The sequence below is a fragment of the Schistocerca serialis genome, chromosome 9, assembly GCF_023864345.2.
Source record: "Schistocerca serialis cubense isolate TAMUIC-IGC-003099 chromosome 9, iqSchSeri2.2, whole genome shotgun sequence".
NCBI classification, from domain to species: domain Eukaryota; kingdom Metazoa; phylum Arthropoda; class Insecta; order Orthoptera; family Acrididae; genus Schistocerca; species Schistocerca serialis.
In genome coordinates, this window is record NC_064646.1 from 394,768,999 (window position 1) to 394,841,087 (window position 72,089).

At 40.6% G+C, this 72,089-nt stretch overlaps 1 protein-coding gene across 1 annotated transcript; it reads right to left on the minus strand.

Moving 5' to 3' along the window:
• Nucleotides 1-371: 371 nt before the first annotated feature.
• On the minus strand, nt 372-27,647 carry LOC126418999 (aldo-keto reductase family 1 member B1-like). The gene is made up of 7 exons (XM_050086048.1): nt 27,498-27,647; nt 26,395-26,562; nt 26,199-26,315; nt 25,847-26,041; nt 20,356-20,559; nt 11,514-11,662; nt 372-635 (listed from the first exon to the last, which is right to left on the minus strand). Exons 1-7 carry the CDS (start codon nt 27,561-27,563, stop codon nt 593-595), a joined length of 942 nt encoding a protein of 313 aa, XP_049942005.1. The 5' UTR covers nt 27,564-27,647; the 3' UTR covers nt 372-592.
• Between the last annotated feature and the right edge of the window lie 44,442 nt (nt 27,648-72,089).

A 72,089-nucleotide genomic window follows, 5' to 3' on the forward strand; every position in this document is an offset into this window, starting at 1 on the left:
GGCAAAAGTTATTACCGTCTTTCATTACTTCCTTTCATCTTGTTAGGTAGCAATCACCAAACTATCGCAACAAAGCCTACTTACAAAGTTACAAGAACCAGGTTTAAATTATGATTCTAGGAATATTCTACAACCCCCTACTTTTCACTTAAATTGGAATTGTTAGGACAAAATTAAGATTAATTACAGCATACAAAGAAGCATTTAAACTTCCATTCTTCTCACACTCAATACATAAATGGAACAGGAAGAAATCGTAATAACTGGTACAATGGGACATAGCTCTCCAAAGTATTTTACAAAGGTTAGTGGAGTATACATGAAGATGTATTGCTACAGTGGGCTGTGAGTGGAGACTAGATATAACATACTATTGGTACACAATAGCATAACTTTATTTCAAAATAATATTTGATTGTACATGTAATACATGGAACATGGTATTACAACAACAATGGAAACAAACAAATATCACGACATCTATTACATACAATTACAAAATGTTTTACTGATTAAATTAATATGTTTAATCTGCGAATCAGGCAGTTGTCATGATGTGACACTTCACATCAAGTTTTGAAATTTATGGACTTCAGAACTCTTCATAGAATGGGTAGTGTATGGCAGCTTTGGTCCTGAAAACAAATATTGCATTTTACATGTTATTCACAACTCCAATTAGCCAGTTATTAGTGACCTACTGAGGTTGTGTGAGCATTTCCCTTGTACTGTAGAGCACTATGCAGTCCTTAAAATGGTTAATGACCAATTTAAAACAAAAATGTTCGTGCAAGCAGCCTTCTACAAAATCAAAGCAATTTAAATATTTAATCATAAAACTCAATTCACAGGCCTTGTAGAGGTAGGATGGCTTGCACGCCTCAACAGTACATACAACCACACCATAGGCACAACAACAACAACAACAACAGAGCAATAAATGAGAAGAGGCCTGACTAACTTGCAGGTACCTGAAGAGGGACAGCAGCTTCCCAGTACAAACTGATGACATTAATGAATATGATCTTCTGTGTTGGGATTGCCAATTGCTTAAAGCAATGCAAAATTACACTTATTTCCCTAAAGCATGCAGCTCTAATGTATGGATTAATAATGATGAAATGCCCCTGAGGTATAAAAGTACTCTATTCAGATTTCTGGGCAGGGACTACTAAAGAGGATATTATTCCGGGGAAAGGGAGGGGGTTGAAACTAGTGTTTTACAGATCAGTGTGTGGGCTATTAAGATTCTGTACTGGATAGGCAGGTTGGAAAACCTAAAAAGAAACAGATATAGCCAGATGTAGTGGGAAAATAGTTAACTGCAGTAGCAGGAAGAAAATGATTTATGGTCAGTTGAGTATGGAGTTCAAGTATAATACCAAATAAAGTTAACACAAATCAAATAATTAACTAAGAAACCAGGAACGTAGCTAAGCTAAAATACAGTGAACACAGTACCGCAGCCAAGACAAACACAAAGCTAACACCAATCACAAAGTTTATATGTCAACTGGATCAGAGTTGATATAGAGCTTGAGAGAATGTACAATGAAACAGAATAACAGGCTGTATATGTGGACACTTTTTCCACGTTAAGTGACAGTATATTTTCTCTCCGAACTGCAAAACTTATCAATCCTTTGAATGGTTATGGTTTTACACATGGGCGTACAGTTTCCCAGCACTTTAGAAATAGAAACTCAGGGAAAAAGACACATTTTGCAAATATCTTTGATGTGCACCAACATGTATGCTGCGTATTTTCGTATTACGAAATTATACATTGGAATTCCACCAAACACCACATGTTACTTTCTGAATCATTGAAATCGAGATTGTGATGTGCTTTTGTAAGCCAGTCATAGCTCATGCCACGTGATCTCGCCAGCCGATGACAGCGGATATTCAGAGCACAGGACACGTGATGTCAGCCAACAGCAACATCACTGTTAAGTAGCACGAACACACAAAGAGGGAAAGTTAATAGTTTAAAGTAATATACATAGTATTGCTACAAGAAAAGCAAAGCTTTCACATATAATATTGGTGTGTAAGGTTAATAACTGCAAGAGCAGTTGCCAGAAAGCACAGATAACAGATGACAGGCGCAGCTACCATAACGTAGGAAGCCCGTATGTACGTACGTGTAAAACATTGAAAGATTACACATTATGTGTGATCAGAGGATACTCCAAGAGCATCAGAATTTTGTGAACCATACTAAAATGTGCACATTTAAAGTGCATATTAGAAGTGCACATTCGTATGTCCAGGTTCCCAATGAAGTAGACCTCGACCTGATATTAAGCTTTTCAGTGTGGTTTTCGGGATGTAAATTTTCTTGGAGCACCAGTACTGTATTATATCATGTTTGGTTCTTTATTATGGCATAATGCCATATGTGCTAGAAGATGAAAACGTGCACTTGAAATGCAGCGAACAGTTGAAACTAGCCAGTACTGTGGAATTAAACATTTCATTTCAAATACATTGACTGCCTCTTCGGAAAAGGTTAATAAAAGTCAAATCTCTTTAGCAAAACAGACAAAAATAACTTCATTGTTCTGTAAGGCAATTAATGCTTGACTGTCAGAAAGATGGAAATAAAATAAAATCTGAAACTAATAACATATTTTAACCTTCCGTAATTGTGTCAATGTATTTCAATTCACTTGATTGCTCCCAGCCACAGATATCCTTTTCGTTTTCATTTGACTTGAGAGTGAACGAAGGGGAAACAGCAAAATCACTAAATGTAAACACAGGTCACGTGGAGACTACCCACTGTAACTAAGACTGCTCTGCGCCAGCCCCGGATCTACAATATTTGCTAACCGAGTCAATACTGAAAAGTCCGAAACATAGAACGTATGTGTTTGAGGAAATGTAAGACATGTTACTTGGTCATAAGTGTGCCAAAGTGCAGTGCCACAACTCTTCATACAGCACTCATCTATCGTATGGCACAGTATTTCGCTCTGTGGAATTGAAACGTGTGTATTTTGTAATGGATGCCATCAAACTACGTTCAGGAGAGTGGCAATTGAAATGTTCTGTGGTGCCTCTCCTGCTCCCAGTCAGCCGGTATGACAGCCTGCCCCTCTTTAAAAAAATCTCACAATTAATAGCAAATGGGATTATTTGTAATCATGAGAACAAGAACTCTTCAGAAAATTTACAATCTCTATTGCCTATTAGCTAATAACTTGCTGTTTTGTATGACACAAAATGAAATACAGCATACATAAAACCAATAGAGACAAGAGACAAGCCAGAAAGTACACATTTCTTCAATCCTTAGCTTCTAACATTTGTTTCTCTCTAATCTTGCTACAGCTTCCTACATGGTGTGCTTTCCTTTCTGTGAAACAATCTATTACCTCATTAAAGTTTGTCAAACATTTTGCTACATGAAAAATCGAAATGTCATTATCTAATACTGAAAAAATCTGTTAATACAAATAATACCCAAGACTGGTGTGGTTTGTTGATCTGATTGTGTCTATTTTGTCACTGTCTGCTAGATAAAACAAAATAGGCCTTTCTTACTATTGCAGCAATTTTGCAACACACCAAATAAGCGAGACTGTTTTGGCACAAATGGTCATTTTTATGACACAACAGAATATAATTCACGAAATAGCAATATCAAATACCTATTAGGCCTATACAAGCAGAAAGCTTTATGTTAGGAAATAGTTCCACATTTCAGTCATTCACACCAGTTTCTCAACCATGGGATCGAGAGTAGTATTACGAAATTTTTATATAAATTTGGAATCATCTTATTATTCCATAATTTGTATGATTTCCCCGTTTCTTCTCCTTCCTCGTTCTAACAAACAATCTTATCATCACCAATTATGTAGCTATTCCTGCCATTGTCAAAATTTGTTCACCAATTAACTTCACTAACCCTGCCGGAATCACAGGTTTAGCTATTCCACGATTATTCTCTAGTCAGGCGTTTTTACATGTTCGTTCAACACGTTTTCCGCATTACTTCCAGAATAGAACTTAAGTGACTGGCAGCTGGAAACTGTACAATAGGTTCTTACTAATGTAGCAATCTGGCCAAAAATTTTCTGTCAAAATTTCTTTACACCGAGAAGACAATACGTAATCTTTCTCACCTGTTGGTCGTTTATTTCCATTCTGGTAGTCTGAATCTAACGATTTTGCTAGTAATTAGAACAACGGTGATCATTCGCCAACCCAGTCAACCACATAATCAAACAGTGATTGGCATTCATCCGTTCAGCTTTACTCTGCTCAGCTCATATAGCCCAGTCCCCTGCTGTCTAGACATCATGTACACTATGCATGCATTCAAAAATCAACTTATGATTCATTCAGGTATCAACTTAAAATCTCTTTAAAAATGTTGAAAAACCAACATGGAGGTGCCTCAAAATCATATGAATAATAGATTTGTGAAACAAGATTTTTTTCCTCAAGAATATGAATTTGGCGCCTCCTTTTCCCAGTAGCATCTAGCTGCTTGCTGTGACTGCTTGCACAGCCAACAGACACATTCCTGTAGCTACAAGGGGGAGAATCTACTACTCAAATGCAACTCAGCTGCGCATGAGCGCGCTCGTAACTGCTAAAACGAATCTAATGTAAACAGTTGTGACTTCACGCTCAGCGGAGGCAATTTGTTGTTATGAAGCATTGCACAGACTTCCTAAAGCCTTTGACACATTTTGCTGTTGTCAGACGCTTGCATGATTGCTGTGTGTCGTTGTTGTATATGGCGCATTTCCTTTGCAATTTAAGTTATTTTCATTTTTTTCTCTCGTTTATGTTTTATTGTTTAAGTATCATTCTGCAGTAGTATCCTTTGTTAGGTTAATACCCTTCGTCAGAGTTTTGGTTCTTACCAGTCAAAATTACAAAAATTTAGCATAACACTAAAAACAATGAAAAATTCCTGGAATTCTAAAAAATTCCTGGGTTTTCCCCAGTTTTCTCATGGATGAAAAATTCCCGGGTTCTTCCCACATCTCCCAGTTGTCCCAGGTCATATACGCCCTGAATAAATGATTCAGGTAGTTCAGTGAGGCAAAAGTTAATTTGGTGGGGACAGGAATCTGAAAGTAGGAAAAAAAAGAGAAGACATATTAGAAAATGGACTGGGGGAGAGGAATGAAATTGGAGGTTACCTGGTAGATATTATTAAGAGCACCATTTAATCATTGCTAAAGCTTTGTTCGTACCCGTGGTCTAGGGGTAGCGTCTTTGTTTCATAATCAAAACGTCTTCGGTCCCGGGCTCGATCCCCGCCACTGCCTAAATTTTGATAAATAATCAGCATTAGCGGCCGAAGACTTCCGGCATAAGAAGTCAGCCACATTCTGCCAACGGCCTTGTCAAAGAGGGCGGAGGAGCGGATAGAGGTTCAGGGCACTCTCTCGTCCTAGGGGTGGGAAATTGCCCCTAAAGGCGGAAGAATCAGCAATGATCAACAACATGAGGATGCAGAAGGCAATGGAAACCACTGCATTAGACACGTAACGTGTATCCACAGGACATGTGGCCTGTAATTGAAGAAGTGACATGATGATCTCTCCACTGGCAAAAGATTCCGGAATAGTCCCCCATTCGGATCTCCGGGAGGGGACTGCCAAGGGGCTGGTTACCATGAGAAAAAGATTGAATAATCAATGAAAGGATAACGTTCTACGAGTCGGGGCGTGGAATGTCAGAAGCTTGAACGTGGTAGGGAAACTAGAAAATCTGAAAAGGGAAATGCAAAGGCTCAATCTAGATATAGTAGGGGTCAGTGAAGTGAAGTGGAAGGAAGACAAGGATTTCTGGTCAGATGAGTATCGGGTAATATCAACAGTAGCAGAAAATGGTATAACGGGTGTAGGATTCGTTATGAATAGGAAGGTAGGGCAGAGGGTGTGTCACTGTGAACAGTTCAGTGACCAGGTTGTTCTAATCAGAATCGACAGCAGACCAACACTGACAATGATAGTTCAGGTATACATGCTGACGTCGCAAGCTGAAGATGAACAGATAGAGAAAGTGTATGAGGATATTGAAAGGGTAATGCAGTACGTAAAGGGGGACGAAAATCTAATAGTCATGGGCGACTGGAATGCAGTTGTAGGGGAAGGAGTAGAAGAAAAGGTTACACGAGAATGTGGGCTTGGGACAAGGAATGAAAGAGGAGAAAGACTAATTGAGTTCTGTAACAAGTTTCAGCTAGTAATAGCGAATACCCTGTTCAAGAATCACAAGAGGAGGAGGTATACTTGGAAAAGGCCGGGAGATACGGGAAGATTTCAATTAGATTACATCATGGTCAGACAGAGATTCCGAAATCAGATACTGGATTGTAAGGCGTACCCAGGAGCAGATATAGACTCAGATCACAATATAGTAGTGATGAAGAGTAGGCTGAAGTTCAAGACATTAGTCAGGAAGAATCAATACGCAAAGAAGTGGGATATGGAAGTACTAAGGAATGACGAGATACGTTTGAAGTTCTCTAACGCTATAGATACAGCAATAAGGAATAGCGCAGTAGGCAGTACAGTTGAAGAGGAATGGATATCTCTAAAAAGGGCCATCACAGAAGTTGGGAAGGAAAACATAGGTACAAAGAAGGTAGCTGCGAAGAAACCATGGGTAACAGAAGAAATACTTCAGTTGATTGATGAAAGGAGGAAGTACAAACATGTTCCGGGAAAATCAGGAATACAGAAATACAAGTCGCTGAGGAATGAAATAAATATGAAGTGCAGGGAAGCAAAGACGAAATGGCTGCAGGAAAAATGTGAAGACATCGAGAAAGATATGATCGTCGGAAGGACAGACTCAGCATACAGGAAAGTCAAAACAACCTTTGGTGACATTAAAAGCAACGGTGGTAACATTAAGAGTGCAACGGGAATTCCACTGTTAAATGCAGAGGAGAGAGCAGATAGGTGGAAAGAATACATTGAAAGCCTCTATGAGGGTGAAGATTTGTCCGATGTGACAGAAGAAGAAACAGGAGTCGATTTAGAAGAGATAAGGGATCCAGTATTACAATCGGAATTTAAAAGAGCTTGGGAGGGCTTATGGTCAAATAAGGCAGAAGGGATAGATAACATTCCATCAGAATTTCTAAAATCATTGGGGGAAGTGGCAACAAAACGACTATTCACTTTGGTGTGTAGAATATATGAGTCTGGTGACATACCATCTGACTTTCGGAAAAACATCATCCACACAATTCCGAAGACGGCAAGAGCTGACAAGTGCAAGAATTATCGCACAATCAGCTTAACAGCTCATGCATCGAAGCTGCTTACATGAATAATATACAGAAGAATGGAAAAGAAAATTGAGAATGCGCTAGGTGATGATCAGTTTGGCTTTAGGAAAAGTAAAGGGACGAGAGAGGCAATTCTGATGTTACGGCTAATAATGGAAGCAAGGCTAAAGAAAAATCAAGACACGTTCATAGGATTTGTCGACCTGGAAAAAGCGTTCGACAATATAAAATGGTGCAAGCTGTTCGAGATTCTGAAAAAAGTAGGGGTAAGCTATAGAGAGAGACGGGTCATATACAATATGTACAACAACCAAGAGGGAATAATAAGAGTGGACGATCAAGAACGAAGTGCTCGTATTAAGAAGGGTGTAAGACAAGGCTGTAGCCTTTCGCCCCTACTCTTCAATCTGTACATCGAGGAAGCAATGATGGAAATAAAAGAAAGGTTCAGGAGTGGAATTAAAATACAAGGTGAAAGGATATCAATGATACGATTCACTGATGACATTGCTATCCTGAGTGAAAGTGAAGAAGAATTAAATGATCTGCTGAATGGAATGAACAGTCTAATGAGTACACAGTATGGTTTGAGAGTAAATCAGAGGAAGACGAAGGTAATGAGAAGTAGTAGAAATGAGAAGAGCGAGAAACTGAACATCAGGATTGATGGTCACGAAGTCAATGAAGTTAAGGAATTCTGCTAACTAGGCAGTAAAATAACCAATGACGGACGGAGCAAAGAGAATATCAAAAGCAGACTAGCTATGGCAAAAAAGGCATTTCTGGCCAAGAGAAGTCTACTAATATCAAATACCGGCCTTAATTTGAGGAAGAAATTTCTGAGGATGTACGTCTGGAGTACAGCATTGTATGGTAGTGAAACATGGACTGTGGGAAAACCAGAACAGAAGAGAATCGAAGCATTTGAGATGTGGTGCTATAGACGAATGCTGAAAATTAGGTGGACTGATAAGATAAGGAATGAGGAGGTTCTATGCAGAATCGGAGAGGAAAGGAATATGTGGAAAACACTGATAAGGAGAAAGGACAGGATGATAGGACATCTGCTAAGACATGAGGGAATGACTTCCATGGTACTAGAGGGAGCTGTAGAGGGCAAAAACTGTAGAGGAAGACAGAGATTGGAATACGTCAAGCAAATAATTGAGGACGTAGGTTGCAAGTGCTACTCTGAGATGAAGAGGTTAGCACAGGAAAGGAAGTCGTGGCGGGCCGCATCAAACCAGTCAGTAGACTGATGACAAAAAAAAAAAAGAAAAAAAGCTTTCTTTCAGAATCAAGACAAAATTGTTAGATGGAAGAAACTTGTGAACGAAGTTAAACCAGAAGAAATAAAAATTTCTGCAGTTTGCTGACCATGCTGGAATAAATGGTGTTCTGGGAAGAGATAATAAGACAAATGAAGAGTACAAGAAAAGAAAGTACTTTGTCCATTTTTTTCAAAAATGAGTTATGTATCCCATCAGATGTAGGACCTGTGTTGTTTAATACTGTTAATTGACCTCGGTTTGGAAACCTCTATGTACAGCAACATGCACGCTGTATATTTTTCACATTACAATATGCTGCATATTTTCGTATAACAAAAGTATATTTGAAATCCACCAAACACCAAGTACGTTAGTTTCTGAAGCATTGGAATCAAAATTGTGATGTGCTTTTGCTAGCCTATCATAGCTCACGTCACATGAACTCACCAGCCAATGATGATAGCAGATATTCAGAGAATAGAACTCATGATTTAGTCAGCAATAGCAAGACTGCTGTTAAGTAGCGTGAACATACAAATAGCAACAAGTTAATGGTTTAAATTAATATAGATAGTTAGCTATAAGAAATGCTAAGCTTTTACATGCAACACTGATTAATTTTGCGCGTGATCCATTATAAGATACATCTGACAAATGTGCCAGTAAAATGGAGCTGTGAACAACTGGTCTTCTGAGCTCCAAATGCTAGTAAGCAGCTGGCCCTCAAAGTGTTCAGCTTTAAATGACAATCAAACACTCTACAATTAAAAAAAATTCAAAGCACATTAGCACACGTAACGTAATTCATCTTGCGTAAAATGAAATTTACTTTGAAAGTAATGCTCTTCAAACCACCATTTGCAATATTTTCCCATGAGCTGTTAGAATTTGTTTCAGCAGTTGCACGTGCAGCCATAATGACGTAGGAAGACCCGTATGTTTGTATGTATATAGCATTAAAAGATCTTACATTACATCATAAATGAAACAGGGCATCAGAGGATGCTTCACAAGCATCTGAATTTCATAAATCTTACTAAAATGCATAATTTGGATTAAGGTGCACATTCATGTCCAGATTCACGAATAAGTAGGCCCCAACCAGATATTAAGCTTTTCTGTGTGGTTTCTGGGATGCAAATATTCCTATAGTACCAGTAGTGCATTATCTCATGTTTTTTCTTTATTATGGCATAATGCCATCTGTGGCAGAAGATAAAAATGTGCTCCTGAAATTCACCGAACAGTTAACACTAGTCAATAATGTTTAAAATAAACAGACTGCCAAAAATCTGGAAATAAAATACAATCAGAAAACTAAAACTACAAACATATTTTAGTCTTCTATAACTATGTGAATGTATTTCAATACACTTGATAGCCCCCAACCACACAAATCTGTTTTGTTTTCATTTGATGTAATACCTTTAAACGAAGAAGAAACAGCAAAATCACAACACGTAAACACAGGTCACATGGAGACTACCCCACACGAATCTGGCAGCTTGGGTGCGCCATAAATTTTTTCCGGCAGGATCTGGCTACTTGTTGCTACTGCTGATACAGCTAACAGCTGCACTGTAATCAGCCAGGAGCAGGAGAAGGAGAAGGTAATGCTCATACGCAACTCAACTGCTTATGTGTATCAGCCAGCCCCCTGGCAACTGCTGAAATGAACCTAAAGTAAACTGTTGTGACAGCGAACCTAAAGTAAACTGTTGTGACAGCATGCTCATCGGAAGCAATTTTTTCTTATGAACTGTTGCATACTCTCCGTACTATAGCCTTTTACACATTTTACTGTTGGCAGACACTTGAGTGTGCACTGTGTTTTGTTGTTGTAAATGGTGCATTTCCTTTGCTAAGTACGTTTTATGCTTTTTTCCCTTGTTTATGTTTTATTGCTGCAGTATTATTCTACAGTAGCAGGCTAAAGTAAAATTCTTTGTTATCAGTTCTTAGCTGTCAAATCTACAAAAATTTAACTGAAAACCAAAACAATGAAAAATTCCTGAATTCTAAAAAAAATTCCTGGGTTTTTACCTTGTTCTGGTTTACGTCACCACAATCACATCAATGATACATTGCAGCTTAATTCATAGACAAATGCCCACAAGCCAACACTTCTAGAATCATACAATTCAATAAATGTACACACCAAGAATGAGAAAGCCAACGTTCTCTTCCAGTAACATATAGAAAAGCATACAATAAGGAGTCACTCTTAGAAGTGCTCTGGGATGCTTCTCACACTGCTCACACGTTCAAAAAGAATTGTTTACAAAGTGTACTTTAAAATATATTGAAAAACGAATTCACTTTAAAAGTATTCCATTAATAACTTCACCCACACAGGAGGCCACATACACTTACCCCTACTTATACTTTACATTTTATTCCAATGAACTTAAAATCACTATCAAATGAAAATGGGACATAAGGGAAAAGTAAGTTAACTGTATTATTTAAAAAGTAATTACCACACTGTGAGACAGGACAGTCAGTGCCTTCATGGAAAAATGTTTTTGTTTCTCTACAAAACCATGATTGCTCCATCACACACCTCTTCGCCCAAAGCAAATCAACAGCCACCAATGTCTTTCTTAAGGTGTGTGAATTGCATGAGGAGAAATCAGGACTCTATGGAGGATGTGTAAGGGCCTTCCAGTGAAATTTCTGCAGCTTACTTTAAACAACCTTGGCAACATGTGGGCAGTCTCACAGTAAGTCCTGAAGTAAGACATTCATAGTCATTTATTTGCTTCAGATGAAGCAATCATGGTTCCAAAATTGTAGAAAAATATTTTCTCTCTTGCATCACAGTGGCACAAATATACTAACTGTTATGGTGATTACTTTTGAAATAATGAACAGTTTACTTACTTTTTCCCATCTGTCTATATTTCATTTATCTGTCCCTTGGACAAAACAATGAAAAGATCAAGTTTAGGCAAAAATCTGTAACTTACTCATTAAATGCGCAAACCCTGTAGTTCTTATTGAAAGTGTCAATGTAAGCTAGGTCTTCAGCATTCAGCTCAAAATCAAAAACATTGAAGTTCTCCTTAATTCTTTCCTTGTGGACAGATTTTGGTATTGGAACTGTGCCAATTTGAATCTGAAACAAAATATAAAGGCGTATTACAAACAAATCTTGATAACCATAATGTTTTATGTTTAATGATTAACAGAAAGCACCTCAGCTGTATTAACACGTTTATTTGCTTAGTTTTGTTCTTAAATCATCATCAAGTTGCTAACATGTGTAAGTTGTCATCTTCAAGATAATAATCAAAGTAAAATATTGTGTAATAGTAGATGAGGTAGCTTTCATTCCCTTTAGTGTCAGCTGTGCTGCTCAGTATGATTATTTGCTGCATGATTAATCGATTTACATATAGTAATGTTTTTTTAAAAAAAATTGCTTTTCCTTAAACAGCACTTTACATCACACCAGAAGTGTGCCCTACCTGTAATTTAGAACTTTGCCTGAAATTTAGAACTTTTTTATCAGCTATAAGTATTCATTAATCACAAGCTATCATGTGCTGGAAATTAAAAGTGAAGCTTGGCATTAACACTTTGGCAACTAAGACCAATGGCAACTCAGGTCACAACACTGCACTAAGCAGTGCACTTAAATACATCTCTATCCGCAATGTTTCACAGTGCATAAGCCATCAATCACTCAACTACCGTATTTACTCGAATCTAAGCCGCACCTGAAAAATGAGACTCGAAATCAAGGAAAAAAATTTTCCCGGATCTAAGCTGCACCTGAAATTTGAGACTCGAAATTCAAGGGAGAGAAAAGTTTTAGGCCCCACCTCCAAATCGAAACAAAGTTGGTCCATTGTAATATGAGACACAATTTAGGTCAAATGAATGACGATACAGCTACAGTAGTTTGGCTCGAGTCGTAAGCTTAGCAGTTAAGCTTTACCAGGTAGCCACTGCTATGCGTCAGGCCCATATTTATACAGGTACCCTTCCTTTTTCACGTGCTTCGTCTATTTTGAATCGATTGCTTATTTTTCTTTGATCTGATAAGTGCTGTTCTCTTTGTTATAGGTGTTTACGTCACTCTAAGCTGAAAATGTGTTGTTGTACTGTGTCATGCATTGTTTGTCACATTCTGATAATGTGTGTTTACGACGTGTCGCCGATCACGGCATGGCTTGCTTTTGTGCGCGCTACTGCCGCTTACGATTAAAAAAAAAAAAAGAGGAATTGTCTCATTAGCGAAACAATGGCAAGAGACTGCTATTTGTTGTTACTTACACTGCTGCTTTCTTTGATAATGATCAACAAGAACCAAATAATAGACTGTGTATGATAGATGTTCTGAATGAGAGTTTAGCTAAAAATTTTCGCCCTTTGAAAATCTTTGCAAACGCCTCTTTTGTACCTTACATTCTGCACAGAAATTAGAGTCATCTTAGATTTAAAAATCTAGTCAATTGCCGTGCTTCATTACTGACTGTATCACTATTAGGCATAAGAATAATACGAATATAAACATGACATGATATGTATATTCTTCCGCGTTTGCTGTTGTCTCACAATAGTTTCGAAGTTTATTAGGCAGACAGGATTTAAATGAGATAGCAGCAAACACGAAAGAATACATGGCAAAATGTTTATATTCGTATTATTCTTATGGTGAAGAGAATACTGCATGTGATTCTCATTTCATAAAAGTTCCTATTAGCAACCATCTCTTCTCACAGGTAGGAAAAAATTCAGAACGTAGAGTTGGCCATATTGACAAACATCCCAAACAGTCTTTCCAGTCGGATTTTCATAGTACATTGAAATGCTGCTACATTCGAAGATGAACAATACGGAATTTGTATTTACTTCGTTGGATAATGTATGAAAATGCAGTGGTCGAAACTCGGGGCGGAGAAAAAAGCTCGTCTTCCACCATTTTTTAAATTTATTTACTGACTCAGAGGTTATCTTTGTACCTGCAAAGCGTGCCTGTGTAGCACTACATATACTCGACGGCAGAAGTTAGTTGTGGCGGCACCTACCAACATTTTTCAGAACTTGCGCTTATTTTGCACTCGATTCTAAGCCGCAGACGGTTTTTTGGATTACAAAAACCGTAAAAAAAGTGCGGCTTAGATTCGAGTAAATACAGTACTCTGTTTTCACAATAAGAACAATTGATGGATGATATGGAAGTCACCAATCGCTCTAAATCTAAACCGATTTCACATGAGTACAACATATGGACGTCTTCCAACATATCTCTCGAGGTGCTACGTTCTGTTCTTAATTTCTTTAGAGGTAATTGTAGATGCAGTAGATGTTCTTGTGGCACATTGCTGTTCGACAACAGCTGGAAAAAATTACAAGTACGTCAATTATACCTTCTTTCAAATGCCACAAACAAGTGTATAATATATAATCTGATCAAAAGTATGACACACCTATGTCTTGTGGAATTCACCACAATGTGTCATAAATTGCAGACCAATCACTATAAAAGGATGCAGATAGTATTGTTTTCTCAGTATATGCAGCCGATTTTCCTTCTTCCAATCTCCTTGCCGTGAGTAATGCTATCCAGCGGTAACTGCTATATTCCAGATAATGAGACTGCCATACTTCTAAGGTAAAAAAAAAATTTAGAAGGCAGTAACAGCACTCAACAACATAGATGCATCTGTCATCATACTCAAGTAGACCCAACACTCTCTCTCTCTCTCTCTCTCTCTCTCTCTCTCTCTTTCTCTTTCCAATGTAGTTGCTCTTTGGCCGGTCAAGTGGTGTGGCTTAATATGGAGCTGAAGAATGGTGAAACATGAACACTCACGGTCAAGTGGTGCGGCTTAATATGGAGCTGAAGAATGGCGAAACATGAACACTCCCAGGAAGTTAAATTATCAATCTTTAATCACTTCCCAATGTCAATGCGGCTTCACGTAAACACAATTATTTTTGCTTAGCACCACATCCAGGAAACTACCATGTAAGCACATATTTTAATACCTGTTGCAATGGAAACACTAAAGAACAACAAAAAAAGGTTAATTATTCCAATACGTACCCATAATTTTTCTAGTTTACATTTCCCTGTGCCCTCTACGGTCACATACAAGGTCTGTTCAAAAAATTCCGGAACATTTGTAATTTCATGGCATTGGTGAGTTGGAGTGAAATGTAGTTTGCAACCCTGCACACACCTGTATTTAATGAGTAACTATAGGAAGTTTCATTGTTGTATGTCTGTTAGTTAAATTTTCCATGACATTCAAGGAAACCTTTACACAGACAAACTGAATGATGCAGAAAGCCTACAGCATGAGTTTGTAAGTCATACTCTTCGATATGAATGGTTCACATGATTTGAAAATGGCTGGACAAAAGTTACAAGATAATTCTCATCCAGGGCATCCTCCAACGCTTGTCACGAACGTCAACAAAACTGTGTGTTCCAATCAAAGACTGACTGTCCGAGAGATTGCAGAACAATGTAACATTTAAAATGGACTTTTTTATTTCCAAAGTTGAAAACCCCATCGAAAGGACACAGATTCAGATCTCTTATTACTCCCTCGCCACTGATAATATGATAAGTCCGGGACGTGTAGCCTGTCTGGTTGGCTAATGAAATTGGAATTATGGTGAGTGGAGTTGGTTGTTTTAATGCAGCTGGTAAGGTTAACTAGGATCCATGTTCTTCAGCAGGAAGGCTGGCTTGAGCCAGTATAGATGTAGATTGTCATCAGACCATGACGTGTTTCAATGACAAAGTGTTTTTAGAGTAGGAACCTACCACAAATTATGCATCACTTATAAGATGCATACATAGGTTATGAGTCCAGGATGGATGAGGATAGACATAGCATGCTAACATTTGCTGGTTTAAGCAACACTGTGTGTTATCTCTAGTTGGAAATTGAAGCTGGAATGCGGTGTAGCATCAAGAAATAAGCTGTAAGTTTACTAGTAATGCTCCAAGTCATTTCTGCACCAGCAGTGTTACATCAGCACGGAGACCCATTAAAACTGTTAGTAAATAGTCAACAACTCAGTCACCCAAAACTCAAACTCTTTATGTTATCTTGACATTGTCATGCCACCATTTAACTGTGCCATTCGGCACTGGGTAGTAAGCAGTAGTCTTGATGTGTACACCTAGGCCCTTTTTGAGGCAAGTAACAACTGATGCTCAAACTGCCGTCCTCTGCTGGTGGTGACAATTCTTCAGACTCCAGAATGAGTGATGCATGACAGTAACAAAATGCTGGCAACACTTTCTGCAGAGATGCCCTTCAGTGGAGCTTCCTCGACTAATGTGAAGACCTGTCATACCAGCAGATAAATGTGTGTATGTGTGAAGTGACTGTCAATTTCACTGAAAGTTTCACAAGCACTGGTTACAAATTTTGAAATTTTTGTTTCTTGACAGTATAAATACATGCTTTATCCCACAAATTTACATCTTGTTTCAGTGAAGGCCAAATGAAGTGCCATAAAATCAAGTACACTGTCCCCTTTATACCAGGCTGAGCAAAGCCATTTAGTGCACAGAAGACTTGCAGGCAGCAGGATGGAGAATTATATGGCCCCAGTTTACCTGTAGAATTATCACAAAATAGTGTGGCATGTCAGGTAACAATATTTTTACAAGCATTAAGCAAGAGCAGACTGAATTCTTCACTTTGCCCAGTTCTGGATCATTTCTCGGTTTAATATTTTTATATGAAACGCTGGGTGCCAACATGTCTGCAACTCTGGAACATGTATCGGCAAGAATATTCTCTCCACCAGGAAGGTATCAAATATTTGTGGTGGGATGACAGAAATTCCAAATGGCGTAGCTGCCTGGATGTTGATTTTCCTGGGCGCTGTTTAATGGCCAGTGTAATGGTCTTGTGATCTGTGACTAGTGTGAACTATGCCTTCCAGAAAATAACAGAAGTGTTTTTGAGTGCTGAACATGCTGCCAAACAGCTTCCAATCACAGGTACTAAAGCTACAGCATATGTCAGTGAGACACCTGAAGAAAATTCAAGTTGTTCAGGTGTTCCTTCTTGCAGCTGGTGAAGAGAAGCAACTATAGCATAGTCCAAAGCATCAAACATCAAATTAAGAGAAGATCTGTCACGATATAAACCCGCTAGGTTGCATTAGCTAGTTCTTTTAACATCTTGAAAATCTGTCTGCTTTGTTGGTCTATGTAACAGGGCAATTATCCATCCTCTTAGTAATCTTGCAGAAGTTAAACAATGCTCATTGGATTTCTTCAGTATCTGGTGACATATATACGTGGAAATTCATCAGACCTACAAAACAAGAGTAGTTGTGCCACTGCTTTACCATGAGCAAGGTCCTCAATGATTTTCACTTATGCTTCTAATGGTGAAAAACATCATTACTAAAAAACATCTTTTCTCTCTCCCAAAAATCTGTGTCCCCACATTAATGTCAAGATGATGTTTAACTCGGCTCTTCAAGAAGCTGTTGCAGATGCATTATATGAACCTTATCTGATGCTGAAGAAATGAGAGTACATCTAAATCTGAACACATGAGAGGTAAATCATTCAAGATGCTATGAATAAATTGCAAGACTCCACTGCAACAGCTGTTTTAGGCAAACCTACTGGTGTAAGAGGAATGTCAGGTGATAAGCTCTAATAGTCAGTTTTCAAGAAAGTCGTTCTGTTTGCGAGTTCCAAGTCGAGACCTTGTAAATGAGTTATTGGATAGCGGTCTGGCATTGTGGTAGCATTTAAAGCTCTGTATCTCCACAGGGACACTAAGTTCCATCCTTCTTTGGAATGAGATGGAGTGCACTAGAGCAGCACATTTTAAAGGATGACATACTGGAAGGTTGATCATCTACTGAAATACATGTTTTGCTTGAGCAAATTTTTCTGACAACTTCTTCCTCGCAAGTGCGCTGGAGGATCCCACTTTTGTGATTTTTGTGTCACACATTAACTTCAAGAAAATTTTAATTAGGTTTCTTCTTCAGAATGTTAGCATATCTCTAGAGCATGCAAGATTTGTGCTGTGAATTAATCAAAAATAGTTAACTGTCATTATGTACATCTGCAGAGCATATATTTTTCATTGTAGATTTTCAGTCACGTAATTTTGACTAGACATCAAGAAACTAATCTTAGTTGCTCAAGAAACCGGCACCAGTAATTGGCTGATGAACATCTCTAAGAAGAATGGGCCATGGAAATCCCTAAGTTCAGTAGTCATTCGCCATACATGTGTATTATGGAGCTGTTTGCAGCACAGAGTTGCAATTTCTGAATATTTTTTTGGATCTAATATTGCTACTGGCAATATGGAGATGCCTGCTCCAGAACTGACCAAAGCTGATACTGTGTGCTTGCCCATTTCCCATTTATTAATAGGCGGCAAGATGATTCGGCCTCCCCACTAATGCCACGCCAAGTGTACTAATTTTCCATCTGAGCATCAGCACACTGTTGAAAAATAAATTAACATGGTGCACATTTCTTTAAGTTCTGTTAGAATTTATCATAATAGCGTACACACACACACACACACACACACACACACACACACACACACACACACACTGCAGTGATTTCAATCTGCTTTCTAGCATGTCCCAGTTCATAGTTTCTGATTCTGAGACATTAGTTCCAAAAGCTGTCTTTCCAGATAGGAAAGTCTGTCATCTTGAGATGGAGATTAAACAGCACTATTTGTGAACTGACTGGGCATTGTAATGTGTACAATTTTGTCGGTCATTGAAGCCACTGCATCGAAACTTATGTCTTGACTAACAACTACTATAGAATGTGCATTGGGTGGTAGTCAATGAAGAAATACAGCTCTTAAAATCATTAGTTACACCCTGGCAAAAGCGCACATACCTCGGAGCAATAGATGGCTGCTGATCTTTTAGTTCTACTTCGGTTAGTAATTTTTTTAACTCTGCATAAGTGATTCATCAAATTTCATGGTAAGAAGAGTTTTAAAGCCTTTATATTGGAAGCTGATAATGGTTTTGACATGAAATCTGCAATGAGCTCACCAACTCCGCTATCGACAGATTTCAAAACATAATGATACTGTCACTTAACACCAATATTTCCGGTAATAAACTGGGACTCAACTTGCAAAAACCCATATCTTTTAATTTTTTGCTAAAATGGTGGTATTTTCACTGCTACATGTGAAATTTCCACACCGGTATCATTCAATGGAGAATTTCCCATGAATAAACTTATTTTAATTGCAGCAATAAAATTGGAATCATGACTGGAGCAATTCAAAGCTGCAATGGAACTAAAAGCAAAGCATCAATTATCCCAATGTGTGTGTATAATTTTTACAGACTGCATTTCTTGTGTGTGTTATAGCCACATCAATTATGACAATTCTTTGAGTGTATAATTGATTAGTGTGTTTCTATTTTGAGTTAATTAATGTGACAACTAAATGCTGAGTGTGCCTTGTTGCTTTAGTAAATAACATGCTTGAAGCACCTTGAGGTTAGTGGTGAACAGAGCTTTACCCTGTGTGGAGACACTGGTTTTGTTCATTAAGCTCTTTAGGGGTAGGAAAAAGGGTGATGTACAATATTAAATATTGTGCATTGTGCAACAACTAGAACCTGACTGCATAACCAAAGTATTAGCTTTGAAATTCCAATTAGACTGCCACACAATGAACTCTGGTAACAATTTAAGGATGTCAAAGAAACTTCAAGACAAAGACATGTTCTGAAAAGTAAGCAAAGAGGGGATTCATATCACATTGGGTGAATCAGTTGTACTTAAAAACAGTCACTTACAGCTTCTGACTAGTAATTTCTTTTTAAGCTGATGAATGGTGTGTGTGCATAATCTACAGGAAAATGCAAGCCAGAAATGTCTTTAGTTAAATAATGAATGTGAATTTCAGATACGAAGTATTTATTAAGAAGTATATTAAATATGGAGAGAATGTTGGCAACAACAAATCGAAACTTCATGGTATGCAGCCCTGAGGAAGGGCCACCAACATCAATCAAATTATTACAAAACTGAACAATTAGGATCCAGTGGCTTTGGGCTGTGAAATTTACAGAATCTGTAAGAATTACATTGCGGTCAGGGTTCCATTAATCTGAAATCAGAAAAAAATTATTCCATGTACCCTGCACAAAAATTCTACAATTGCTGCACATTATAAAGAGGGAAGAATCACTTAACAAGTGGTAACAGCACGCATTACATCCTACAAAGTGTTTGGAGAGTAAACACACTGATCCTCTACTAGTCTGATTAAACATATCTGTTATTTGAAGTCTGTCACGTGGCACTAGTGGTATCAGTTTGATCAGTAGCTCCTCAGCTAAGGCTTTAACAAGAATGGGCGGCAGTTATGGAAAGAATGATTTTTCTCACTGCTGCTAGAAACAGTTAATACACTGCTTGCAATGCACAATATCCGGTTGAGCACACAAATTGTGCTACAACTGTAATGAACACACACTTTGGTCCAATGTTAATTATTCTGTAAAACACACACACACACACACACAAACTTCCTTTAAAAGAAAGATTTCGGCTCCCATTTATTTGCCTTCATTGACTACTGCTCATCTTATTGTATGGATCCAGATCACAACAAAATTGCTAACAAAATAAAAGATTCAGCGCAACAACTTCACTAAACATGTTGAATTAGTTGTGAAATATCAACTGATTAATAAATGACAATGAAAGATAACTACTGCTAAGCCAGCTCAAAATTACCAGGCAGTAAAATGAATGATTAGGCCACTAACACTAATACAGTAGCATCATATTTCTGTACATACCAAGTATCTCAAAAGAACTTGAGCAATTGACTTTCCATATTTGTCAGCAAGCTCCTTCATCTTTGGATTCTGCATGAGTGGGACCTCACCCTCTGGCATTTTCATGGAGGGGTTTGCAAGTGGACTGTATGCTGTAATAACAATGTCTCTTTCCTTGCAAAACTGAATTAATTTCTTCTGGTTGAGGTAAGCATGACATTCAATCTGAAATAAACAAAGTGCCTTTTTTGAAAACGCAGCAAATAAATTAAACAGAAAATTCAGTCATCCACATCAATAGTGAAATAGTAACATCCTTGGCTCACTTGATAGGAATCAATGATAATCTTAGAAGCATATTTTTAACCTTGTTCCACACATTATCCCAGAATCATTCTGCAACCAAGGAAACATCTGGAATCCTACATATCGTCCCCTATCATCTCTTCGTTGCTGATTTATTATTTAAAAAATAATAATCACTGCAACAGCAAATAAATCCATTAAAAATTGCAATCATCATTCTTTTCCAACACAAATCTGTAAAATACGTGCTATGCTCCACGCAATGAACACAATGCCTCTTATCCTAAAGAGAAACATTACATTACTGCTGAATATTTATGGAAAAAATGTTAGCTTTACACAAAGAAATTATAGCATGCAAAGTATTCAGTTTCCTGGAAATCTTCTGCCTGTGTTTAAGAACACTAATGATACTGTGCATGTGCACTCTAAAAGAGCAGGTTACCTGCATACCAGTGCTGTTCACCACATTCCACTTATCCCTAAATGACATCTTTGATCATTAATCAAATTAATATGGTAGACATTCACTGTAGCACAATGTCTTACGAAACCAAGACACCAGACGTAAAGTTCGTTCTACACTTGTGATAACAGTAATGGAGAAAATCATCAGCCAAAGGGACATGATTACCATCCTTTACTTGTTTCCAGTTGTTGCCAACATTAGTAAAACTGTGAAGCAGAATAACAGTAGCCATCGAACATTTTCTGTGTAGTGTGCTGCGTTTTTGTGTCTGAACCTAAACCAGTTTTAAACTATTAAATTAGCGAGACAGCTGTGCCTGGTCTGTCATCTTGTTTCACCTACTTCACTACTGTCACCATTTTTTCTTTCCTGTGAGCACATGTATATGTAATGGGGCCAATAGTCAGAAGGGCGAATCTATTATGCTTCCCTTCACATTGTTCTCCTCTCCACAACATTCTAGGTGGGGTCAGGTGATTTCTTCACTTAGTATTCACAGGGTAACAAAGTTATAAGTGGGGCACTCAAGAAAAACAAGCAAACAAATCAATGTTACACAAGCCTTGTTTTTATCTATTTTTCCAGCACCTCCATTACATTTCATGACACTGGTACAGCATCTCCACCTTCTCACCAGTGATTCTTGTGGTTTCTAGCATTACATGTTGAAAGAAAGCACAGGTAATAATAAAGATAGGTATTGTCCACAGCAGTAAATTAGGGATACAGTCGTTTATAATTTATTGCAATGTAACAGTCAGATTTAAACTAGTTGGCACTGAACACTTAACCCTATGCTACTGTGGACCGTCTCTCAGACTACGACAATAGTTTGCCTTGTGGTATTTCACACACCACTGCAAAGTGAACTGGACTCTTCTGTATACCTTCCTACTGGAAGCAGATTACATACACAAACCAGGACCGTTGCACTGTTGCTGCTCTGTTTCTTATTTATGGGCCTTGACAGGTCTCATGAACATGCCATAGTGTTTGCATGTCTTGCTTTCATTGAATGTTAATTGAATGTTACTGTTTCTCCATGGGGACACAGCCGGGTCTTCTATGGAATGTCTTTACACGAAAGAGATGTGGATGTTGAAGAACACCTCAGTCAATTCTCAGAATGACAACTTTGACAACAGCAATAGTGACCCCAATTTCAAGATAATTTGTGATTGCGACGCTAATTCAGCAGACAACAAACTGATGAAGTGATATCTGATGACGATGGAGAAACTTACTTCTTCGGCAAGAAGAGACTTTTAAGGTAAGTCTTTCCGCTCCCGGGATTGGAATGACTCCTTACCCTCTCCCTTAAAACCCACATCCTTTCGCCTTTCCCTCTCCTTCCCTCTTTCCTGATGAAGCAACCTTGGGTTGCAAAAGCTTGAAATTTGTGTGTGTTTTTTTTTATTGTGTCTACCTACCAGCGCTTTCTCGGTTGGTAAGTTACAGCATCTTTGTTTTTCTATATAACTCAAGATTTAAAAGCGATATCACCTGTCAACATTCAAATCCATGACCTTCTGCATATTATGACTTACCTTACCCACTACCCTACAGCATCAGCATCACATACTGCTACAGACTTATATTTATTTCTCTACAGATCCAGTCACAATGATTTGCTGCCTTCAGAAAGTTTGGCCTCATGCAATATCATAGGCCGATTTCTGTGGTGATAACTGAATGACACCGAATTGTGTCTTATGCTAAACAATCTAGTAGTGTTCAGCTAGTGCTATGTATGAAGAGTGTGTCAACATTAACACTGAAAGGGGGGGGGGGGGGGGAGAGAGAGAGAGAGAGAGAGAGAGAGAGAGAGAGAGAGAGAGAGAGAGAGAGATATGCCTGATGAAATAAGAGAGCCAGGTCCAGGATTTAGTATCCAAAGACATCAAGAAAGAAAACTAAACAAGGAACTGAAAGTGAACTGGCCATTTTGTTGCGACAGTTCAGCAACAGCAAACTGTTCACGTGTGACACTGAGAGCTGTGATTGGAGGTAATCAGCTCCAAAATGTGAAGCACATACTTTTAATCAAACTGTAGTTTAAATCAGTCTATAGGAATGGGGTAAAATAATTCAAGACTATTTACTAATGACATAGCTGTGTATTAGGTAACAGTAAGCTTATTCTGGCAAGTGAATTTGGCATAATTGCATTGTGCATCTACCACAACCAACCTCTTAACACAATTCTGTATTTGTGTCTATGGCAATGCCTTAAGTTGCCACAGCTCTGGAGAATGACTACAGTTTTCTCCTGCAGCTATCTGGGTTCACAGCTGAAAGCTGACAAGACTGCCAGCTGTCAGGGAACTTCTTCGATTGACACTTCTACAGTATTATTCAGAACTAGCAGAATTAACATAAATTGTACAAACTGGGATCACACATCACAGCAGAGCAATTTCGGCATCTAAATGCTGGGAAACTATGCTATGATCCACCCAAATTGAAATGATAAACAAGGCGTGTATGTCTGATAATAAAATATAAAACAATGCAACAGAAGGCAGTGTACATCTACATTATACTCTTCAAACCAATGTGAAGTGCATGGAAATAGGTAGTTCCCATCGAGTGGCATATAAGGATTTCATTGTGCACCAGAGTGTGGCAAGAAAGATGACATGTTGTCTTTTCATCCCTACAGGAGCAACAATAGCAGTCGGTGGTTTATTCCTCGATTCTGATTTAATACTGGTTCTTGTCTGTTGTCAAGTGTCTGGTAGTTCAGATTTTGCAGCATATTCATAAAACTCTCCAATGGATAAAACATACCAGTGAGCAATCATGCTGCCCTTCTATGCCTATGTTTAACATCCCATGTTGAATCAATCTGGTATGGGTTCTCCCACTTTTAACAATATTCTAAGATGGGCCACACAGCAATTTCAATTTATAAGAATGTCATTTGAAGATTCATTGCACTGCCCTACTATCGTACCAATGAAATGATGTCTGCCACATGCTTTCCCGAAGACAAACTAGGTCATCATCCCATTTCTAAACAATGTACCTGCAAAATGTCTAATACATTGCTAGCATCAGCAATATAAATTATTTGCAAAAATGGGAGACTGCTATATGCTTACAGTATGAGTACATACAGCAAATTATTCCATACCTATTTTGAACAGTATAAAAATATCCTGAACAAGATAATTCATGAAGTCAAGAAAATTATCTGAAGTAATAAATCAAAACCCATGTGAAAAATTATTAAATTTGACAAGACAGGCAAGACACTCAAAAACACGCATTTATGGGCATATCTCTGAGCTTAAACATGAATGTGAAATATTCCATAATTATTTCATAAAGATTTATGACAAACTCATCAGGATCTACGCACTCACTCATTATCCAGATCTGGAGGTATTCCGAATATTTTTCTTGATAGAGTCACACATGTGCAATCTACAGTACTATTTGGCTGTAACCACGCATTCCTTTAGGTTGATGGGCGAACATTCCTTAGGTTTTGATGGTTAATCCAATTACCTTCAAAAATAAATTTTCCCTCATGTGTATGACAATCAGATACAATAAACTGCTCTTTATTGCATGGATGCTTCCCCAAATTTTTAAAGCTGCGAAAGTTGTTCCTGGGTTTCTTACTGGGTTGGTGTCAATAACAACAAACATATCTCCACTGAATCAAGTAAACTGATAAGTCACTGAAAGCAGTATGAACCATGTCATGGCTTTCTTGGAGGTATGTGCATGCTGAATCTCAACCAGTTTGGTTTGAAGATACGGAAATCGATAAATGGAGTATCTTAATTCATTTTTGAATGAAATCAATTGTGCACCGAGTGCATACTTTTAACAGGCGTGTTCATTGACCCCACAAACTCCTTAGAACATGTCAACCATGCATTACTTTCAGAGAAACTACTGTTTTGTGGAATAAGGAGGAAAATGCAGAGGCTTCAAGACCTACAGAAATTTTAATCACATCAAAAGTGGTATGAAGTGCACAGTCCAAGGCAGAAGCAGCAAGACAAAGCATTCCTCAAGGTTCCACATTTAGTCTAGTTCTCATTCGAATATTAACCAATAATTTTCCCCTAAGCATTCATGATGGCCTATCAGTGATGTTCAAGTCAACGTCACCTATAAAACATATACAATTACTAGCAAGTCGTGGGAAGTATAATACAGTAATACAGTGGTGGCGTTGGGTTGTTTGGGGAAGGAGACCAGACAGTGTGGTCATCGGTCTGTGGAGGGATGGGGAAGGAAGTCGGCCTTGCCCTTTCAAAGGAACCATCCCGGCATTTGCCTGGAGCGATTTAGGGAAATCACGGAAAACCTAAATCAGGATGGCCGGACGCGGGATTGAACCGTTGTCCTCGCGAATGCGAGTCCAGTGTCTAACCACTGCGCCCCTTCGCTCGGAGGGAGGGGGGGGGGGGGGGGGGGTAACAGCTGTATGGTGGTAGAAAAGTCTGGGATTGGAATACTCTCAAGGTCATTTTGAAAAAGCATCACCAATTTAAATTATCTGGTCCTCAAATGCCAAAATGTTCCAATGTATAGAAATTAGGGCCACTGTAAATTCAACAGGCTCTTCCACCAATAAAGCTTGATTGTATATCAATACATTTGATGCCCCTGTGAATCTTAAGTCATATAACCAATTTGGTGACAGCTACATTTTAGAACTAACAAAAAATTAAATTTACTTAAAAGAGTACTGAATGAAAACTACCCAAATGTTACCTGATTGGTGACTGGCTTGATCTTTGCAACTTCTAGTAATCTAGCTAGCTGTTTGCTGTTGAAATTGGATACACCAATACTCTTTGTAAGGCCAAGGCGAACACACTCCTCCATTTGTTTCCAAGTATCCAGATAGTCAACATCTGTTGTAATAATTGAACCGTCTTCTCCTTTGGGGAAGTAGTCATCTCCCTCCTGTTAATAGACAGTATACCTTAAATCTACACAAAAAGAGTGAACGAGTAGTGCAGAAAAGGTATCCTGCACTGTTTAAAAATTAAAAAAAAAAACAGTGTTGCCGCAACATTAAATTTTATTGTAGGCCTGCCAACACACTGTACCAAACTCTCACCTTGAAAGCGAAAGGCCAGTGCACGAGATACAGATCAAGATAATCCAGTTTAAGATCTGCAAGAGTCTTCTTACAAGCTGGCACTACCAACTCTGGCCGATGCTTTGTGTTCCACAGCTGCAACAAAGTTCCTATTAACACTGGTAGCAGTGTACGACAGTTTTATAAAGCCCGACTTAGAATTATAGTACGATACCTTGCTAGTGACAAAGAGTTCTTCACGTTTGACTGTGCCATCATCCAGCTTTGCTTTCAAGGCAGCACCAACTTCTGGTTCGTTTTGATACACAGCAGCCCCATCAATGTGACGGTAACCAATTTCGATCGCGTACTTCAGCGCCTCTCCGACCTCGCCAGGGGCAGACTGCAACAAGCAAGCTTATAAGCAACGCAAACAACCTAGTGTATCGGAGTACGCTTCACGTATAGGTATGCTACAGAACACAAATGGAGGTTTAAAAGTTGGAAATTATTGTATGGAAAATGTACCTCGCAATTAACTTCAGCAGTCAGGGCACAAATCAACTAGTTCCCTCAAATTTGTTTCCGTGTAAATCAAATGTTTCACAACTCTCTAGGATCAAAATCACAAATTACAGATTTTCCAAACTGGCGCGGTTCCTACATCTAACAGTCAAAACACGTATATATCTGATTTGGTCATGCAATACCACAAGAAAGAGCTTTCTACATCTATCATAGAAAACTCTCTTCAATCTATTACAAGAAAGGAGTTGAACAAACATTTCTTAACCGTTTTGAATCCGATTGTTGCGAGACTGCACCTACCACAATCGCAAGACTTCGAAAATAATTTCATTGCCAGGATCGAATACATTTCACCAAACGAAGTTTCAATATTATTTTCATGGATGAGCACGTTCAAGTCGTTTCCGCAACAATACGATTTAGAAACGCAGCACTCATTGTTTCGAATGTCAACTAAGTAATGAATTACGCAATCCACGTAATGCTTACCCCGGCCTTACAACAACGTACCTCTCCTGTCGTATATCAGAGTGACAGTGCAGTGTAATTTAAAGGCATATAATCAACTTGAAACTAATGACTATTAAAACAATCGGTACATGTTTCCACATTTACAATCAAGAGACCTGACACAGTGCAACTATCTGTGGTGTAAACATTCCATTTCGAATTCTTAAACTGCTCTTGTTTCCTCTGGAACTCTTCAGACTCTTCCTTAAATCATAATATTCGAAATAGCCGGTTTATAGATTGTTTCACTCACTCCAACGCCATTCGCATATTGACAAAAACTCTAGCAGTAATAATTACCTGCCAAGTGCCAATCCCGATGACGGGCATAACTTTGCCGTTGTTTAACTTCACCGTTGGAGCCATCGCTATATAACTTTACTGCTTCTCACACCTCACAACAGCTGTAGGACTCAACTGGAACTGAGCCGGCCGGCGCGCAGGCCTTGGATAATAATTGTCTCGCAGCGAAAGTGGCGCCGCGCCAACTCCCGTGGAGAACGTAGGAAACAAAATTGGCGGGAAGTAACTCCTATTGGTCGCTCGAAATTCTGTCGTCGTAACAACGTAGAGCGCCAGCCACGAAAATTTTCAGTATATACAATTGATTTTATCTTTAACAGAACACTCTTGTATTGGATAACATCAAACAGTCGCATAACAGCATAGCAGAACGAATATTCAAATGCACAAATTGTGACAGAAATTAAAAGCGTTACTTCATTTACAGCTCCCTTGAAAACCTGAAAAAGTTTATTTCAGAGATGTAACTTCGTTATGTTTTTATTAGCTACGATTTCAACGAATTTATGCTGTAGAGGAAATAGCTAATCCTTATCACCTACTTTTTATTAATTCAAGGCAACTAGAGAAATACTAATTATTTAATTCCTATCTAGCTTCCTGCTTCGAGTAAAGAAATTGAGATACGCCACCTATTTTCAGTGTTGCAGCTTTGCATATAATAAAACGCAGTGGTGCACCATGTACAAGCTAAAGAAACTGATTAATTGCTTCTGGATGAGACCTTTATCGAGATCAAACAGAAAAAAAGTGATTCTTCTGAACCAGTATCTTTACACAGGTACACGCGGGAAATGAATAACTTTTATTTGATATGCAAAAGCGCGGAATTCAATACGTAATATGTTTACATCATAGTATAGTACACTTTAGCATAACTTCCAATCAACTGCAGTTCTGAGAAATAACAGCATTTGGAAACCATTCGTCCGAAAATTTGAAAATTGTGTTATACAGTTTATTTAAGAACTATGATAGCAACGAATTCACACATTTTTGGCGGTGTCATAATTTACAGAACACTGAAATTTTCACTAATCGTTGTGAGGATTTCACGTAGTACTAGTGCGTGGTCCTAGCTGGAATGTTGTCTGCGGCCAGTCAGGAGACAGCCCCAGTCAAGCAGGCGAACCCTCACGCAAGCAATACTGGAAAATTTCCTCTGACAAACATAGCTTTTGTAATATTCCTTGGCTATTTCGACATTTTAGTTTTCATGCTACTTTCGTAACCGACAGTTAGTTGCGAAATTTGGAAACTGCTAAATGTAAAAATACAAAAGCTTTTGCTACAATTTTATTTGGGAGGGAGTCATGACACCCCAGACACTTCTTAATGTCAGCTTCCCACAGCCCATTAGATTGTCGTCTTCGCCTTTCCTTATCTCTTGAAATCATCTAACGAATTGCCTTGATCCATTGAGGATCCGATCGCTCGCCTTGCTACATATTCCACTTCCGCTTAATTTTTATTATAGTTATAACCACGCTTTCAATTCGAATACCAATCCAAGTTCACACTTCTGTTTATTTCTTGTGTTGTCCATCCAATTGTCTTCAGCTGCTCTACACGTAAAAAAAATCTCATTTGGTTTATGGTTTTATGATTTCATGATTTCGTTGACAATTTGTACTGTTTCCATTATGTTACCTGAACACTATCTCACCTTTTTATAACTGATATCCAGTTTCGATATTTTATTAAGTTCTACCATTAGTTATTGAAGAATGTCTGCGCTAAGAGATAAACACCAGTGTCATCAGAGATGTGAAAGTGGTTCTGACATACTCCACCTTTGCTTTAAGGATCTACTGATAGCCTTGTAATTTTGTCAGGGACACCAAAGGACTGGAAACATCATTTGAACGTATTGATCTATGTCTCGGAGCAGCAGTTCTAATACGAACATCACGAAAAGCAGAAGAACTGGGTGCAGTTAAATCAAATGGGGTGGCGTCGGGTGAATTAAATTAAGACATGAGATGCGAACACAAGTGTACTAGTTTTTAATATTTGTGCAGCAAAATCTTTGACGACGGCGGAAGGAAATGGGGTACAAAATGCAGACTGCCAATAGCAAAAGAGCTGAAGAAAAAAGTGTTAACATCAAATATAAAATTAAGTATTAAGAAGACTTTTCTTAAACTGTTTGTCTGGAGTGAAATCTTGTATGGAAGTGAAATACGGGCTATAGAGAGTACATCTAAGGGCAAGAACAGAACAGAAGCTTTTTAAAGAGAATATTACAGATCACTACTGAAGATTATAAGCATCGATCGCGTTACTAACGAAAAAGTATTGACTCGTGATGGCGAGAAAAATTTATGGCACAGCCTAAGGTAAGGAATTCGTAGATTGATAGGACACATTCAGAAGCACCAAAGAGTACTTAATTTGACAGTAGGTGGAAGTGTGGGAAAAAAATTGTAGAGGGCGACCTAGGTTTGCATACAAAGAGAACTGTATCAGGTTCAAATGGCTCTGAGCACCATGGGACTTAACTGCTGAGGTCATCAGTCCTCTAGAACTTAGAACTACTTAAACCTAACTAACCTAAACATCACACACGTCCATGCCCGAGGCAGGATTCGAACCTGCGACCGTAACGGTCGCGCGGTTCCAGACTGTAGCGACTAGAACCGCTCGGGCACTCCAGCCGGCACTGTATCAGGTAAGTTTCCCATACTGAAGTAGGCTTATGGTGGACTTGTGAGTTGGAGCAAAAACGATTCTATTTTCTTGCTATTATATTCTGCAAGTAACAAAGATTTCTCGACGAAAAATGCCGCAGACAGTTAGGGGAATCATAAATGTGAAACGAAATTTCATAGACATGTCCTGTGAACCGTCTTACATCAACGTGCTGCAGGAATCGCGAATACTTCTTACCAAAGTGCGTGCCAGTGACAAATACAAAACCGCTCCAGCTGTGTCTGAGGATCTCGACTGAAACCAGCTACGTAGTTTTTTCCTGATATACTGGTAATTATTTTATTATTGTTATCTACTTGTAAAAGTTCTTCATCTTTAAAAATCGCCCTATTTTCCATTAATACATGCCCTACTTCACAAATTTTCCATCTGGTAAACCTCCACTGAAGACTACAACAGCAATTAGAAACCGAGGAGAAATACTTCTTAACAGCTTCAAAATATCTGTGCGATCTTTCGATAAGTTGTATGCAGTAATATGGAATATACCGAGTGATCAAAAAGTCAGTATAAATTTGAAAACCCAATAAACCACGGAATAATGTAGATAGAGAGGTAAAAATAGACACACATGCTTGGAATGACATGAGGTTTTATTAGAACCGAAAAATAGTATTGTTAGACGAGTGAAAGATCTCTTGCGCGCGTCGTTTGGTGATGACCGTGTGCTCAGCCGCCACTTTCGTCATGCTTGGCCTCCCAGGACCCCAGACCTCAGTCCATGCGATTATTGGCTTTGGGGTTACCTGAAGTCGCAAGTGTATCGTGATCGACCGACATCTCTAGGGTTGCTGAAAGACAACATCCGACGCCAGTGCCTCACCATAACTCCGGACATGCTTTACAGTGCTGTTCACAACATTATTCCTCGACTACAGCTATTGTTGAGGAATGATGGTGGACATATTGAGCATTTCCTGTAAAGAACATCATCTTTGCTTTATCTTACTTTGTTATGCTAATTATTGCATTTTTTGAACGTTTGTATTTTTTTGGTTCTAATAAAACCCCATGTCATTCCAAGCATGTGTGTCAATTTGTACCTCTCTATCGACGTTATTCCGTGATTTATTCAGTTTTCATATTTATACTGACTTTTTGATCAACCGGTACACAGGGCTATTCAAAAAGAGGGAACAGATTTCAAACATTTATTGCTTCAGAACTTCAAAATACAGATAAGTTGTATGCTGTAATATGGAATATATACAGGGCTATTAAAAAAGAGGGAACAGATTTTAAACATTTATTGCTTCCGAACTTCAAAAGACAGAAACACAATTCCAACTTTCCTGGAAAGAGAAAAGTTCAAAGTTTTAAGCATTCAACGTGAGCACCACGTGTTACACGACTAATATCAAAACGTAAGCTCGTTTTCTACCAGACGAAGCAGCTGGTCTCTCGTTATCGAATTCACAGATTTTCAAGAGCGACAGGCAAAGAGGGCGATAAAAACTCAAGTCTTTTACGTAACCCCGCAGCACCTTCTGCTTCGCCTCTTCCAGTCCAACGTCGTGGAATGGTGTCATTTAGGTAGTGTTAGACGTTGCTTAGAGAACTGAGACTTAAAAGCGACTTTCTATCCCTGCGGAGATTGGGGTTCTGGGATGGCTGCCTGCAGACAGTATCTGGCGTGACAACGTCGCAGTTTCTGACATTAAAAATCAAATGCCAACCAAGCAGTGTACTATCCGCTCTCTACCTCGATTCTGTAGGCATCCATCTGGGTTTGCGGCGATTCATGTGACAAGCTACACGACCCAAGGGCACTGCAAAGAATCCCAAACGTAGCTCTGCGCCTCATGGGTAAGGACGCGTAGTTTAAAGCGTGCTCTCTGCATCTGGACGCACAGCCGTGTAGAACGTCCCCAACAAAGGCAGGGCTGTGTCGCTGACGCGACAGCTGCTTTCCCCCACCCTCAGAGCAAATTTGAACACCTGACGTAGCATCACTCAGCAATCGTCGAATCGAAAGCGGTTCAATAATTGCTGTGGCAGGGACATGAGTGTGCGCAACTGTTTGCAAGGATAGAGCCCCAGTGTGTTGGTTTTTGTGAGAACGACCTAGTGTGGAATAGAGATGGTCAAACTGAAACAAGTAACTGCTTCGAAACAAATGAAACAGTACAATGTAATGTTTCGATACGCTGTTTCGAAACAGTGAGACAGTTTGTGTTTTGTAATCTAATAAACCTACACATTTTATCATCTTGAATTTCTACTGTATAGGTATGTCCATATAAACACAAGTGAGGTGCGAGAGCGCTACACTTGGGCGTCTTGGCAGTTTCGTATTTCCTGCATCAAATGCGTTGTTTTCGTGTTGTGTGACGTTCATACTTTTCAATTGGCTGAGGACAGCCATAGCTGAAGACAGAACAACCACCACGAACGGAACTGGAGGTGGGAGAAAACTGCAGAAACAACGGATATGCTACTGGGATTCCCACATTCCGTTAGTATGGGTAATATACCCATCCTGCTAATTTACATGAACACAAAGGGAATCATTGTGGATAATAGGCAGTGACTATAGACTCACAAAAACGCCAAATAATTCGAATAAATAATAAAATATAACAGAAAAAATTTTTGTCTTTCAAGGTGTTTGTTTCGAACAGTTACTATAAATTCACCATGCTCTCCAGCCCTTCCCGTTCACCATTACACTATCAGTGATATGTCAAACAGATTGCTTGTAATTATACCTACATCAAATTTATGTATATGTCTAATAACTGTCACTCTGCGCCTTTTTTTATTCAAAATGTTGTAGGCTTACTTGCGTTTCTTAATATGATTATTGTTCATGAAAAGAGAAGCTTATGTTATAAAAAAAGTGTAATTTAATCGAATGATTTTCACATATTTATTATTTTGAATGTGAATAGTATGCGTTGTTTTATTGTTTGGTTAGTGTTTATAAAGCAGATGTTATGCCATTTCGTAATAGGCTAGTGAGCTAGAAACGAAGCTTTATTTTCGGATATCTTAAGCTTCATGCTATTGCTTGTCAAAAAGATTTCGACACTCTTGAAAGTGTTTCATGAAGTGTTATGTTGTGTTTCAGTACCTGTGCCGAGCCCGAATCTCGTACGACACAGAGCGGAATGAAACATCACTGTTTCGATACAATTAGTCCGTTCCAAGCACAGGTGGACTGAAATAGCCTTATTTTGAAACAACGATACAGTTTCTGTGTCTGGTTCGAGATCGAATCTGGTCCGGTTATCCGAGACAGGTGCAGAATGAAACACCACTGTTTCGAAACAGTGAACCACAGCCGTTCCGAAACACTGAAACAGTTCCACGTATCGATACACTGTATCGAAACATAGAAACAGTGGCCAAGTCTAGTGTGGAACATTTGTCGCGACTAAACAGTCACTGAAGGTGTATAGTAAATACAGGGTGCGGCGCGGGAACTTCCTTATTTTAAATATCATAAAAGTACTGGAGATATCAATTCCCTGTTCTTCACATAGAGGCACATTTAAAGCTTTATTTCATTAAGTTTTGAAAATGATATCTCAAAGGTAGCCTCCGCCCTGCTAAATGCATTTGGAATGTCGAATATAAAGCTTCGGTCCACTTTGTCTAGCCGGCCGGTGTGGCCGTGCGGTTCTAGGCGCGTCAGTCTGGAACCCCGTTACCGCTAAGGTCGCAGGTTCGAATCCTGCCTCGGGCATGGATGTGTGTGATGTCCTTAGGTTAGTTAGGTTTAAGTAGTTCTAAGTTCTAGGGGACTGATGACCACAGATGTTAAGTCCCATAGTTCTCAGAGCCATTTCAACCCACTTTGTCTAGCGCGTCTCCGTAAAGAGCGTATCTTGTTTCGTAACTCACCCAGGATCCGTGCACGATTGATACACATCAAGGATAGCCCCATAAGAAAAAGTCGCACGCAGTTAAATCTGGCGAGCGTGCTGGCCAATGACGACCGCCCTTCAAAGAGGTGAGACGGTCGGGGAAGTGTTCGGACAGCTATTGCGCCGTCTTGGAACCAGAAATCCTTACATCAGTTTCTTCAAGTTCGAGCAGAAAAAATTTGTCAGTCATCTGCACACAGCGCTGCACGGCCCTGTAGTTCCTTTCGAAAAATCATGGGTCAATAATGCCAACTTTGGATAATGCACACCAGTCGCGTTTTGTATGCAGGAGCTACTCATGAAGTTCTCGAGCGTTCGTTCCTCTTCAGTAGCGCATGTTTTGTTCATCCAGACAAATGAAAATGTTCCTCAGCTCTGGACAACTCAAGGTCGTCCAAGTCAGGTTCAAAAATGGTTCAAATGGCTCTAAGCACTATGGGACTTAACATCTGAGGTCACCAGTCCCCTAGACTTAGAACTACTTAAACTTAACTAACCGAAGGACATCACACACATCCATGCCCGAGGCAGGATTCAAACCTGCGACCGTAGCAGCAGCGCGGTTCCGGACTGAAACGCCTAGAACCACTCGGCCACAACGGTCGGCGTCCAAGTCAGGTTTCCGATAAAAGGTTTCACATGCTTTCTTTTTTTTCGTGGAACACAATAGCGTGGATTAATGGTGCACCTGTCAGTTTTTTTGGATGAAATTTCTAGTCCCACTGTAGGATCAGAAATTGCAAGAGCAGGTGCATGTTTGCGTGCTTATCGCTTGGCGAATTCAAAATCGCCAGCCTTACTTTCTCGATCAGGAACACAACCTGCAAGTGCAATAATGAACTGTACCCTGAATGCACGCTGCGTTGCGATGACCAAACGGCCATTGCAAAATAAGTCGCCACGGCGAACGTGCACTCCTCTCTCGTCCACTACATAACTAACCTTTATCACTACTAAATTAAACTTTAAAAAAAAGTTAGGTTCTACCATTTCGAATGCGCCGAACCCCGCAACAACAGCGAATAGAAGTCACTGTAAGGCGCGCGTTTCAAATAAGGAAATTTCCGCTCTACAAAACAAACTCGGTGAATCACCTATAAAGGCCTGTAATCGCGACTAATGGCTCACCGTAATTATGTTAACAGATTTACGTTTGTTTTAGCAATCGTTTTAACCGTTAAAGAAGTACAACCGCTATATTCCTTAGCTCCGCTGGATACACGATGGGGAAAATCAATCGCTCAAGCAGACTGTCAAACACCTGTGGAAGCTTAAACCTTCTAAAGCAACAACATAATCTATGAACGGTATGAACTATTTTCCGAAACGAGCCTATAACTAATAATGAATTGCCCTTCATCATGTTCATATAAAATATTGAGAGTACCATGAACAACTACTACTGACGCCTAGCAGTATTTAATCTCCTTACCCGTTTCTACTGCCATTACGAGTGTCCTCTGGATTATTTTTAACATTTTTTTCATAGATAGTACCTTATATTTCCGCCTTCCACTCTATTTTTCTTCCTCCGCTACTTCAATTTATTTTTATTAGTTCTTTTAAATAATTAATTAGTATATCTAGCTTTGGTTTTAGGGCTTTACGGACAACTATTTATGAAGCTAGTCATTTTATTAACGTGCTGTGCACTGTAAAAATAATAACTGTGAAACAAGGCCCTCAGTTGTTATTAGACTGCAAGTCATTTGTAAAAAACACTAACAAACAAATAAATGAAAATTTCACTATATAGGATGTGTGATGGATTAGGAATTGGGACTTCGACGATGTAAAGCGCCAACTGAAAGAATTCGTCACGATATCCCTTAAGAGGACAACCAACAACTCTAACAATGGATTCCAAGCCGAAAAACTGCTTGCATAAGGGACAGAGGGGGACCAACGCGTTACTGACTTGCTCAATTTGTAAAGCTCTTCCTCTTGAATAAACCATCATGTTTTTCTGAATTTGTAATCATTTGTTTGTCTGCACATGTACATTAAATCTATCGATTTGCACCCCATTCGGATAATTCTTTCGCTGTTTCTCTTTTTTGCATTAGAGAGTCTTTGACGTTAAGCATGTAAGAGAGTAGAAGTTTGAAAAATGTTTGAAATGTCAAAAGCTTGTTGAAAGTAGGTAATTGTTGTCGTTATCAAACACTGGATATGTATGATCTCTGAAATTTGCGATTAATTTTAAGTGGAAACTAGTTTTTCATACATCTCATTGTTTTATGACGTATTTTCTGAACTCTGCGTCCTACAATGAAATAACTTTGTAGGTACATTCAGTGGTATATATGGACATTGCCTAAACAAATTGTGTTGCAAATAGTGCCAGCAGTATATAAGTAATAAACTGAAACGTCATACCTGATCCTGAAGTTTTCCTACTACATGAACAGCGAAAATGTTGTAAGCGATAAACTTCTTTTCTTTCATCAATTTGAGGGGGTTTAAGCGAGGAAAAAAAATTCTCAGAGGTTTGAAATTGATTGTTAAGTTTGCTGGAAGTTGCTAAATGCTCTCATTGTCAAATACTGGATAAAAATAGTTATAGGTAATCTGCGCGCGATGAGTTAAGACATATGCATAGCTTCTATAATATGTGCCTCAATCTGTCAAACCTTTAGCATACGATTACAGCTCTTAAGTAGATAATGAGAGTGTTTTAAGTTTTTAAATTCGCTTTATATGAAGTTCTGAATATCAAACTTTTGTTGCCTCTAGAAAGTGTTGGATAATCATCTAGCAACTGGGATTCGGTTGCTACGAAACGTGTTAGCAGTTCAGTAATATAGTTTAGACTTTAGATGCTCGGTACTACCAAATTAATTTCTTCCCAGCCTTGCGACTACTCTGACAATACAGGGTGATTCACGAAGATATGCAAATATTTTATGTTGTTCTACAAGTAAAACTAAAGAAAAAAGTTCATATAAACATAGGTCCGCAAATGTTTAGTTACGGAGTTACGGCTAATAAAATATTTTGCCTGAAATTGAGCAACTTGGCTAATATGAAGCCATCGCACAACTGTTCGAGGTTAAAATAAAGCACGGTTTCAATTTATTTTGTTGTTATTGGTCTGGTAAATCTAATAAAACGCCCCAGACGTTTCTCCGCAGTAGTTTTCCAGAACATCCAGAGAAGCAAAGACGTAATTTCGTAAAATTTTTAATTTATTAGCTACTTGGCCCTATCTGTTTTTTAAATTCCAGACATCTGCACAAAGTTTTCAACAGAAGAGAATTTAATTTTGGAAAAATGATGGTAATAACGTTAACTGAAACTGTATGAACGTGTCAGATAATCTGCTTTTATTAATACCATAGCACACGTGAATTCATGTTAAACCCGAAAAAACAAAGCTCAGTGTTAAGGAAGTTGTTCAGTGTACATACAATTTCACGAAACATTCACAATAAATGTTCAAAAGTGTCTCCACCGAGTTCAATGCATTTAGCTGCACGTGTATGAACAGATTTTGTTGCTCGTTTCAGTTTCACAGAGTTGTTCTTAATTTCGTCTATTGCATTCATAATGCGATTAAGTAATGCCTCACGCGTATTAATTTTGTTGGATATAACATATGCGATATTCGTTAACTGCAGCCGTAACATTACTCGTTTCAAGGTTAGGAAACGACTGAAACAACTCACTAACGGTTGCAAACAATGACAAAAGTTTCTACATTCTTAATGGAAGGTGAAGAAATTTACTTGTATAATAATCGTTGCTTGTCTGGATATTCTGGAAAACTACTGCAGATACACGTCTGGGACATGTTTTATTAGATTCACCAGACCAATAACAACAAAATGAATGGGTGTCGTGCTTTACTTTAACCTCTTACACTTTTGCAAAATAAGTTGCTAGATTTCAGGCAAAACTTTTATTAGCCGTAACTCCGTAACTAAACATTTGCGGATCTATCTTTATACGAACTTTTTTCTTTAGTTTTACTTGTAGAATAACATATTAAAATATTTTCATATCTTCGTGATTACCCTCCGAGAGGAAGATAAGGATCTACTACATCAGAAACGGAACACAAGCTCGGACTGGGGAAGGATTGGAAAAAGAATCGGCCATGTGCTTTCAGAGAAACTATCATCACATTCACTTTAAATAATTCACGGAAGCCACGAAGAACTTAAATCTGAGGAATAGACGGGCATTTGAATGCCATTCTCCTGAATATTAATCCAGGGTTACGCCACTGCGCTAACGAACTCGGCGAGCTTCTGGAAGATGACTAACTACTACGGCTTAGAATGTCGATATTAATGGTCGGACACTGTTGCTTACCCCCAATACTGCCAATACCGAAATTTTGGGGTGCAGGTACTGCAGTTAAAATGACTTCTCAGTAGAACAAGAATGAAGTATTTTGTGTGCTCCTATGTGAATGCGAAGTTACGTCACGAATTTAGAATGTACTTTCTTCAGAAACATATTTACGTTGTTTATGTTCCAACTAGATCTCATTTCTCATAGGACGACAGGGTGTAATTCAGTAGGCAGTAACGAGTCTTTTAGTCTTGTTGTTCAGTAATCCGAAACTGAAACAGGAGAAGAAAATGTGTTTCCACCAACGTTGTTTGAATTATGAGGCAGATTTCTTGTCTAGCGTCTGCGATGCCGCGAATTTTCTGGAGTTCGTCCTGTGGAATTACCTACAAATCGCGTTGACTAGATAACACCGAGTGTCTTCACAGATGCAAGAGATAATCTTAACCGAAGCTGTGAGAAATACGTGCTGTTGTATAGAAATAATGCTGATGGCGTGTCGAGAAGGAGAAAAAGAATGTGCAATATTTTGAAACTGTCCATCTCGGTGTTATCTTTCGTGCCTGGGCAAAGTTAGGCAGATGATGTCACGGACAAAAGCACAGTATCTACAGAACTACTAGAGATGCTTCAAACTCGTAGACGTCGAGAGGATACTTGAGCTTAGCAAACGGGGCAATCAACTGCAATATTTTGCAACGCATAGTAGGTTATAATCAGGGCTCGGATTTTTAGGTAAATAAATATTTATTTATGCAGATACATATTTTAAACATTGTGTAATTACAGAAATTCCTGTTTTGCAGTTATTACAATATTACATTTTCCACCAATCAGATAATTCTTCAGATTACTTACTTTCTGTTTTGCGTTACTTCAGTGAGGAACAACCTGTGAGCTATTTAATCTTAAACACCCGCTGCCCTAAATGCAGAGTGTACGTCATTTTGTTTCCACATATCAACTTGCAGCTGTGTGTTTACCGTCTTATCAGCCGCACTCAGCACAGAAGCTGGGGAGCTCCTCGTCCATAGCCGTACGTCTCGCCTCCCTCCCAATTCACATGTTGCTCACTTCTGCTGTTGTGGAGTGCAAGGCAGTGCTGCAATGACTACAGCAAAACCGACAAGAAATTATGAGTAGCATGTTGTAGAATTTAAGGGTAATTTTAGTTCAGATGGACGCGTCCTGTTCTGCCAACCATATGGCATAGCAATAAAGCTAACAGCGAGCTCGAGTTACGCAAGAACATGCAGCTGCAGTTACGTACCTGATGAAAAAACAAGCTCTAGTTAGTGATGCAGTTCCATGTTCTTCCGCAGGGCCTGATACATTTTCAGTTTATTGAGTATATTTGTGTAGTGCATTTGTGTCAGCCGGCATATCTCCTTCGGGGTAAATAATTTCTCTCCAAATAGTCAAATCTTGACACTCCTGAAGCGTCAGCTTTGAGAAAAAGTGTCTTCCGAAGTTTTACCAACACCCTCTGCAACAAATTACCTCCGACGAGTAAAAATGAGAAAACTGTTACGATAGCCGAAACTTCGGACTCTGCTGCAGGCAGTTTGGAACTTTCGTTGCTGGGGTATTAAAGAAGTCGGATTTCGAGTAAATGTTTTCTGCTAGCAAGCGAAGAAATGACTATTGCGAAACCTGAGATTGTTGCAAGATCATTTAATGAAGCGGTTCAAATTTTATGGTCAACTGGTGCGAAATTTGACCATGTTTTACCGTCAATAAGAGATGCTACAGCACACAGCGTGAAAAGTATTTAAACCGACAAACTCTGGGAGGTTGTAGGGGACATCAAAACAAATATTTTTCCCTAATGTCATTTTTTCATATGAGGATTATTTAAACCGGTGGAGGCCGTATTACGGTATTCAGTTGTTAGAGGGCGTATTACGCTCTTCAGTTGTAGGCAACTGCTGTCCACCAGTGCAGTAGTGCATAGTCTCTGTTTAGTAATCGAGCGATACACCTGGAGTGAGTCAGTATCAGGTGCGTACTACGTAGCGCACCACAACGGACGAACTGCACAGCGGGTTTATTAACAGCAATATCCTAATCGCCATATCCCGCTGCTGTGTGCCAACGTCTGCGTGAGACCGGGTCATTTAGCAGATTACCCGGACAGGGACGCCGTCGCAAGGAAGAACGCTGCAATTTGAGGAAGCTGTCTTGCAGCATGCAACATGGGGACGAATGAGACGAATGTAAGAACAGTCCTTCGAGAGCAATTGTTACGCCCATTTCACTTTCAGCGTGTCCATAACTTGGAACCAGTTGATTAGCCACCCAGAGCACAGTTTTCGCAGTGGTACCTGGAACAGTGTGAAATGCATCCTACATTTCCATCTTCTGTGTTGTTTACCGATGAAGCAACGTTCGGGCGTGATGGAGTCTTCAGCATGCACAATTCGCACGTTAGGAGTGAGGATAACCCACATGCCACAATTACTAGCGCTCATCAAGTGCGGTTCTTCGTTAATGTGTGGGTCGGTGTTGTTGGGGACTGCTAAATTAGGCCGTATCTGCTACCTAGGCCATTAAATGGCAGGCACTATTACAATTTTCTCGCCAGAGCATTGCCAGAATTGCTGGAAGACGTACCGCTCCCTACAAGACAACGCATGCGGTTCCAACATGACGGGGCGCCGGCACATTTCAGTCGCCGTGTGCGTCGATTCCTGGACCGACGGTTCCCAGAAACGTGGATTGGCAGACGTGGTCCTGTACCATGGCCTGCTCGAACCCCAGATGTGTCCCCTCTGGACTGTTTTGTGTGGGGAGAGATGCGCAACCTTGTTTACGCAGCTCCTGTTGCATCAGAAGAGGATCTGGTTGTCCGGATAGTAGCAGCAGCAGGAACAATTCGGGATACTCCTGGGTTTTTTGCCATTGTCAGATAGAACATGATCCGACTGTGTAACCTTTGTTTACGTGTTAATGGAAGCATTTTTGAAAATCTACTGTAATTGAAATTGGGTTGTGTTAATGTGCTGTCTGTTGGTCATAAAAAAATGGAAAAGTGTTTGTTGGTTTAATTAAGTTGCCGCCAGAGAAATCTTCCTCTGCCGGTTTAAATACTCCTCATAGGAAAAAATGACATTGGGGAAAATATTTGTTTTGATGTCCCCTACAACCTCCCAGAGTTTGTCGGTTTAAATACTTTTCACCCTGTATATGAAGGAGGCAGCGGCAGGTCTTCCTGTTAGTTGTCCTGAAATGATTACAGAAACACGCACTGCACACGGTTTATCTGACTATTGATATAGGCTGTTACAGGTTTCCTTCAATAGAACAGGGGTTTATCTACGGTTACATGCTGTCTTCAATATTAGGTATCTACCCAATGATTACATTGCGAGTGACGTGTTCGGGTTACAGCTACCTTCTATTTCATTTAGGTACTACATCTCTCGCGAGCAAGATGTTATCTTCATTTCTAACTTGTTTTTAAAATTGCAGATTTACATTACTCTTTTCCTAATCGTTAACAATGCGTTCTGATATACTGACATCCGCCGAAACATACATTTTATACGTCCTGCATATCAAGAGCCTGGAGTCGGAGTGTGACGTCACCACCTCCCCGCCCTGAGGGTTCGCTTATGGTGACAAACCTCCGATCAGTATTTTGGTGCATATTGTGTATACACGTGAAAAATTCAACGGGGGGGGGGGGGTGACTGTCTCTCGGCTTAAGTCTTTCAGTGAGACAAATATTCAGTGCGTTGTATTTTCTGAGACAAAACCTATTAGTAAAAAGCTAAACTTTGCGCAGTCAGTTTCGGAAAGCATAGGGAGCTAGTAAACCACTAAAGAATGAAATGAGCATGTAGATGTTTCATATTCTGAAGATTGAAATAAAATTAAATTGAATTATTAACAGACTTAGACATAGGTCGCAGCAAGTGCTGGGAGATGAAGAAGCTTGCACAGGATAGAGTAGCATGGAGAGCTACATCAAACCAGTCTCAGGACTGAAGACCACAACAACAATAACAATAGACATATGAGTGGTATGGTGAAGGGTGGACTATTGATCGTGACCGGGCCAAATATCTCACGAAATAAGCGTCAAACGAAAAAACTACAAAGAACGAAACTTCTCTAGCTTGAAGGGGGAAACCAGATGGCGCTATGGTTGGCCCGCTAGATGCCGCTGCCATAGGTCAAGCGGATATCAACTGCGATTTTTTAAATAGGAAGCCCATTTTTTATTACATATTCGTGTAGTACGTAAAGAAATATGAATGGTTTAGTTGGACCACTTTTTTCGCTTTGTGATAAATGGCGCTGTAATAGTCACAAACATATGGCTCACAACTTTAGACGAACAGTTGGTAATAGGTAGGTTTTTTAAATTAAAATACAGAACGTAGGTACGTTTGAACATTTTATTTCGGTTGTTCCAATGTGATACTTGTACCTTTGTGAATTTATCGTTTCTGAGAACGCATGCTGTTACAGCGTGATTACCTGTAAATACCACATTAATGCAATAAATGCTCAAAATGATGCCCGTCAACCTCAATGCATTTGGCAATACGTTTAACGACATTCCTCTCAACAGCGAGTAGTTCGCCTTCCGTAATGTTCACACATGCATTGACAATGCGCTGACGCATGTTGTCAGGTGTTGTCGGTGTATCACGATAGGAAATATCCTTCAACTTTCGCCACAGAAAGAAATCCGGGGACGTCAGATACGGTGAACGTGCGGGCCACGGTATGGTGCTTCGACGACTAATCCCCCTATATTCAATACCGTTTCAACCGCACGCGAGCTATGTGCCGGACACCCATCATGTTGGAGGTACATCGCCATTCTGTCATGCAGTGAAACATCTTGTAGTAACATCGGTAGAACATTACGTAGGAAATCAGCATACATTGCACCATTTAGACTGCCATCGATAAAATGGGGGCCAATTATCCTTCCTTCCATAATGCCGCACCATACATTAACCCGCCAAGGTCGCTAATGTTGCACTTGTCGCAGCCATCGTGGATTTTCCGTTGCCCAATAGTGCATATTATGCCGGTTTACGTTAACGCTGTTGGTGAATGACGCTTCGTCGCTAAATAGAACGCGCGCAAAAAATCTGTCATCGTCCCGTAATTTCTCTTGTGCCCAGTGGCAGAACTGTACACGACGTTGAAAGCCGTCGCCATGCAATTCCTGGTGCATAGAAATATGGTACGGGTGCAATCGATGTTGATGTAGCATTCTCAACACCGACGTTTTTGAGATTCCCGATACTCACGCAATTTGTCTGCTACTGATGTGTGGGTTAGTCGCGACAGCAGCTAAAACATCTACTTGGGCATCATCATTTGTTGCAGGTCGTGGTTGACGTTTCACATGTGACTGAAAACTTCCTGTTTCCTTAAATAACGTAACTATCCGGCGAACGGTCCGGACACTTGGATGATGTCGTCCAGGATACCGAGCAGCGTACACAGCACACGTCCGTTGGGCATTTTGATCACAATAGCCATACATCAACACGATATCGACCTTTACCGCAGTTGGTAAATGGTCCATTTTAACACGGGTAATGTATCACGAAGCAAATGCCGTCCGCACTGGTGGAATGTTACGTGATACCACGTACTTACACGTTTGTGACTATTACAGCGCCATCTACCACAAAGTGAAAAAAGTGGCCCAACTAAAACATTCATATTTCTTTAGGTACTACACGAATATGTAATAAAAATGGGGGTTCCTATTTTTAAAAAAAACCCAGTTGATATCCGTTTGACCTATGGCAGCGCCATCTAGCAGGCCAACCATAGCGCTATCTGGTTTACCCCTTCAAGCTAGACGAGTTTCGTTCTTTGTAGTTTTTTCGTTTGATGCTTATTTCGTGAGATATTTGGCCCAGTCAGTCAATGGACCACCCTATACATATATAAACACACACACACACACACACACACACACACATATATATATATATATACCAGACGAGGTGGCGCAGTGGTTAGCACAATGGACGCGCAATCTGGAGGCCGACGGTTCAAACCAGAGTCCGGAAGTCCAGATTTAGGTTTTCCGTGATTTCCTTAAATCCCTTAAAGCAAATGCCGTGATGTTTCCTTCCAAAGGACACGGCCGCTTTCTTTCTCCACCCTTCTCTAATCCTTCGTCTCTAATGATCTCGGTGTCGACGGGACATTAAACACTAATCACCTCCTCCTCCTCCTCCTCTCCCCCTCCTCCTCCTCCTCCTCTGGAATAGAATCAAGGGGTTTGTATATGGTTCATTGTTACAGTCAGAACACGATGTTGTAGTACTAGTCCTCTTACTAAAAAGGGAGACATCAACAGATAATTCTAGACAAAGTGTTATCATTTCGACAGGACTCATTATACACGCAATCCAGTACTGTTCAAAGAACTACACTTTTGTCTGCTCAGACAGTGAAATACACGAAACACTAAGCTTTTGCACTATAGATGATCACAACCTTGTCTGTAAAACCCACTACCTAGAGCTAATGAGACACCTTCGATCGCCGCGCGGGATTAGCTAAGCGGTCTGAGGCGCTGTAGTCATGGACTGTGCGGCTGATCCCGGCGGAGGTTCGAGTTCTCCCTCGGGCACGGGTGTGTGTGTTTGTCCTTAGGATAATTTAGGTTAAGCAGTGTGTAAGCTTAGGGACTGATGACCTTAGCAGTTAAGTCCCATAAGATTTCACACACATTTGAACACCTTCGATCCACTATTTTTGAAGTACACATTATTACTTCTATAAGTAATATAAAAATGAAATAACTCATTTTCTCTGCGTGTTTCTATTTACGAATGATTTGCGGAATCCTTTTTTTGAGAACAAGTTTCAGGAACAGTATGTTCAGAATAAAAAAGTTTATTACATGAAATGTATCTCATGTTAGTACTAGAACATCCTCCGGACCGAGCGAGGTGGCGCAGTGGTTAGACACTGGACTCGCATTCGGAAGGACGACGGTTCAATCCCGCGTCCGGCCATCCTGATTTAGGTTTTCCGTGATTTCCCTACATCACTCCAGGCAAATGCCGGGATGGTTCCTCTGAAAGGGCACGGCCGACTTCCTTCCCCATCCTTCCCTAATCCGATGAGACCGATGACCACGCTGTCTGGTCTCCTTCCCCAAACCAACCAACCAACCATCCTCCGGAAACCTCTTAATACTTTGGTATTTTGGGAAAGTTCTGCTTCGTTTTAAACACATTTTTAATGTCCTTCGTTTTTATTTTCTCAAAAAAGATAGTGAAAAGCATGACTATAACACCAGTACGAAAAACATTCTCTACAAAGCCTTCAAGGAGTACAGGAAGCAGATACATGAGCGCACATATTTGTGCAACTTGCCGGAGCATATTAAATGCCTTGGACGTAAAATTTAAGGCCGAGTAATAGAACTTTCTGTTGGACAACTCCATCTACAAATCCACTCCACTGAAGAGTATCTTCACATATATTTTTAAAATTAAAGTTTTAGACTATTTTATTATTAAAATTAGCACTGTAATACAAAATATTATGCAGTATTAAGTCATTTCATTGCATTCCGCTTAAAGTGCACAGTACCCTCTCCGCGAGATCCGTGGAGTTAGGTAAGTGTAATGCAATACACAGCTGATTACAGGTTTCTACCGTATGGGGTCATATTTCGGGTTTTTCATCTTGGTTGTAGTTTAACACGTCCGCTTCGTCGTCCCACACGGGTGCCTCGAGATTGACATACCGTATTTTAATGATGTGTTTTCTGATTACACGCCGACAAAGTTGACGAATTACCCTGTAATCAAGCTGAAAATATCTGAAAATATCCCCATAAAGATCGCAACTGGTAATAAACTATTACTTACAGAGTGAACATTATTGAACTATATGAAATAAAATCTTTGTTACTTCTGAACGGTTTGCGTTAGAACGTTCAAAATGCACGGTTGGCCGCGTGGCATGATGGGAATTAATATACGCATAATGGTTTGGTTTAGCGACGAGGCCCACTTTCATTTGGATGGGTTCGTCAATAAACAAAGCTGGCGCATTTGTAGAACTGAGGCCGGCCGAAGTGGCCGTGCGGTTAAAGACGCTGCAGTCTGGAACCGCAAGACCGCTACGGTCGCAGGTTCGAATCCTGCCTCGGGCATGGATGTTTGTGATGTCTTTAGGTTAGTTAGGTTTAACTAGTTCTAAGTTCTAGGGGACTAATGACCTCAGCAGTTGAGTCCAATAGTGCTCAGAGCCAGCCATTTGTAGAACTGAGAATCTGCATTTCGCAATCGAGAAGTTTCTTCACCCTCAAAGCTGACTGTGTGGTGTGCAATGCCCAGTCACGGAATAATCGGTGCGATATTCCTTGGTGGCACGGTGACCACCAAACGGTACGTGAACGTTTTGAAAGATGATGTCATCCCTATTATCTTAAGTGACTCTGATTTCGGCAAGACTGGTTCACTCAAGATGGAGCTCGATCCCATGGAAGCAGTTTTCTGTCTTGGAGGAGCACTTTGGGGACCGCATTCTGGCTCTGGTGTACCCAGAGACCACTGGCAAGGGCCTCGATTGGCCACCATATTCGATCTGAACATATATGCGACTCCTTTTTGTGAGGCTATAGTAAAGACAAGGTGTACAGCAGTAACCCAAAAACCATTCCTGAGCTGAAAACAGTCATTCAGGTCGTCGACAACATCGATGTTCCGACACTTCAGCGGGTCACGCAGAATTTCGCTATTCGTCTGTGCCACATCACCAACGATGGCAGTCATATCAAACATGTCATAGCCTAGATCCGAATATCTGCAGTGACGTTTACATTTTGAATAAGGTGTGTGCACGCCGTAGTTTGTAACTAATTTACGTTTTTTTCCATGTAGTTCAGTAATTGTCACCCTGTATATTGTGTAGTTAATTTCGTTTAGTCCCGCCAAATTATTTATTTGACCATGTAGCCTCTCCCTCTCTGTTTCGGGATGTGTAAGTTACTAATAGTCAATTTCGTCCAGGATACTGGTGTAGGGACAAAAAGCTCATATTGTGATTAATAAAATTCGTAGGACAGTCAAGGCAGTTTCATATTTACTTTGTATCTTTTTTTTCTCGCACAAATTGATTTGATGGTGATGAGGTCCTATACTCCGAGGAGCGTAGGGGACGAAGCGGGAGACCGCATCGACGAGTACGCAAGGTCCTAGCGGAGGTGGAATGCCATTGCCTTCCTCCGACCATAATGCGGATGAAGACGACACAACAACACCCAGTCATCTCGAGGCAGGCAAAATCCGTGAGCTCGCCGGGAATCGAACGGGGGACCCCGTGCGCGGGAAGCGAGACCACGAGCTGCGGAAATAAATTGATTTATGTGACGTTAAACAATAATTTCTGTATCATGTTTACATTATTATTGCATACTCCGCTGTATCTATGGACTTTGATAAAATGGTGGATTCAAGCTTATATATGCCAGGTTGCAACTAATGATGAACAAGAAAGCGAATGCATCTGCTTTACTTCAGTGGCGTACTAGAACTGACTTCTGTGTTCATTGTCTCCTTCTTCGGAAAGAGGAAGAGAAAGAAAGGCACAGGTGATTTATAATTATTTATGATATACGTAATCTTAGACTAAAGTTTCTTCTTGATCTTCTGTTTAATATTTACTGTAAAATTGTCGATCTAATTCTTAGCTGCCACGGATGCGGAAAATAAAGAAATATTACATAATCAACGTTACTACACTGCAACTGTGACTGTAATAAATAATCGCTAATATATTTCCAGCTGTTGCTGTATCTCTCAACATTCAGTGTCTGCCCTTATAGAACCAAGGGGTCGCGGAATTTACCAACATCCCACTGACGGATCACTGTCAGCAGTGTCAATTGACTTAATTCAAGGAGAAAATGGTGGAAATTAAATCCAGGGAAATGGGTGTTGGGTCAGAAGGTAACGAAATGTATTCCATCAGCTCTCTTCTACATTGCCGACTAAACACGAGAAACGGAATTTCGTATGGCATCAGGGCTCAAGTCTGATACCTCGGTTGAGTGTCCTTTCACTGGCATCTGTTGGCCACCTGATATGGAGACAAGTAAGATACGTGCAGAAACGTTCGAAAAACTCGTAACTATGTACGAAGGGCATTATAAGCGACGCTGTGACCTGTACATTCAACTTTGAAAATAAATAAATAAATTTCAGTCCTGGATCAGTGTTTAATACTTAGGACGTTACTAGAAACACTTAACACTTAAGCACAAGCGTTTTAAGTAGGCTGTTTAGGTTTTTTTTTTTATTGGTAACGCCACGTAGCGCTCTGTATGAAAATCACTGGCTGTGCTGTGTGAAGTCTGTGGCTGGTTTGCATTGTTGGAATTTGCTATTGTAGCGTTAGGCAGTTGGCTGTGAACAGCGCGTAGCGTTGCGTAGCTGGAGGTGAGCCGCCAGCAGTGGTGGATGTGGGGAGTGAGATATATATATATATATATATATATATATATAATGACTTCTGAACACTATTAAGGTAAATACATTGTTTGTTCTCTATCAAAATCTTTCATTTGCTAACTATGCCTATCAGTAGTTAGTGCCTTCAGTAGTTAGAATCTTTTATTCAGCTGGCAGTAGTGGCGCTCGCTGTATTGCAGTAGTTCCAGTAACGAAGATTTTTGTGAGGTAAGTATTTGTGAAACGTATAGGTTAATGTTAGTCAGGGTCATTCTCTTGTAGGGATTTTTGAAAGTCAGATTGCGTTGCGCTAAAAATATTGTGTGTCACTTTAGTGTTGAACAGAATAGGTAAAGAGCGAAATGTCTGAGTACGTTCAGTTCTGCTCAGCTGTTTGAAAATCAAATAATGTAAGAGGTTTATCAGCACAGTAATTCATAAATTTTTCTAAGGGGACGTTTCAGCGTGCACAGCCAGCCGTTGCTCTATGCGACTTCATCTTTGCTTACTTATGCAGATATAACTGTCCAAACAGGATGCAGTGGAAACGTCGGTGGAAGATCCCGAGGCAGGACTGTTTACTCCTACAAACCAAGTTGCTTGTCGCTCAGCTGTTTGACATGCTAGTACACACTTCCGCTGCACTCCTAGCCAACTCTAATTGATACTATCTGAAAATTTCTGAGGCTGCTAATGCATGGTGCATTTTGCGTCAGTATTCTATTTGATCTGGAGTGTTACTCACACACAGCTGTGATAGTTTTATTGCAGTAGCGGCTGAAAATAACATATGACTATTCTGGAATGCCCTTTCGTAAGTGATGAATATACAGGGCTATTCAAAAAGAAGGAACAGATTTCAGGCATTAATTGGTTCCAAACTACAAAAGATATAAACACAATTCCAACGTTCCTAGAAAGAGAAAAGTTCAAACTTTTACGCATTCAGTGTGAGCACCATGTGTTACACGACGGATATCAAAACGGACGCTCATTTCCTGCCACACACGAAGCAGCTGGTCTCTCGTTATCGAATTCACAGCTTCAACAATGCGATGTCGCAGACTTTCAAGAGTGTGAGGCATAGGGGGCGGGGTATAAAAGCGCGCTTTTACGTAACCCCACAGATAAAACTCACAAGGTGTAAGGTCGGGAGACCTGGGAGGCCACCGACGATAAAGTTCATCTTCTTCTCCTCTTCCAATCCAACGTCCCGGAATGGTTTATTCAGGTAACGTCGGATGCGCTTAGAGAAATTCTTATCCCCCCTGTGCCTGACGCTCTTTAAAGTCTGCGGCATCGCACTGTTGAAGCTGCGAATTCGATAACGAGAGACCAGTTGCTTTGTGTGTGGCAGTAAATGATATCTGTCGTGTAACACGTGGTGCTCGCATTGATTGCATAAAAATGTGAACTTTTCTTTTTCCAGGAACGTTGGTGTATGTGTGTTTTTCCAGTTCTCTACCGCATCGCCACCTTTATGAGTTTTTAGGTGAGATGTCTAGGAATGCCCTTTAGATCCCAACGTGGCACTTCCATACAGAACATGTAGATAATATTATGCTAAGTGCATTCCGTAATGAACCATTAAAATAGTAAAATAAAAAGTATTTTCAGCTACTCACTTTAAATACATTTTCAGTATCTAGATCTAAATGCTCTCGTTTCATCTGTACAATTTGTGAGATTGTCTTTCAGTAAAAAGATTAGATTTTGTTGGATTATTTCTTATTCCGAAAATCTGGTTCTGTAAATTTGTGAGTTGACCAAGAAGTGCCCACGAGCTCGGCATGCTTAATGTGTAGGGGAATGTATAAAAAGGAAAAAATGTTATGCACTGTGGTTCGTGTCGGAAGAGGAGTCAAATAGTGCCGAGTTGCGTCTCTCGTAGCTAAGTGCGCTCTTTCAGTGCTTGGCATTGAATAAAACAGAAGTCTAGGCAATTCTCTTAGAGTGCTTCGACTTGAAATAGAATACAATATCAGGAACAGGACGTCGCAAACTGGTCATTCTGATACATTTATTTATTCGTCTTTTGACCATGCAACACAACAACAAAAAATGGTTGAAATGGCTCTGAGCACTATGGGACTTAACACCTGAGGTCATCAGTCCCGTAGACCTAGAACTACTTAAACCTAACCAACCTAAGGACAGCAAACACATCCATGCCTGAGGCAGGATTCGAACCTGCGGCCGTAGCAGCAGCGCGGTTCCGGATGCAGCACAACAGCATAGGGCATGTCAAATATGCAGGATGTTTCTTAATAAGGTTTAAGAGCCTCCGATGCGACGTAGATGACGCTGAGACGAGTAATTTGATAAAAGACACTTGGGGCCGCAAATGTCGGGAAATATCCCAAGAGTGGATGACAAATGTTGAACATGTGATGACTCCAGATGACGTACCTCCCCCCCGAGCGGCCGTTGGGCTTCTCTATCCTAGGTAGGGCGCAGTGCTACACATTGCTCCGGTAGGGCACTCTGTATTCTTTCTTGCATTATCCGATGTGGTATTGTAGTGCTCGCGGTAGTGGTAACGCAAGATTACGATGAATCGGCTTACATTCAAGAAAACAGAGTAGCCTAGCGGCGCGATGTGTAGCAGAGCCCCCACCAGCGAGAGTAAAATCGACAAACCCAAACCGCTGCACGTGCAGCGAGGTACACCTGGTGACGTCACAAGTCCAACGTTTGTCATTTACGTTTGGGGTATTTCCCGATATTTGCGACCCCATGTGTCTTATATCAAATTACTCTTCTCAACGTCATATACGTCGCTTCGGGGTTTTTTAAGCGTTAGTAAGAATCACCCCATATATACACAAAGTAGGATTGGATTAGGTGAGCCGGCCGAAGTGGCCGAGCGGTTCTAGGCGCTACAGTCTGGAGCCGCGGGACCTCTACGGACGCTGGTTCGAATCCTGCCTCGGGCCTGGATGTGTGTGTTGTCCATAGGTTAGTTAGGTTTAATTAGTTTTAAGTTCTAGGGGACTGATGACCTCAGCAGTTAAGTTCCATAGTGCTCAGAGCCATTTGGATTAGGTGAACGTAGGGTAGGAAGTCAACCATGGCCTTATCAATGGAACTATCCCAACATTGACTTCAGTACCTTGAGAAATCCATGGAAAATACAATCAGGATCCTCGAACGGGAAAGGAATCCTACTCCTTCCGAATACGAGTCCAGTATATTAACATTGTTCCAGCCATCTACACTCATGCACATAAATTAAGGATAATTGGAGAATTTGGTGCCACACAACGTGGCATTACACAAAACTGGTGCTAATAGCATAGGCACATAGGGAACACACACGACACAGATCTGTAAGTCCACGGTATTGGTGATTTTGTGAAAACCGTCCCGAAACACATGTCCTACAAAACGCCACTGTTTCCTGCACATGTACCCCAACATCAATATGGGATAAGATCACCTTGCACACGTACACAGGCCGCACAACGGGTTGGCATACTCTGGATCAGGTGGTCGGGCAACTGCTAGCGTAAAGCTTCCCATTCTTGCCCCAGTGCCTGTCGGTGCTCTTGAAGTGTCGTAGGGGTTTGAAGACGTGCAGCATCCCAGACGTGCTCGATGGGGTTTAGGTCTGGAGAACAGGCAGGCAACTCCATTCGCCTGATATCTGCTGTTTCAAGCTACTTCTCCACGGTGGCAGCTCGGTGGGGCCGTGCGTTATCATCCATCAGGAGGAAGGTGGGACCCACTACACCCCTGAAAAGGCGGACATACTGGTGCAAAATGACGTCCCGGTACACCTGACCAGCAGTTCCTCTGTCAAAGACATGCAGGGGTGTACGTGCACCAGTCATAATCCCACCCCACACCATCAAACCACGACCTCCATACAGGTCCCTTTCAAGGACATTAAGGGGTTGGTGTGTGGTTCCTGGTTCACGCCACGGTGAGAATCACTGTTCAGACTATACCCGGACTCGTCCGTGAACATAACCTGGGACTACTGTTCCAATGACCACGTACCGTGTTCTTGACACCGGGCTTTACGGGCTCTTTTGTGACCAGGGATCAGTGGATTGCACCGTGCAGGTCTCCGGGCGAATAAAGCATGTCTGTTTAGTCGTCTGTAGACTGTGTGTCTGAAGAAAAGGCTACCTGCAGTACTCCGTGGCCGTCTGCGGGCACTGATGGTGAGATATCGGTCTTCTTGTGGTGTTGTACCATGTGGACTTCCCGTACTGTAGCGCCTGGACACGTTTCCTGTCTGCTGGAATCATTGCCATAATCTTGCGATCACACTTTGTGGCACACGGAGGGCCCGTTCTACGACCTGCTGTGTTTGACCAGCCTCCAGTCGCCCTAGTATTCTACCCCTCATAACGTCATCAATATGTGTTCTTTGAGCCATTTTCAACACAGTCACCATTAGTACGTCTGAAAACGTCTGCACACTTACTCGCTGCACCGTACTCTGACATGCACCAACACACCTCTGCGTATGTGGACTGCTGCCAGCGCCACCGTGCGACGACTGCAGGTGAGATGCACCGCATAGTCATACCACGAGGTGATTTAAACCCGCAGACCGCCCAGCAGAGCGTTGTTTCACCATGTATCAGCATTATCCTTAATTTAAGAGCATGAATGTAGTTTGGTGCATGGATTTGAAAGAAACCATACGTACGAAGTCTACAAACGGCTTACATCACGCACAAGGCGTACGCTGCTTGACACTTGCTAAAGAACAACTGACACTTGCTGAGGAACAACCATTAGCTGCTACAGAACAACCGCAAAGTGCTACAAAACATCCGCAAACTGCTTCGGAACAACCAACCAATGGTATTAAAAAGAAATGTAGAGGGCGGTAAGTGACAACTGTGGGCACAGTAATGAGTGTGTCCAAAAGTGTACTCTCGCGGTTAAAAAAGCCGCTGAAGATGGAAATGCTATGTGAAAGCGTGCCGATGGTCGTAGATGGATCACCACACAGCAAGAGGATCGAAACGTAGTCCTAGTGGCGAAAAGGAACAGACGTCTCACTCCTAGGCAGATGGGTGCAGAGCTTTCAACCGCTACCGGTACACACGTTTCTGTCAGAGCCATTTCGGGGCGATTAAAATCAGGCAGGTTTGTATGCTCGGAAGCCTGTTAAATGCATCCCACACCAACAACGCCATCGCCGAGAAAGAGTTCGTTGCTATTCGTAGCAAGTTGGTTGGGGTCAACAACAGTGGTCCAGAGTGATGTTCTCCGTCGAACCCCACTTGACTATGGCAGTTAGTGTGGAGAGAGGATCACGTTACACATCACAGAATGTTCATGAACGCAATGGAACAGGCGTTATGGTACGGGCAGGCATTATGCATAATGGCAATACACCAGTGTATATCTTTGCGCGAGGTACCGTTACAGCGCAGCATTATTGGAGGAAGATTATTCTGGATCATGTCCGTCTTTTTGGCAGTGCGGTAGGTCCCCACTTCCTGTTTGTGGACGACAGAGCCGGCCCACACAGAACTGCTAAGGCGTCGGACACGCTGGAAAGTGAAGATATTGAACGTATGGAATGGTCTGCATACTCCCTGGACCTAAACCCTGTAGAGCATGTCTGGGGTGCTCTTGGACTTCCCGCCGGAGCTTCGAGTCCTCCCTCGGGCATGGGTGTGTGTGTGTTCTTAGCATAAGTTAGTTTAAGTAGTGTGTAAGTCTAGGGACCGATGACCTCAGCAGTTTGGTCCCTTAGGAATTCACACACATTTGAACGTTTGCTCTTGGCAGACGTGTTTTTCGACGAACACCCCCTCCCCGAACCGTGCAAGAACTGGAAACCGCCTTGAGAAGGGAGTGGGGCAATATTCCCCAAGGATTCATCAATGCAAATAACAGGTGCAAAATCTGGATTAGTTCCCGAGAAGGGCATATTCCTTATGAGAGTCCGACATCTAACTGTATGTTAGAAGTCTGACCTCTGTCAAACATGAACGTTATTTGTGTGTTATACTGCTTTCCCATGTGGTAAAATCTGAACTATTTTTCGTTATAAATACACTGCTCCACATTTATTGTGTGCGTACTGGGTTATATGTTGTCCTTCACTGCCTGTGATTACTCCTGTCCAAGATATCTGTTTCATTATAGTCAAGCAATGTATAATCAGTGATATAACAAGAACATGAAACACTCCTCTAAAATACAAACATGCAAACAGGCGCCAACATTATATCCATCACAGCTATTCTTGCAACAGTTATCCTTCTCTGGGGAGGGTAGCACTGCAACAGAAACAGAGGAAACAGGAAACCAACAGCAGAAACATTTTTGTGAAAAGATGCCCACAGTATTGATGGTACATTAGTGTTAACGTACTACAAAGTACTCAACAATAAGCGAGGGCCTAGTATTTCTGCCACCTAACACACTCACATACACTGTAGAAAAACTTCTCAACAAGAAATGTTTTTAACTAGGCTGTAAAATCCGTTTCCTTCTCCAATTTCTTTATGTATGTTGGTAGTGCCTTATTAAGAATGACACTTCAACATCAGGTGTGACATTTTAATTTATCACTTCTTTACAATTAATGCTACTCGCAACACACTTTGCACACAGTATATACATTTATCACTGAATGCGCTTGCAACATAATCTCACTGTGCAGCAAATAGTTCATGAGTTATAACGTCATAAATAATGAGCTGCGTCAAAAACGAGCTTCTGCTAAAATGGAGCGCAAATTACCTGTCCCATGATCATCCAGTACTTCATAATGAAAGCACTTAGAGACTTTCAACAAACTTTAAGCATAATTTCAATCATTTCCTTAACTTTTCTCACTTAAATGCTTATTGTAAAGAATAATGGAATTAGAGCGCTATTATGATTGTTGCAATGCGTTGGGAAGAGCTCGTAGCCGGCCTCGGCCGGGGATTTATACTGATTCCACACAAAAACAAATGTGTGCCATTACATCACGTTAACTTCTCCAGATTGTAATGCTTCTGATTTCAATTTTTTTTATTAGGAGACAATTTATAAAAATTAAATATGGTTCATAAAATTATGTAAAAAATACTTCGTTATTAGCTTACCTTGGAAGAAGACTTAAAAATGGAATGCATCATCATCATCATGTCAGTATCAGAAAAATTAGAAGTCGGAGGAGGAAGAGATTAGTGTTTGATGTCACGTCGACAATGAGGTCATTAGAGACGGAGCACAAGCTCGGAACAGGGAGGGATGGGGGAAGAAAAATAGCCGTGCACTTTCAAAGGAACCATCCCGGCATTTGCCTGAAGCAGTTTAAGGGAGTCAAGGTAAACCTACATAATGATGGTCGGACGCTGGTTTGAACCGTCGTCCTCCAAAACGCGAGTCCAGTGCTGACCACTACGCCACCCCGCTCGGTAAAAACTGGAAGTCGATGGCCGCGAATATAACTGCGTTTTCTTCATGCTACTGAGCATATTATCAATGGGAACAAAATTTATGCATGACCTGCTGTTCCTCACACATTGGCTGGCAAGCAAACATCCTTTCATTGTGGAAGTAACGAGCCCATTCCTATTTTTCACTTTTTTGGGATTCATCTTATTAGAAACTCTTACACAGTCAGCATTTGAATCTGGGAAGGATAAACATGAGATCGTACTTTGGTAGGGCTGGCAGTTCTCTTTCGCCAAATAAAGTTTTTATGTTGATTATGTTTCCCCAAATACGTCCACTTCTGAACAGTTCTTAATATCTTCTTCTCTTTTTACGATAGGAAGTTTCCTCCAGTCATAATCGATTTTTTGCAGATTATCATCTAGAGAGGCTATTCTTGGCAATTTTGTCGTAAGAGGTATTGGAAAGACAGTTTTTTTCTCTTTCTTTGTTTGAAAGATCACTTTAAGACGTCAAAACTGCAAGCAGTAACAATAAATCATGATCAAAGTTATATCTGAACATCCTGTCCGCATGAAATTCCTGTATAAGGGGTGGAGATCTCTTATGAGCAGCACGTTGCAAGGCATTCCAGATATGTTCAATAATGTTCACGTCTGGGGAGTTTGGTAGTTAGTGGAAATGTTTAAACTCAGAAGATTGTTCCTAGAGCCACTCTGTAGCAATACTGGACGTGTGGGGTGTCGCATTGTTCTGCTGAAATTGCCCAAGTGCGTCGGAATGCACAATGAACATGAATGGGTGCAGGTGATCAGGCAGGATGCTTACGTACGTGTCACCTGCCAGAGTCGTATCTGGACGTATCAGCTGTCCCATATCACTTCAACTGCACACGCCCCACACCTATACAGACCCTCCACCAGCTTGAACAGTCCTCTGCTGACATGCAGGGCCCATGGATTCATGAGGTTGAAACGGGATTCGTCCGATCAGGCAACATGTTTCCAGTCACCAACAATCCAATGTCGGTGTTGACGGGCCCAGGAGAGTCGTAAAGCTTTGTATGTCATCAAGGGTACACCAGTGGGCCTTCGGGTCCAAAAGCCCATATCGCTGATGTTTCGTTGAATGATTCGCACGCTGTCGCTTGTTGCTGGTCCAGCATTCAAATCTGCAGCAATTTGCGGAAGGGCTGCACTTCTGTCATGCTGAATGATTCTCTTCAATCGTCGTTGGTCCCGTTCTTGTAGGATCATTTTCCGGTCGCAACGATGTAGGAGATCTGATGTTTTACCTGATTCCTGATATTTACGGTGCACTCGTGAAATAGTCGTGCGGGAAAATCCCATTGCATATATGGCTGTCAGAAAGAAAGTTTGATATGTTGTTGGCGTCAATGTCAGTCAGTTTATTGCTTATGACATACTGCCGGTCCATGTAGCAAAGCAACATTTTCCTGTGTCCTTCTACTACTTTTCATGTATGTCAATAACTAACCACTCTGGAAATACCTACTGGAATCTGTAACTTTCACTAAAATGTAGGCCAAAAATAAAAAAAAATAATTTTAAAAAATTGTCATTGACCGATCGGTGAATTTCTTCTCCCTCTCTTCTAAGTGTTTAGAATCAAAATAGAGACGCGAAGCATGCCACTTTTCTAAACCTCACTACAACGGCCCTAAAGATAGCCATCTTGTTTGTGATGGATGCAATAATTTATGAATTCTGATATCTAAAAACTTTTCAAATTTATGTCGCTGTGCCTGTCTCTAAGCATTAGCTTTAAACTGGCTGTGAATGTCCCCAGACAAGTCTTCACAACGTTTGGGAAGACGTTTATAAGCTCCGCTGGCACGTATGTGAAGCGAGTGACATACACATTTGAGAATAATTAGTCCAGGCCATGTTTCACTTAATCGAGTAGCAACAGAGTTCCTTGACCCCATCATGGAATTACAACCGTCAGAAACAAATCCTATAATATTGTTTTCCGAAATACACAATATAAGTTCATAATGTGTAACTAAGACCACCTGAATAAAGAAACTGTACTACACAAGTTAATTTCGTAACATATTTAATTTATTGCTCGATGTCTAGGTGAATTTATGCTAAAGCTAGATATCGAATGCCCATTTTAATTTATATCCTAGATAAATTATAAGTTTATTGTGTATGAATAAGAACACCTAAGTAAAAGAACCTGTACTATACAATTAGTTTCGTAACAAGTAAAAATTATTGTTCGATGTTTGAGTGTATCGTTTAACAGTATGTAGGCACCGATCGGAAGCAAATGTCTATGGTAATCTAATATAAACGCACTGCTGTCGCTCCGGAAGGAAATCTAGTAATAAGTAGATGATGAGTTCAAGCATATATCTGAACAGCCAAGACCAATTAAATGATGAATGTTGTGTTATAGTGCATCATTTAATTACTATTGGTTGATGAGCTATATGCATGAACTCAACATCTATTTATTACTAGACAGCATTGCATTAATATTGAATTAGCATGGACATTTGGTAAATTAGTCTTACCGAAACCGGTTCTAAAAATAAATGCCTTACTAGCGATCTTGACTTTATTAAGGTTTTCTTCTGAGTTTATTACACTGCAGACCGCTCCCACTCTGGATCAATGTCGGAAAAATATAACAAATTTTTATTGCACCTGAAAGCCGCTTTCCGGGATAGTCACTTAGTAATATAGATTCTAGAATAACATAAAATGAAGACGTAAGCAATTGCGGTCTGTAAATCTGTGTCGGTCCTTGTTACAAACAGGAGTGACTTGCATTCACAGGGGACAATGGATGTATTTCGTTTATGTTAAGCTTCCCAACACATTCCTCTTCCAATATATCTGTAGCAGCGAATTTATTGGACGCTTTATCTTCATAATTCACCTGTCCATCAGACGTGTTCAAAAATGGCTCTGAGCACTATGGGACTTAACTTCTAAGGTCATCAGTCCCCTAGAACTTAGAACTACTTAAACCTAACTAACCTAAGGACATCACACACATCCATGCCCAAGGCAGGATTCGAACCTGCAACCGTAGCGGTCGCTCGATTCCAGACTGTAGCGCCTAGAACCGCTTGGCCACTCCGACCGGCCTGTCCCTGTTGTGACTCCCTTGTCATTCGCTACGCTGTCACCATCTTAAGAACTTTTCCGACATCCTCCTAGGAAACTAATTTGTTGACACAAAACGCGCTATGAACTCTTGAACAGTATTGCTCGTAACAACAGCATATTATCGACTCAAGAAAATACCAGGAAGTGGAGGTGGTAGATATGCTCCGCCGTGCTGTGGACCCTAATGGTGAGATCTCTTCACCTTGAGTGATACATTTCAGCTCTGCGGTTATATTTGCGCTTGAACTAATGGCATAGTAATGTGTCCAGAATATAATGATCTGCCCACGGCTTTCTTGACATGCAACGAAACCATCTGTTATTCTTCGTTCGTCGCTCACATGTTTGCTGCGTATAACACTTTATCAGCCTCACTTCATTTTGGTAGCTAAAGGGGCGATATTTTAATGTTGTGATATAATTATGAGAGAGCTATTGAAATACAAACGTGACGCCCGGCCGTTCCCCATACCCGTTTGGAACGTTGATTTGACGGTAAAATAAGCTGTCTTTTTACTCGTATTTATTTAAATTAGGCAAGTCTAGACGTGTCTTTGAAGCGAACTATATTGTGCCGTAGTCACCGCAGTGTTTATTTCCACGCGTGCATGTCCAAAGGAACATAGCGTCGTAACCCATTTATCCACCGACAACGGGCAAGCGACTTTCAATTAAAATGTGTCCCCCGCACGGGAATATACGTAATGAATGTGCGAGTGCAGAGTGTAGACACATGGTTGACGACATACGGAAGTTTGTGTCTGACCATTTGTTTGGGTCTGGCCTTGAGTCGTGTCCGGATAGCCTACTGATATACCGGCACGGTAGCTTAGCATGTTCGGTCAGAGTGCTGCCTGCTCTGCAATTAAAAAAAATAAAAAAAACTGAGTGATGCAGTTAACGATCAACTTGAAGGAGTGCCATATGACGTCCATCCAGACCAAATGAGGAGAACAATCACGATAAAAAAAATGGTAAGGCGACCGCCCACGAAAAGCAGCGTATCCGGGTTCGAGTCCCGGTACGGTACAAATTTTCATTGTCGTCATTCGATTATACAGCTGATGGTTTTCGATATTCGCCTGTGCCTTCGGACGTGCATGGATGTCGGAAGGGACACTGCATCGCACTCGTACCTTTGAACAACAAAAATGGTTCAAATGGTTCTAGGCACTATGGGACTTAACATCTGAGGTCATCAGTCCCCTAGACTTAGAACTACTTAAACCTAACTCACCTAAGGACAGCACACACACCCATGCCCGAGGCAGGTTCAAATGGTTCAAATGGCTCTGAGCACTATGGGACTTAACATCGATGGTCATCAGTCCCTTAGAACTTAGAACTACTTAAACCTAACTAACCTAAGGACAGCACACAACACCCAGCCATCACGAGGCAGAGAAAATCCCTGACCCCGCCGGGAATCGAACCCGGGAACCCGGGCGTGGGAAGCGAGAACGCTACCGCACGACCACGAGATGCGGGCCCCGAGGCAGGATTCGAACCTGCGACCGTAGCAGCTGCGCGGTTACGGACTGAAGCGCGTAGAACCGCTCGGTCATAGCGGGCGGCTTCTGAAGAACACAGGAACTGCAATATCATATGGTTTGTCTTGGTTGCTGATAGCTTATCAAGGTTCTTCGCGCTTACTTTGACAACTTATTCTTATTTTTCTTCGCATCTTTTGTTCTTCTTCTGTATGCTGTGTTGTCTTCGGCCGTGACCCCCACAAACGGCGCTACTCATTGCTCCTTAGAAAAACGGTACAGTTGTTCGTTTCGCCTGGTGTCAGACCAGTCTAAGATATTTCTAAAGCACGACGTTCTGATTCTGCATAGAATTCGAGGACGTTCGTTGTTATTTATAAAAGGTAGAAGCTCGCATTTGTCATTGCATGATAGATGTCTTAAGAAGGAAATATTTCTGCATTTTCATAATTTTGTTTGCACATGGGTTCCATAGTCTCGATATACGCACGTCTCAAAAGTAAAAAAATGGTTCAAATGGCTCTGAGCACTATGGGACTTAACATCTATGGTCATCAGTCCCCTAGAACTTAGAACTACTTAAACCTAACTAATCTAAGGACATCACACAACACCCAGCCATCACGAGGCAGAGAAAATCCCTGACCCCGCCGGGAATCGAACCCGGGAACCCGGGCGTGGGAAGCGAGAACGCTACCGCACGACCACGAGATGCGGGCTCTCAAAAGTAAACGTTGTCCGTTATATACTAGACAATGTTTTCTTTTGAATTTCTTCATTTTATATTTGCCGACAGTTGATTTTGGTAGTTTTTCCTTAGGAATACATTTGAGAAAAAATTTAATTACACGTTTTGATCGGCTTTGTTTGTCAAATCTAGCCAATTCATATTACAGATGTGGTTGTGTCATCCGATGACGACCAAAGGAATCGAAAGCAAGATGTGAGACGAGTCCTAGAACATCAAGAGGTTTTTTTCCTCTGTCATTGTTATCTTCTTCTGGCAAACACTGTCGGAAGACAGAATTTGAAATTTATCATAAAATGTGACATAGATTTGAAAGTAAAAAAAATTAATTTCATATTACGATTAATGTTAGATAATTTAAATAATCTGAACCATTGTTACAGTCAAATTTAAAGAAATAATAAACGAAATTCGAGAAAATGAAAAGTAATGCAATAATTTTAAATTTAGTTATAATGATATCGTTTTGTCGCGAGAAACATTAACTGTAAAGGAAAGAAAGAAGATTAGTATCCTACGATACAGAAAGTATTGTAAGACTGAATTACTGAGAAAATCCTTTTGGATACCAACAAAAATAACAAAAAAAGTGCCGCATCAATGTTTCACGAAGTGGAGAAATAGGGAATAAGCTTTTTCAAAAAACTTATTCAACTTTGATGAGACCTCTAGCACTTTGTTTGCTTACGAAACTTCACATCTGATCACGTCCATGGATTCAATTCATTACTTCCACGCTTTCTATTTTTAATGTTGACTGTCGTAACTAAAGTTGAATAAAATGTCCTTTGAAAGCTACATTTTCGTATTGGTTTCAATAAGCGTAACCCAGCATCAAGATACGATTGGATGAATGCTGAATATGTCCCAAAACCTCAAATTGGTTGGTAGAACCGATTTTTGGTAGCCTAGAAACCAAGACAGTGCTCGTATCTTCAGCTAGCAAAATTATGGCTGGCCGGTGTGGCAGAGCGGTTCTAGGCGCTTCAGTCTGGAACCGCGTGACCGCTACGGTCGCAGGTTCGAATCCTGCCTCTGGCATGGATGTGTGTGATGTCCTTAGGTTAGTTAGGTTTAATTAGTTCTAAGTTCTAGGGGACTGATGATCTCAGATGTTAAGTCCCATGGTGCTCAGAGCGATTTGAACCGGTTTTTTTGTAAAATTATGGAGCACTCAGGCCATCTGGACTGCAGAATTCGTTGCTCTATGATAGCATCTGGCACTATGTTGCAGCCCCTAGAGTTTAAGATGCTCCTAATCCCTGGACAAGTCGTCTACGAATTGGCACGACTGCTTGTGAACATCGTGACTAAAGAAAAGCTCCAAATTCCAAGACTGCTAAACTCACAGTATTTCCTGTCAGACTCAGCAGTATTAAACTGCACTTCAGTCGAGTCGCTTGTAATCGTTGCTAGAAATGTGTGAGGATTTCGTAACGAATAAAAAAGATGTACCCAGATTCCAAGAGGAGGCAAGTGTCCCCTCTTCCCAGACCTTGCTGACGCCTGTGCTAAAAAATCATGAACAGCACGGATTCTGTACCGTTGCATGTTAACACATGGACAACACCGAGCGGGAGACGCCGACGGAGAGACGAGACTGTCTCGATAAGGCGTTGCGTAGACCTCGTAGGACTCACAGTACACGCAGCTTGCAAGTCGACAAACTGTTATGGTGTTAGTATTTTCAGTGGGCCACTTTTGGCTACGTCTGTCACATTTTCTTTCTTGTCACACAGTCCCTAGATGGAGGATTTGTTCGGTTCATCCCTACCATACGTTTCCGTGAAGGTACTCTGAATTTCACCGTCACTAGCACATCCATTGTGCTAGGTGGCAGTGAATACGACCTGCTGTAATGTGTAACTCATTTCCTCCTCAATTTCACAGGGACCATTCTTCCTTAAGATGGGAACAGCTTTTGAATAAATGGTTCAAATGGCTCTGAGCACTATGGGACCTAACATCTATGGTCATCAGTCCCCTAGAACTTAGAACTACTTAAACCTAACTAACCTAAGGACATCACACAACACCCAGCCATCACGAGGCAGAGAAAATCCCTGACCCCGCCGGGAATCGAACCCGGGAACCCGGGCGTGGGAAGCGAGAACGCTACCGCACGACCACGAGATGCGGGCAGCTTTTGAATACCTTGTTGAAAACGTAAAGATACACATTTTTAGTGTTTCGGATGGCAGCAAAAGTTCATAACAGAAACAGGAGCAACAAATCACTCTGCTCGCTCGCGGCACATTCCGAAATCTAACTTCAACGCATTAGAAGGCTTGTGAAACACTGTGTTTGCTGCGGATATCGGAAAGCCCATCAAGACGACCACGGTTGTGGACTCTGGCAGCGACGAGCGCTAGGAAAACAGTCGCATGAACCGGCTACGGAGGCTTAGGTTACTTTGGAGCTCTTCCACGAAAGCACTTCCCGTTGAAGTACGGTGTAAAAGAAGTTTGCTGTCTGAAATAGGAACAGGAATTATGTGATGCCTGTTCTGCAGGCCGAACTGCAGAGACGTGTGTATACAGATCATATTCTTTCAGAAAGTGATTTGTGTATATAACGAAGCGAATAAAACAAATAGAACCCTGTCTCAAAGATAATTTATGATATTCAAGATGGAGCAGTACGACATGCTTTTAGTCTCGTCTTTTACACACTGGTTACATTATTTACAACGCTCCCAGTGCAACGTGTTCCTTTTAATTAGCCGGCCGGTGTGGCCGTGCGGTTCTAGGCGCTTCAGTTTGGAACCGCGAGACCGCTACGGTCGCAGGTTCGAATCCTGCCTCGGGCATGGATGTGTGTGATGTCCTTAGGTTGATTAGGTTTAAGTAGTTCTAAGTTCTAGGGGACTGATGACCTCATATGTTAAGTCCCATAGTGCTCAGAGCCATTTGAACCATTTGAACCTTTTGATTATCAAAACTAAAACAGAAAAATGATTCACTAATACGAATGCTGTGGGACTAAGTCTGAGGTCAGAATTGTATCAATAACACGATAAAGCCCACAAAATCAAACAGATCATTCTGAAAAAAGGCATTATTTCTACAGTTTCTGAAGTGTGTTACAAACATTGTAAAGCAGCAGACACCATAAGAATACAACAAAATCCTGTGGTTCATCCAAGGGTTTGTTTGATGGTGATAAGGGCGAATGAAGCAGATTAAAGGCAAGGGCTGGCGATGTAGCAACAGCTGTTGAAGTAATGTTTCGTTAAACGTTCTTCGTTTCTTTTTTTTTTGTTCTAAAATTCCCTTCTCTGTGTTTACAAGATACAACATTTTATGTCTGAACTAGTTTGTACGTTGGTAATAACTAATGAGTATATACATTTTAAGTCTGTTAATTAGATAAAAACGAATACAGCAGTTGTTTTAAAATTATTTTATTCATTTTTCTGCTATCAGCCACTGCCTATTAATACCATTGATAGTTCATACATTATAATTTTTACTTCTTAATTATATGTACAGAGACTTGAAAATATGCAGTTATCGCCGAAAATGCACAAAAAACAATATATCAACAACAAGTCTGCACTTACAAACAAAAATACTTATGATACTTGTAGTCGCCATAATAATAGGAGGTGGACAATATGCGACAACGCCATTCACTTTGATTGCAGCAGATTTCATGTCGTTGCTGATATCAGCAAGGGTCTTCCTTGAAATCATATTGATATGACAGCGATTCAGAAAAAAGGAGCCAAATAAGCCTTAAATCTATCGTTAGGGATCTGTTCTGCATGGTCTGCGCTGATATGCAGAGGCATAAATTTGATATTTCAGGAGGAAAGGTCTTACCTTTGCTTAAGTTTCACCCCACCCAATCCTTACATAAATTTGCAGCAACATGCATACTTTGCAAATCACGGTCAAGTGCGTGGCAGAGGCTACTTTCCATCGAACTATATATAAACATTTCTTCCCGTTCTGTTCGCATATGGAGCGCAGGGAAACGTTTAAATACTTTAGTCTAATCTTTGCGGTTCCTACGGGTGCGCTGTGTAGGGAACTGTAATATACTCTAAGCTTCTTCACTTAATACTGGTTCTTGAAATGTCGTAAGTAGCCTAGATCTCCTAATGATAACTGGTGTCTTTTCAGTGTTTTCATATGTACTATACTTGAATGATATCTGCTTCCAATTCTTATATAAATGGTGTTAAACTGCTTTTATTTTGAATAAAATGTTGACCAAATGCAGCGTACAATTGGTTTCCAGAACTGGAGAGCGATGATAAGTTCTAGCAAGAGTCAGAAAAGAGTTATGCTTAGGCATCAGAAACAATCAAATATAGTCTCCCATTATAAGAATACCAAAGTCTTCCAACAAATTTTATCAAGGAAATTAAGAATGTGAGCTATCTATAAGGATACATAGGTTCCAGCACTCTGAATAAAGTTTTAAAAAAATGTATACTGTAAAGATAGTTGTGTCAACATTAAAAAGATGTTGATACATTATTCAGAAAAGGAATTATATAGATGTGTAAAATATTCCAAGACGATATATTTTTAAATGCGCCTCAGTGTATCTTACGAACGTACAATAATTAAAATTTACTACAGAATGGATTTTTAAAGGAGCCGTTGATGATGGATTTATTGGAGATACATCGTAAGGAAATGGAAGTATTTAGTAATCGTTAAAGTCTAATTGCTAACGTTGTGACGAAGGTGTGTGAAGTAGTACAGCGGAGGCTTTTGTATCTTATCTCAGCAATTTTGCATTACCTCAGTCTTTAGTTCCGCTTGGCAGTTCTACCCATACCAGCATCTTTCGAATGGAGCACATTACTGTCTTTCTCGTGTCGATGTTCCCACTCTCAGATATTAGGAACATTAATCGAGACATATCGCTGTGTCCAAATTGATCGTTACTCTCAATTAGTCCAAGTTGGCTGCGGACTGCAGACTTGTAGTCGGCAGTGGAATGAAAACTAACACATGGCGTGGCTTCTGTTATATCCAACGCTAACCTTTCAGAGGGACGTAATCTTATGCCTTTTCCGTTTCACTGCAGTACAGTCTCCAATGTTCATCGAAGTTGAAGTAACACCTGTTCTTCCGATCATTTTCCACAAGTTATATACGTTGTACAGCAAAGGACATAGGTGCCATCATCCGAGTATTCAGTAATGTCTCACATTCAATTATCATCACAAATGTTTTGGGAGCCGCCACTGCCCCCGAAACTTATTGTGTGTCTTAAATTCTCCAACTTCGTTATTTAGTTTATTACACGGTAAGTGTGTAATACACAGAAGCACACAGTGCGGTCCAACAGCTGTTTAGGGTAGAAAGTTATATTTATATACCTGTCAACAGTTATAATAGTTCTTGAAGACGACTTCCGTTCTTTCCGGATCCTGGAGTTTTATTATTTTAAAACCTTATCAAGAGGAACTCTTTTTAGAACAACATATAGACATGCAGGATGGTCCATTGATCGTGACCGGGCCAAGTACCTCACGAAATAAGTGCCAAACGAAATTTCTCTTTTTCAGAAATGCTTTCCTTGCCATTGCCAGTCTACATTTTATATCCTCTCTACTTCGACCATCATCAGTTATTTTGCTCTCCAAATAGCAAAACTCCTTTACTACTTTAAGTGTTCCATTTCCTAATCTAATTCCCTCAGCATCACCCGACTTATTTCGACTACATTCCATTATCCTTGTTTTTCTTTTGTTGATGTTCATCTTATATCCTCCTTTCAAGACACTATCCATTCCGTTCAACTGCTCTTCCAAGTCCTTTGCTGTCTCTGACAGAATTACAATGTCATCGGCGAACCTTAAGGTTTTTATTTCTTCTCCATGGATTTTAATACCTACTCCGAATTTTTCTTTTGTTTACTTTACTGCTTGCTTGGTTTATTATAATATTTTCTAATTGGCTTTTTTAACACCCCTCGAGAGATTTGTAACAAAAAAGTCGTTTCGCCGCACAGACAAAAATTAAAACTACAACACATATAGTGATGACTATTTTAGTCAGTAGCATGCTACTCATGTTGTAAGTGTGCAATGGAACATTTTTTTTGTATCAGCATGATCTACCGGGTGATCAAAAAGTCAGTATAAATTTGAAAACTGAATAAATCACGGAATAATGTAGATAGAGAGGTACAAATTGACACACATGCTTGGAATGACATGGGGTTTTATTAGAACCAAAAAAATACAAACGTTCAAAAAATGTCCGTCAGATGGCGTTTCATCTGATCAGAATAGCAATAATTAGCATAACAAAGTAAGACAAAGCAAAGATGATGTTCTTTACAAGAAATGCTCAATATGTCCACTATCATTTCTCAACAATAGCTGTAGTCGAGGAATAATGTTGTGAACAGCACTGTAAAGCATGTCCGGAGTTATGGTGAGGCACTGGCGTCGGATGTTGTCTTTCACAAACCCTAGAGATGTCGGTCGTTCACGATACACTTGCGACTTCAGGTAACCCGAAAGCCAATAATCGCACGGACTGAGGTCTGGGGTCCTGGGAGGCCAAGCATGACGAAAGTGGCGGGTGAGCACACGATCATCACCAAACGACGCGCGCAAGAGATCTTTCAATCGTCTAGCAATACTTTTTTTGGTTCTAATAAAACCCCATGTCATTCCAAGCATGTGTGTCAATTTTTACCTCTCTATCTACATTATTCCATGGTTTATTAAGTTTTCAAATTTATACTGACTTTTTGATCACCCGGTACATCTACATGTACACTCCGCAAGGTAGTGTACAGTGTAATGCGGAAGGTACTTCGTACCGTTATTAAAGATTTTCTGATATTTTGGTGTATTATCACGAAACAAGTCTCGTAATCGTTCTATAATGCTGTCAGTATTTTGGATCTGTCACTAATGATAGTGTCAACGTCCGATATTAGTTCGCCAAAATAAAGAAATGTTTAACTTACGCAACCTTTGGCACAACCACGCTACAGTGAGATCCTTCGCCCGTATCTAGGCTGCAGAGCACCGGCCCTTCAAGATGACTCACTGTTCGTGACGTTTACATTGAAGGCAGTTACGCGGCGTATAACTCGCACTTACGGCCGGCTGCACAACCTCTGAGCTACAATGTTACTAAAGACCGGAAGTCTGCATAGACAAGGAATGCGGTGCTTCTGACAACGACACGCTGGACTGCCCAGCTCCCAAAGCGTCTTGCGACGGCCATTCCTTCTGTCAAGAACACCGCTGCCTCTTCGGTAACGACGGTCACCCGGAATCTTGAGAAAAACACACTCTCAGAGTATTAACAGCTCCGATAACACACATTCCTCACAGTGAACTCAAGGCTGTAGGTATCCTAATGACAAATACTCGCACGATGACAAGTGTACGAAATTTCTTACCGGCGACTATAAAGTTGCGAAACTATGTTACTATCACTGCATGACATACGTATTTCTCAAATGATTGATTTATCTGAATTGCATTATCGCTGATATAATGATACAGCAATAGACTGGCTGACTCTGGGCACTATGGGACTTAACTTCTGAGGTCATCAGTCCCCTGGAACTTAGAACTACTTAAACCTAACTAACCTAAGGACATCACACACATTCATGCCCTTGGCAAGATTCGAACCTGCGACCGTAGCGGTCGTGCGGTTACAGACTGCAGCACAGCAATAGACTGAACACTGACATAAAAAAATTATTAATCTATTATTATTGTTGTTATATTAAATATTTATATATTTATTGTTATTATTAAAGCCCTAGGCATGTGTAGCATGTCAGTACTGAGGAGGGGAGTCGGTCGATACGGATATAAATCATCTACAGTGAAAGAAGTTTACATTTTTAACAAAAAAGGCGAACTCTGGAAGGGGTGTAAATGTCTCTAAATGTCTCTCTTCTCACCATTTCGCCCTAACAGACGCACCGAAGATGAAACATGTAAAATCAACTTAAAGCACGAAGATGCTGTGACTTTCTCCCAGAAAAAAGAAACAGTGAATGAGTAAAAATTTGTTGTTCCCAAAAAGGATTAATCACCATTGAACTAGTTCCCAAAAAAATGAATTTGGTCATTTCTAGGTCTCACTCTAGTAAATTTCTATTTCGCACTGGAAAAAGGCACCTCACTCTACTTCCAACTCTCTCTGTAGCCAGTGAGGTGGGTCCTCTTCGGCACAATTGAATTTCTCTGTCTGACCTCTAGTTTATTCGTATTAGCCAATCCTGGCAGTTCTTCTGTTGTGCAAACATTTGGTTTACGTGAAATCAACGCTCAGAAGCATCTAACCCCTACAAAGCATCGAAAAACTCCGTTTTCGAGATAACGTCTATAGCATCCAACAGTCTCTGGAGAAAACAATAATTTTTACGTCTGTGCACAATAGCGCCTTCTTGGACTTCGCTAAAAACGGTGTTCTCACTCATTGCATTTCTCGATTGTAAAAGTGATCAAGCCTAGAGGCGTTGCGCCACAGGATATCTTACCTGTGTCTGTCTGAGGTGCTCTGGGCACCCAGCAACAGCACTACAAAACACTGTCCAGGGCATTGCGAGCCATATGAGTGGATTTGTGACTTCCCTCCAAGAGGGTTCACAGTTCGTAGTAATTGACCGAAAGTCATCGAGTAAAACAGAAGTGATTTCTGGGGCTCCCCAAGGTAGTGTTATAGGCCCTTTGCTGTTCCTAATCTATATAAACGATTTGGGAGACAATCTGAGCAGCCGTCTTCGGTTGTTTGGAACTGCCTTCCGAGAACCACCCCAAGGGTGGTGACCTTCATGACTGCACACTGCTCCTGCCTCTTGCCAATATGCTTTCAAGTTCTTTTCATTTATATAAAGCATGCCAACTACCATAAAAGAGTGAACGAAGAGTGAATTGCACTAGTCAGCTGTGACAATCACTAGTACTGTTATGTATCACACTTCTCGGTGTCGGTGAATTATTCCGATCGTTTATGGTTTTACATACTTTACAGGACTGTTTCTGAGAAACGGTCGCGTAACAGAATGTAATTATCTCTGTCTGTATGTTACTAATGCTCTATCAGTTTTGTAATCACCTCACGTCCTGTACACGTAAAAAAAGTTAAAAATAAGTTATACCCCAAGACAAAGGAGCAAATCAAACAGAGAAAACACGTTGACTCACCACTCCTGTAAAAAAAGGCAAATATTGAATGATCATCAGGCAAGGTGATGCTGAGAGTTTTTGGAACTGACATGTTGTAGCGCCCATCAGTGAAGCTAGTAAGGGAAACCCAGCACAGGGGCATATTATAAAAATCTCCTGGCGTGGTCACGGGAGTCTGTCATGTCAAAGCATCACAGGGAGCTGTCCAAGTGACTGTGTCTGCTTCCTGACAATGCCCCATTTCATACTGTGCAGAACACAGTCACACGCCCTTCTTCTTTGAGCTATCAAATTATAACTCACTCTCTGTATTCTTCTGACATGTCACCCAGTGAATTGTTCCTCTTTCCTCACATCACATCAAGAAATGATTGCATGGTAGGAAATTCAGAACGACGAAGAGATGCTTTTAGAGGTGTATTGTTTCCTGAACATTCAAAATGTAATCAAAGTCCCCATCAAGTCTTTCACAGTTGGGAAATAGATATCACCAAGTTTCACGGCCGAAGCTATCCCCTCCCTCCTTTTTTTTGATGTCACAAAGAAAGCTTTAATGACTATCCCTGGTATATATCAACTTTCTTCCGTGTGTAAGCGCAGTACGACCACTGTGCAAACTGGGACTCCACACAGCGACAGCAGTGAATGCAATGACTTCAGATGTGCTCGAAAAAGTATGGGGCGAGTTTGGCTATGAAAAGTCGGCCATGACGTTATATTTAGCCGGACTTTTGCCCTAAAAGGCGGACTACCTATTTTAAATATATGGGCGATCAAAACATTACCGTTTGAGGGCGTTGCTTCAGTGTATATGCAACATAGCACGACTTCGATGTGGGTATACATCTACATCCATACTCCGCAAGCGACCTGACGGTGTATGGCGGAGGGTACCTTTAGTACCTCTATCGGTTCTCCCTTTTATTCCACACTCGTACTGTTCGTGGAAAGGAGGATTGTCGGGAGTTTGTCTATCATCTTGTTCAAATGTGTGTGAAATCTTATGGGACTTAACTGCTAAGGTCATCAGTCCCTAATCTTACACCCTACTTAACCTAAATTATCCTAAGGACAAACACACACACCCATGCCCGAGGGAGGACTCGAACCTCCGCCGGGACCAGCCGCACAGTCCATAACTGCAGGGCCTTTGACCGCTCGGCTAATCCCGCGCGGCGTCTATCATCTCCGTAGCGCTTTCGCGATTACTAAATGATCCTGTGATGAAGCGCGCTGCTCTCCGTTAGATCTTCTCTATCTCTTCTATCAACCCTATCTGGTACGGATCCCACACCTGTGAGCAGTATTCAAGCAGTGGGCAACAAGTATACTGTAACCTACTTCCTTTGTTTTCGGACTGTATTTCC

Bases quoted from the DNA above. Each gene is read 5' to 3' on its own strand.
- LOC126418999 (XM_050086048.1), bottom strand. From the start codon at position 27,563: ATGGCTCCAACGGTGAAGTTAAACAACGGCAAAGTTATGCCCGTCATC. The intron at 26,563-27,497 runs GTAATTATTACT...TGCTTGTTGCAG, and splicing joins TCGGGATTGGCACTTGGCAG to TCTGCCCCTGGCGAGGTCGG. The intron at 11,663-20,355 runs GTATGTACAGAA...ATTTTGTTTCAG, and splicing joins AAGTTCTTTTGAGATACTTG to ATTCAAATTGGCACAGTTCC.